The sequence below is a fragment of the Gracilinanus agilis genome, chromosome 5 (genome assembly GCF_016433145.1).
Source record: "Gracilinanus agilis isolate LMUSP501 chromosome 5, AgileGrace, whole genome shotgun sequence".
NCBI lineage: Eukaryota > Metazoa > Chordata > Mammalia > Didelphimorphia > Didelphidae > Gracilinanus > Gracilinanus agilis.
This window is the reverse complement of record NC_058134.1, coordinates 196,824,423-196,895,685: the sequence shown is the minus strand read 5'-3', so window position 1 is coordinate 196,895,685 and position 71,263 is coordinate 196,824,423. Positions and strand designations below refer to the sequence as shown.

The following is a 71,263-nucleotide window of genomic DNA, read 5'->3' as shown; positions in this document are numbered from 1 at the left end:
GTGTAAGGTGAACGGAGGTAGCCAGCTTTGCCCTCTCGCAGAGGCGTCTGGGACAACGCCCTCACTTTCCCGGAATTCTCCTAGACAGTCCCTTGTTACCCGGACTCCCTAATGGCGTGGTTCCTGATCCGGTGGGCAGGTGGGGGACTGTGGGGCTGTGCAGCCCGAGCCAGCAGGAGCATCTCCTTGGGTAAACACCTGGGGAAAGGGGAGCATTGCATTGACAGAAGTCGACTTCACTGTGGGGTGCCTGCTAAAAATTACTCCTAACTTTTCCACCCTTAGGTGTCCCCGAGGCGGCCCCTGTGAGGACAACTCTCCCTCCCCTTAAAGAGGTGGATCGATGGAACGAGAAGAGGAGCATGTTTGGGGTGTATGACAACATCGGGATCCTGGGTGAGAATCAAGGCCAGGGCTTGGGGGGGGGGGGGTGGGGGGTGAGGAAGAAACTTCGTTTATTCTTTACTTCCGTGTTTCTCAAAATTCCCGAGGGGGGGGGGTGAGGAGAGGTTAGGAACATGCATTAAGGGGTCATTTGCCTTTAAGTAGAATAATCTGACTCTTGAGTGTGGAGTCGGTCTTAAATCTCAAGGAAACAGTACTGAGCAAAATATGAATTGAAACAGAATGAAGGGATTTTTAAAATGCAAGGGTATCTTTGACAGCTTGCTTCCAGGCTTGCTTTGGCCTTCTCTGCCTGGAATTAATAATGTATTCTTACTTTACCCCACAGGAAACTTTGAAAGGCATCCCAAGGATCTTATCGTGGGGCCCAAATGGCTCAGGGGCTGGAAAGGAAATGAATTGCAGCGTTGTATCCGCAAGAAGAAAATGGTGGGAGATAGAATGTTTCTTGAAGACTTACATAACCTGAACAAACGGATCAGATATCTCTACAAACAGTTCAATAGAAAGGGGAAGCACCGTTAGAGGAAAAGGCTAGACAGGCTAGAAAGCCCCATCCCCTACGTATGGCCTTTCAGGAGACCTGCTGGTAGGGAAACTTCTCATTGTGGAGAAAGGCCTTTGTAATGTGTTTATAATAAAATTGGTTGACAAAGCATTTGGTTTTTCTTTACTATTCCCTTCTGATGTATCTATTTCACCTCTAAACTCTCCTGTTATCTTGTCAGTTTTGTCCTTGCCTCATCATTTGTTCTGTTGCTGATGTAAGGATTACATAAATTAGATTCTTAGAGTTGAAAAGGAGGTTTACCTAGTTCTCACTCACCTTGTGCAAACAACTAATTCTGCATCTCTTGCATGTCTAGCCTTTTCCTCTGTCACCTTTGTAGGAGTTAAACCACTTCAGGAAGACCTTTTTTAGTCTTTGTAACCATAGTGCTTGCACCTAATAGGCATTTAATAAATATTTGTTGAATAGACTTGAAAATTTTCCGTCACTGTAGCTTTTTTCTTCAATAAGACAGTCCCTTTTGCTTATGAATCATTCTTAATTGTTAGAAAATGCATCTGAAGAGTTGGTTGCTTCTACCATTTATGTGATCTTTTATGTTGTCAATGTACTGTTTTGTAGCTCCTTATTCATTTGGAATTTATTCCTAGAAATCCTTCCATACTACAGTGAGAATTAAGCTGGTGCCACTGAGGCAGTCTGGTCATTCTTGGCTTCTTCCCTGGAGAAGGGAAGCACCAGAGGAATTGTACCAATCTGTGGGCATCCTTATCTTCAAACTTGCTTCTGATTGGTGTATTCAAAGGTGTATTTGGAAAGGACATGCACTCCCTTTGTTTATTCTGTAGTTGGCATAAAAGAGACCCAGTTGGTCATGTCACAGGCTAGCATAGGTCAAATTATATTAAAGAAGTTCCTGTGAATGTGAGCAACATTTCTCTTCAATTACTAATTAAATTTTAGAACGGAAGAGCCCCTGTCACTAATGAGAATTTATTGAATATTTCCCATGTGGGCTATAGAAAAATTGAGGACCTTGTTCTCTCACCTTACTTTGAGAGATTAGCTATGGGGGTGGCTAGGTAGCATAGAAGATAGAGTGCTAGGCCTGGAGTTGGGAGGATTGGGTTAAATGTGGCTCAGACACTTTGAAGCTGTCTGACCCTGAGCAAGTCACTTAGCCTCAATTAACTAGCTCTTGCCATTTTTTTTTTAAACCCTTACTTTTCATCTTGGAATCAATACTATGTATTGGTTCCAAGGCAGAAGAGTGGTAAGGATTAGGCAATGAGGATTAAGTGACTTACTCAGGGTCACACAGCTGGGAAGTGTATGAGGTCAGATCTGAACCCATGACCTCCCATCTTTGGGCCTGACTCTCAATCCAGTGAGTCACCCAGCTGCCCCTTGCCATTCTTCTGTATTAGAATTGATGCTAATACAGAGGGTAAGGATTTTTAAAAAAAGAGGTTAGTCAAGTACTGGAGAAAGAAAGAATATTTCAATACAAGGCACTGCATAGTAATTGCCAAATGAGGATTGCAAACGAAAGAGGAAGATTGAGAGATGACTGTAGGGAAAGATTTTGTGGAGGAGGCAGAATTTTAGCTGCGTCTTTAAGAAGGTGAGCTGGAGATGATTACAAGTGAGTGTAGGGAGTAGGAATGGCAGTATAATACATAGTAATTTTCTATTATAACCCAAGAGGCACCCTGAAAGACATCTTGTTCCAGTTCATTGATACATAACTGGCTATGTGAACCTGTACTAGTCATCTATGGGCTCCTGCTTCTGGTAACTCTAGCTTAAATTGCAAAACAATGACAGATTTGCATTAATAAAGAAAGGGAGTTTCCTCCTTGGGTGTTCTCTATACCAAAGAAAGCTGGATTCCCAGCCAAAAAACAAACAAACCACAGAATCCTCCCAGTTGGAAAGATCTGAGGCTAGAATATAATCTGTCCCCCAACAAGAATGGCCTTTACAAAATTAGAGATTTTAAATAAATTATCTTATTTGATCATCATGATAACTGTATAAGCAGGCAAAGTAGCTGTTTTTGTCCTTTAACACATGAAGAATTGAATCTGTGGCTCTAATAATCTAATAATCCACAGTACTGGATTTGAAACTAGAACTCCAGGTCTTTGGATTCCTAGTGCATTATGCTTTCCATTTTGTCACAGTCCTTTTCCCAGTTATTAGACCTAGAATAAATAATAGCTGGCATTCATATAATGCCTTAAATTTTGCAAATTACTTTTTACATATGATCTCATTTGAACCATACTCTACCCCTATGAAATAAGTATTATAATTATATCCCTAGTTTATAGATGAAGAAACTGAAGCACTAACAGATATTTTTGAGATTAGGGTCTGAGGGATTTCAATTCAAGTTTTCCTAACCTTTCTTGCTTTATATTCCCTTGTTAATTACTCTATTAACTTGATCTTAACTTTTATAATTTTCATGTGTAGTTTCCAGTATTCAGAGTTTGGGGTTCATTTGATATGTATAAAAAGGAGTATATAGGTTAAATTCTAGAATAGTGCTTCAGTTGCGATTAAATTTTATGTATTTTGTTCAGAAATCTTTAGGTTTAAATATGTGTATTCTTTAGGAGCTACGTTTAAGTGGGCTAATATGTTGTTGGCAGGTGATACCCAATGCTACTTTTATGACTCAAGTATTTATTAAGAGCCTACAATGTGCCAAGTACTGAGATCTTAGATGTCTGCAGTTACCTCTATTATAGTTAATTAAGAGTGAATTAATTACTTGGACTAATTATAAAATCTTGGTAAGTAGGAATAGAGAAAGAGGAGTGAAGGGTTACCTTAAGAAGCCAGATAGAATCTTCATGGAAGTTCCTTAAAGGAATTCCCAGGAGCCCTAGGCAATTGGAAAATAACTGACACACTCTTGGAGGATGGCTACTCTGAGGGCGAATTGGTTGTATCTTTACTCTGGAAAACCCTGGAAGAGCTGGTGACAGTTGGTTTTGGAAGACACTTGGATATTCGGGAAAAGTTTGTGGAGGAGACCAACTGTGAGGAGAGACTGGCTGAGTTTTCTCTGTGTCTCTACAGAGGGAAATAGGCCCAAAGCAGGGCCTGGAAAGTGCTAGCTGCTGGGAGCCTGACAGTGGCTGGATTGATCTCTAGCTGGAGAAAGTAAAAGGAGACAGTGGATTTCTAATATTTATAAGAAGATAATTAGTATAGTTTAGTAAGATGAGATATTAAATATTTAGACAGTTAAGGAATTTAAGTCAGGCTTGAGAAATCAAGCACAAAGGAAGTCTCTTGCAAGACAGACTGGATATAATTTAGTTTTCTTAGATTTGGGAATATATCCTCAGTCTCATACTTATCCTTTCCATCCTTTCCCTGCTCCTTCCAATAACATATTAAAATAGTTTTTTTTTGTTATAGGCTCGCTCTCGAGATCTATTTATCATCTCTGATAATCTGATAAAGACAGCTTAGTTGATAAGGAAATAATGGGACATCAAGACTATCTTTTAGCTCATGCTTCTAGCTTTGACTCCAGGAGCATGGAGTTTATTATATATAATTCAAGACTCATTTCACACAAAAGAACCCCCCTGAAACTTCACAGATATGCAGAAGTTACAAATTATGTTGTATCAAAACACAAAAAAATCTCATTTGACTTCAGAATAGAACAAGGCCAAGGCTGAATTTTGACTGGGTTCTTATCAGAAAGCCAAGTCTGGGAATATTTTCTCAGGGTTGAAATGCCCCTGCTAAGGTTTTGGCCTTGGCTATATACCAGGCAGCTGCATTCCTTGCCAAAGGGGAAGAGTATTAACCTCTTTTTTTTTTAAACCCTTGACTTCTGTGTATTGGCTCCTTGGTGGAAGAGTGGTAAGGGTGGGCAATGGGGGTCAAGTGACTTGCCCAGGGTCACCCAGCTGGGAAGTGTCTGAGGCCGGATTTGAACCTAGGACCTCCTGTCTCTAGGCTTGACTCTCAATCCACTGAGCTACCCAGCTGCCCCTGTGTTAACCTCTTAAATGCAGGTTTGATAGGAACTTAAAGCTTTTCAATAAGGCCACAATACTTTTCAACAAGAAATCACAAGTATCACAAAAGGGGTCAAAAGAGGAGTCTCAGATTTTTATCTCTTATTGGCTTCCCACAATAAGCTATCTCCAGTCAGTTTCCATTTATCAAATCTTTAACTAGGCCTTAACTGCTGTAACTGAATCTCAACCAATACCAGCTGATAGGTAACTGTCTATTCAAAATCAATAATAACTGGCCCCACAGATACAGTATCAATTTACATCCTATCTCAAGGGGTGTTATGGATTCTGAATGAAATAAAATTTAATTAAAATTCATCTAATTGTTGTTTAATCGAGTCATATTCTTTGTGACTGTGGTTTTTACTGCCCATGGAGTTTTCATGGCAATGATAGTAGTTTGCCATTTTGGCAAACTGAGGTTAAGTGACTTGCCTAGAGTCACATAGCTAGTGAGTATCTGAGTCTGGATTTGAACTCGAATCTTCCTAATTAGTGCTCAATCTATTGAGCCACCTACCTGCCTCCTCAAAATTCATTTATATATTTTAAAAAGTAACATGAGACAAAAAACAACTTGTTTAAAATGAAAATTTCTAAAAGGAAGACATGTTTAAATCCTGCCTCAGGTTTTTCTTCTCTAAAATAGAGGTAGTAACTCCTAGGGTTGTTAAAAGGTTAAAAAAAATTGTAAAGGATTTTACAAGCCTTAAAGTGTTATATAAATGCTATTATTGTTCAAAAGGAGAAACTCATAGCTATAAGTTAGACATTGGAATGTTTGCTATGACTTAAATCTTTGTGTGTTGGGTTATTAAATCCCTTATGGTGAAAAATGAGAATGTAGTGCGGTATAGTAGAGTAAATACTAAAAAATCAGGAGTCAGACAAACCTGGGTTCTAGTCCTAGTTATTTCTCTAAATAGTAGAAGGACCTTAGATAAATCACCTCTTTGTGCCTCAGTTTCCTCATTTTTTAAATGGAGGAGTGGTATTACCAGCCTGAGTTGGATCTCTGTGTTTCCTGGGTGAGAATAAGTAAAAATTAATTTCCCCTGCTACCCACCCTTCATTTCTGTTCATCCCTCCACAGCTCCTAAATTGCTCTGGGCTCCCTTTTCTGTGTAACCTCTGGACTCATCATTTTAACATTAACAAAATTCCCCTCTTATTAGACTGCTTTCTCACATTCTTTCCTTCTTGAACTCACTGAAACCTTGCTTTCTCCAAAAAGCCATCCTTTGCAGGCTTGAAAGTAGTTTCTTTCACCCATTCCTCCTTCCTCCTTCCCTCCACACATTAGACCAGTGATGACAAACCTTTTAGAAACTGCTTGGCATGCCCTGCCCCCACCCCCTAGAGACCACATGCTAGCAGTACCTCCGCCCCAGACTGAGTGCCACACACAGCACCCCCACACCCCCCTTATCCACACAGGGGAGGGAGAAAGCACTCCCACTTGGCTTTTGGGCAGAGGGGCAGGTGATGTGAAAAAATGTCAGGCTTGTTGGAGAAGAGGAGAGCAGCTTCGCCTGAATCCCTCTGCCTCTCTAGTAACAGAACTTTGGGTGGGGGTAGGGGTGGTGGTGGTGGTGGTGGTGGTGGCTGCGTGCCCATAGAGCTCTGTGTACATCTCTGGCATGAGTGCCATAGGTTCATCATCATGACACTAGACTAAAGAAGTAGGCATACTCCTTGCTCATCTCTCACTTTGTATAGATCCTTGCTGCAGTTATTTTTACCAGACCATCTTTTCTCAAGGAGTTAAGTCCTTCACTTGGGGAGAATAGGGAGAGAGGCTTGAGTAAAGAAGGATACAGCAGAAAGGCTTTGGTAGAGATGGCCAGAAAGTCGGGAGCAGAGGGCTCTAGCAGGTGTCTGGTTAACTGAATTCCTTCACTTTTTTAATGCCAGGTCTGTGATCTGTTTCTTTTGTCCAGGTGACTTGAAGTATACTCCCACAATGACATTTCTTTTTTTCTCTATTCTCTTCATACATCATCCCTCATTCTCTTGTCCTTTGATGAGCCTTTTCATGTCAAGACAAGAACTTCCATCCTTCATTTCCCTTCCTTCCCATCTCCAGGTTTTTGCCCCTTTCATGATTCTCCCCAACTTTCTCCTATTATTCCACACATTATTGAACTCCACACATGCCTACTGTAATGTAATTAGAATTTTGTACCCTAGGACTCCATTTCCCAGAATTCCACTTTTGTCCTTAAGTTTTAGAGATAAAGTTTCTGTAACCCTACCTCTCTATCTTTTACCACTAATCGAGGTCAGGAAAACTTCTCTTTACTCAGGTTCCTTCTATTTCCTCCAAATGATTATTAATAAATCTTATAAGATATATAATACTTGGAGTTATTGGATATTAATTTTAATCTTACACTACTCTATCTTTTAGAAACCATCATTTGACTGTGCTTTCTCCTCAAACTGCCATCTTATGAATCTTCTCCCTTTCACAGCCAAGTTTTTGGAAAAAATCATTTATACTCATTACTAATATTCCTTAGATCTTCACCTCTCATTCATTTCTCAACCCTTGTAATTTGTCTTCTGGCTCTTCTATTGGAGTTAAATAATTTTCTCCATTGATCTCTTAATTGCTAAATCTAATAACATTTTCCCAATCTTCTTCCTTATCTCTCTGCTGCTTTTGACATTATTTTCTATTCTACCCCTAGATGCTCTCTTTCCTTAGCTTTTGTGACATTTTTCTCTCCTGGTCTTTCTATTCGTCTAACCACTGCTTATTCTTTTTCAGATTATAAGCTATGTCCTTTCTCCTGACTGTGGGTCTTCCATATTTTCTTCATCTTTGTTAAGTGATTTCATTAGCTTCTATTCGCTTAATTATTATCTCTCTTCAGGTGACTCTCAAATCTATATATCCAGGCCTCATCTTCTTGAGGCTCTGGTCTTTTATCATCCATTTCCTTCTTTACGTATCTACTTGGATAAGCATCTCAAACTCAATGTATCTATAACAATTCTTTATCTTCCTAAACTCACTCCTGATAACTAACTTCTGTAAGGTAGAACTGGGACCCATGAACTTATTTTAAAAAAATATTTTGATAACTACGTCAACATAATTGGTTTCCTTTGTAATCATATATATTTTATTCTGTGTATTTAAAAACATTGTTCTAGTTCTGTGAAAGTCCATAGGCAAACTGTCTGAGGTGTCTGTGATATAAAAGAAGGCCAAGAAGCCCTGATCCTTCATAACCTTGAAGACATCCCTTTCTTTTACCCTCTATTGCCAAGTCTTATTGATTCTCCTTCTACAACATTGCTTTTAACATCTATCCCCTTTTCATTCACATAGCTACCACCTTAGTTAAATCCTTATTTAATTCTCTACTGGACTATGGACTATTATAGTTGTCCCTTAATTGGTCTTCTTGCTTCCAGTCTTTCTCCAGTCTATCCTCTACACAGCTGCCAAAATTTTTTTTTAATTTTCTTTTTTCATCCAATTTCATGTAAAAACAGTTTCCAACCTTTTTTAAAGAATAATAGTTTTGAATTCTTTCCCTTCTTCCCTTCTCCTAACACCAAAACTCCATGTAATGGTAAGCAATCTCATAGATTTTACATGTGCAATCATGGAAAACATTTTTCCATATTAATCTTTGTAGAAAGAAATTCAAATAGAAAAAAAATTAAGAAAGTGAAAAAAGTTTGCTTTGATTTGGATTCAGACTCAGTTCTTTTTCTCTGGAGATAGATGACATTTTTTTTTTTATCATGAGTCCTTTAAAATAGTTTTGGATCATTGTATTGCTAAGAATAGCTGTTATTCATAATTGTTCATTATAAAGTATTCCTGTCACCATACAGTATTCTCCTTGTTCTGTTTATTTACTCTGCTTCACTTTGTGTGAGTCTTTCCAGGTTTTACTGAGCTCCTCCTGCTTGTCACTTCTTATAGCACTATAGTATTCCATTATAACCACATACTATAACTTACTCAGCTATTCTCCAATTGATGGGTATTCCCTTACTTTCCATATCTTTGACCTCATAAAAAGAGCTGCTTTAAATATATGTGTACATATAGATCCTTCCCCCCCCACTTTTTTTTTTTATCTCTTTGGGATAATGATATTGTTGGAGCAAAGGGTATGTACTACTTTATAGCTTTTTGGGCAGTGGTCCAAATTGCTCTCCTGAATGATTGAATTAGTTCACAACTCCCACCAACAATGCATTCATATCCTAGCTTTCCTACACCCCCTCCAAGTTTTGTCATTTTCCTTTTCTGTCATAATAGCTAATCTGATAGATGTAGGGGTGGCATCTTTGAGTTGTTTTAATTGCATTTCTCTCATAGTGATTTAGAGCATTTTTTGCATGAGTATTATTGTGAGGAGAATTTAATTAGTTCCATTAAGAGAAAGTTTTTTTGATCAGAGAAAAAGTTTTTGTCCACTTTTACGTTGTTCCCTTTAAGAAAATTAAGCAGAGAGGTTTTTATGCTGGCCCTTTAAGGAAACTGTATAAAAAGAGACAGAGAGAATTCTAGGCTCCATTTTCTCTGGCAGTCTGGGAGAATAGGAGTGGCTGTTGTGAGTTCTTGATCTGAAAGACAGTTGGTGGCAGCTGAAAGAAAGAAAAAGAGATTTAAGAAAGCTGAAGAAAAAAACTTATGATTTGTAATTAAAAGTGAAGTGACTGAGGATTTTTCCATTCTCAGCACTGAGAGAAGAGTTCAAACTTTGAGGCCTATTTTGGAGAGGAACTCCAGTGGGCACAAGAGAACTGGTCTCTGGAAACTGTCACAGGCAGCAGTATTCAATTTGAACTTGAATGAGAGAGAGGTGCTACTTTTAGTTTTCTTTATAAATTACTTTAGGAATTCATTATAAATTAAGGTTTATTATCTAGTACAAGGTAGTAAGATAGAATTTCATTTTAGTGAGAGTATAGTTAAGTTAGGTCTATTTTTCAGACAAGAAGCAACTCTGTGAGGAGTAGTTGGTTTTGATGAGGTTATTTAGAAATATTAGCATAGGTTTAAACTTAAGACATAATATAATATAATATATACTCTCCTAGTTTCAACTGTTATTCCTACCTTTTGGTTTCTGGTTTTATATCTCTCCTCCATAATAAATTTAGGTTGGAGGTCCGTCAATACAGTAATTAGTTTACCCATAATAGTTGTCTCCAACCCTCTATCAACAACTATTAATTAGTTTAATAATATACAAGATTTAATATATCCATTACAATTTCTTAATATACAAGATTTATTTATCTCATTACAGTATGGAGAGCTTTAATTATTTTGTTTGAGAACTGCCTGTTTGACCTTTGACCACTTATCAATTGGGGAATGACATGTATTCTTATATATTCAACTCATTTATGTATTTGAGAAGTGATGCCTTTATTAGACTTGTAAAATTTTTTTATACCATTATGATTACATCATTATTTTCCATCCTATTTTCTCTGTTTAGTTTCTGACCTCTACTTCCCCCAATTTGCCCTTTGCTATCAACACCAACCCTTTTCTCTTATCTCCTTTCCTTCCTGTAGGATAAGGTAGCTTTCTATATTCAATTGATTGTGTACATTCTTCTCTCACTGAGCCAATTCTAATGAGAGTAGGGTTCACATGCTCTCCTCCCCACCTTCCTCATATTTCCCTCCATTATGAATGTTCTTTCATGCCTCTTATGTGCAATAATTTGCCCCATTCTATTTTCCCTTCCCCTTCCTCCTAATACACTTTCATGTCTTAATTTAATTTTTTATATCATACCATATTATTCAACTCATACTTTCCACCCTCTGTCTTTTATATATTCCTTCTGACAGCCCCAATAATAACATTCTTTGGCTTTACAAGAATCATCTCCCATTGAATGTCTTGATTCTCCTTCTGTTTAACTTTTAGATCTCTCTTGAATCTTGTATTTGAGGGTCAAATTTTCCATTCAGCTCTGATCTTTTCTCAGTTTTCCTGAGTAAGCAATTCTTGGTTGAAGTCCTAGCTCCTTTGCCCTCTGGAATATTATATTCCAAATTCTCCTATCCTTTAATGTAGAAGCTGCTAAGTCTTGTGTTTCCTGACTGTGACTCCACAATATTTGAATTGTTTCTTTTTGGCTGCTTCCATTACTTTCTTCTTGACCTGGGAGTTTTGGAATTTGGCTATAATATCCCAGAAGTTATCCTTTTGGGATCTCTGTCAGGAAGTGATTGATATATTCTTTCAATTTCTATTTTGTCCTCTGGTTCTAGACTATCAGGGCAGTTTTCTTTAATGATTTCTTGAAAGTTAATGTCTACAGTTTGTTTTTTTTTCATCATGGCTTTCAGGTAGTCTAAGAATTCTTAAATTATTTCTTCTAGATTTATTGTCCAGGTTGGTTGCTTTTCCCATTAGTTATTTCACATTTTCTTCTATTTAAAAAAAATTTTTTTTACTTTGTTTCTTGATATCTCATGGAGTCATTAACTTCCACTTGCTCAATTCTAGTTTTTAAGATATGTTTTTCTTGAGTAAGCTTTTGTCCCTCCTTCAACATTTGGATAATTCTACTTTGTAAAGAATTCTTTTCCTCATTAAATTTTTGTACCTCTTTCTCCAAAGGGCTAATTCTATCTTTCCAAAAGTTTTTCTCTTCAGTGCATTTTTGTATATCTTTTTTCATTTAGCCAATTCTGATTTTTAAGAAATTATTCTCTTTCATTTTTTGTGCCTCTTTGACAAATTGACCTATTCTGTTTTTTAATATATTAATTTCTTCACAATTATTTTGTGCCTTCTTTACCAGGCTGTTGACTCTTTTTTCATGATTTCCTTTATCATTCTCATTTCTTTTCCCAATTTTTCTTCTATCTCTCTTACTTGATTTTTAAAATCCTTTTTGAGGTCCTCCATTACTTTTTGGGGGGGCTTGAGAGCAATTCATATTTTTCTTGGAGGCTTTGGATGCAGTAGATTTGAGTTTGTTGTCTTCTTCTAAGTTTGATTTTACCTTGTCACCAAAATAACTTTTTATGTTGAGTTTCTTTTTTCGTTGTTTGCTTATTTTCTTGTCTTTTTCTTTTCTTTTAGTTTAAAAAATGTTAAAGTTGGTTCTGTAACTGTGGTGAAGGGAGTACTGTTCCCAGCTTCAGATTCTTTGTATAGCTGCCTTCAGAGGTGACATTGGAGGTCTATCTGTTTTCAGTTCTTCCAATGTGGTATGATGTAAGAAGAGGTATGTTTAATACTCTCCTGGATTGTTCTCTGGTCTCTGAGTAATTCCAAGTATTCTTTTACCCCTTAGAACTATGATAATTAGATTAAATCTACACTGCCCATCTTTAGATTTAATTACCAAAGGTGAGAAAACCTCCAATTTTGGGAGGTCTGTAACCCATGTGTGCTAGAGTGGGTGATGAATCAGAATCAACTGACTGCCCCCTAGGCAGTCCTAACAGAAGCGTCTGTTGTGATTGGACACGCAAAACTAGGAGGAAGGTACAGGAAGTGACACATAAGTGACCCCTTTAAAAAGAGAAAGTTGAGTGAGTGAGGGGCTCTTCTGGTTTGTGAAGAGGTCCTGAAGAAGCTCTTCTGGTTTGTGGAGGAGTGCTGGCTGGGACCCTAAGACCTTGGTGAGACTGCTCTTAATATCTTCCTTTGGAATTCCACATGGTGAGTTTAAAGACTGAATCTTCCTGAACTTCTCTTAAGGAACTTCCCTTTTAATACTTTGTGACTGAAGCTTTTGCTTCATTTGCCTCTGGTCCTCCCTCCCTCCTTCCCCCCCGCCCCCCCCAGCCCTCTGGNGTGATAATTAGATTAAATCTACACTGCCCATCTTTAGATTTAATCACCAAAGGGTAGAACATCTCCAATTTTGGGAGGTTCTAACCCACGTGTGCTAGAGTGGGTGACAAATCAGAATTGACTGACTGCCCCCTAGGTAGTCCTCAGAGAAACGTCTGTTGTGATTGGACATGCAAACTAGGAGGAAGGCACAGGAAGTGATGCATAAGTGACCCCTTTAAAAAGAGAGAGTTGAATGAGTCAGGGAGGTCTTCTGGTGAAGGAGCTCTTCTGGTTCGTGAAGGAGTGCTGGCTGGGATGCTGAGACCTTGGTGAGATTGCTCTCAATATCTTCCTTTAAAGACTGAATCTTCCTGAACTTCTCTTAAGGAACTTCCCTTTTTTAAATAGAGACTTTGTGACTGAAGCTTTTGCTTCATTTGCCTCTGGGCCTCTGGCCCTCTGAGTCTATGGCTTTGGGATCAAGCCCAGATTTTCCCTCAGCTGAGGGTTAATTAGGTCTACCTGGATTAACTAGGGAATTGGAGAAAATTACCTACTGTGTTAGATTCTTATTTCCTTATTTCTTCTTCCTCTTCTCAATTGTAAATAAATTTCCATAAAAGTCAATTTTGACTTGAGAATATTCCTTAATTGGGGAAATTTCCCTTGGTGACCAATCTTTAATATATTCAACCCCAAACCCCCTTTCTCCCCTTACAGAACTATGACCCTGCTCCCCTAATGGCTACAAGTGCTCATGTCTTCTAGTATTCCTCTTCATCTTGCAACTGTGTCCCAGGACTGAGACTTTGTTCTGCATATGAGAAATGCAACAAGAGACTTGCACCCAGAGAGAGCCAAGGGACCCCTATTATATCCTTCTGAGTTGTCTGATCCCCCTTACCATCTGTGGCTAAGAGTTCTGGAAGCCTTGGTTGCTACTTCAGTTATACTCAAGGCCTGTTGCCTCAATGGGGCCTGCCCTGGAGCACTGTATTCCACCTTTACTTCAGTGCACTAGATCCCTTGTGCCGGCTTTTTAAGTTGTTTTGGGTGAAAAAATTACTTCACAATGTCTTTTTGTGGGTTTTGCTTCTCCAGAAATTGTTTTGAGGCAATATATCTTTGCTTTTTGAAGGGTAATTTGGTAGAAATCTAATGGGCCCTTGTACCTTCTCTGCCATCTTGGCTCTGCTTTCTCTACCTACCAAATCTTAAAGCACAGATCTGACCCTGTGAGTCTCTTGCTCAAGAATCTTCAATGAGGGGCAGCAAGTGGCTTAGTGGATTGAGAGCCAGGCCTAGAAATGGGAGGTCCAAGGTTCTTATCTGGCCTCAGATACTTCCTAGCTGCGTGATTCTGGGCAAGTCACTTAACCCCATTGCCTAGGCTTTACTGCTCTTCTGCCTCAGAACCAATACACAGTATTGATTCTAAGACAGAAGGTAAGGGTTTGTTTTTTTAAAGAAAAGAAACAGACTTCTGGGTTAAGATGGTGGCTGAGTAGAAGCTGGGCCACTTTCTCTCCTTACCAACCAATATAGCATACATCCAAAGGACAAGAAAACAAAATCCAGACGAAAGAAGGGACCCCACAATAGGGCGCAGTATTGAAGGTACGTGGGATTTGGGCACTTCCATGCTATAAGGGGGGGAAATATCTCCCATCAAAACATGAGCGGATCACCCCTCCCCCATCCCACCCACAGTACCAGAGTCAGAGACTGTGCTCCAGAGTTAGAGTGAGCAGGGGCACAAAATCTAGCCCCTTGGCAGCTGGCTGGCCCTACCAGGAGCTTACCCCTGAGAGCAGCGAGACCTGAGATCCCAGGTGGCTGGAAAACTCAGACCTTGGACATGGGAGTGGGGCTGAGAGAGGCAGCAGCAGTGCCTGTGTGCTCAGACTCAGGAGAAAACCTCAGGTGGAAGAGCAAGTGTGGGCCAAATTCCGGGCTCTGGGTAGCTGGCTAGGACCACAGGGGCTTGACCTTGAAAACAGCTAGACCAGAGACCCCAGGAGGCTGGAAAACTAAGACCTTGGACACGGGAATGGGGCTGAGAGAGGCAGCAGTAGTGCCCAGCTCGCTCTGACTCAGGGGAAAATCTCGGGTGGAAGAGCAAGCATGGGCCAAGTCCAAAGCTCTGGGCAGCTGGCTAGAAACATGGGGGCTTGACCCTGAAAACAGCTAGACCAGAGACCCCAGGAAGGTCCCCAGAGAAGCCAAGAGACTCACAAAATAGCCTCAGGCAAAAAACTGCTCCCTAACTCCATACAAAGAGAATAAGATTGCCTTACTCAGACTTCTGGAAGATAAAACATAATGATGCCAATCAAGACCCAAGAAATAAACAAGAAGACCAAGAAAAAAAGCTCAAACACTTGATAACTTCTGCACAGAAAAAAACAGAAAACAGAGGAGGACAAACAAAGACATCCAAACCTTCCCCCCAAAATGAAAATGGGTCACAAGATCTTGAAGAGTTCAAATCTGAGATTATGAGAAAGATGGAAGAGATCTGGCAATAAAATAACAGTTTAAAAGGCAGAATTTCTCGATTGGAAAGTGAGACTCAGAAATCAAATGAATTGATAAGCAAACTGAAGATCAGAAATGACCAGCTAGAAGCCTTGAAAAACCAGATAGACTAGATTGAAAAGGAAAACCAGTCTCTAAAGCAGGGGTTGGCAATCTTTTTGGCTGTGAGAGCCATAAATGCCACATTTTTTAAAATGTAATTTCATGAGAGCCGTACAGTTTCCTGTAACAGTGTGAGCTCCTATAACAGCGCCTGAAAAAAAATTGACTCTATGGCTGCTGCAGAAAGAGTCATATCTGGCCCTCAAAAGAGCCAGATATGGCTCGAGAGCCATACGTTGCCGACCCCTGCTCTAAAGGCTAGAATTGGGCAATTAGAAGCCAATGATCTCTCAAGACAGCAAGAACAAATAAAGCAAAGTCAAAAGACTGATAAAAATAGAAGGAAACATGAAATACTTCACTGAGAAATTGACAGATCAAGAAAACAGGTCTAGAAGAGACAATTTGAGAATCATTGGTCTTAATGAAAAACCAGAAATTAATAGAAATTTGGACTCCATGCTAAAAGAAATTATTCAGCAAAACTACCCTGAAGTTCTACAACAAGAAGGCAATATAGACATTGAAAGGATCCATAGATCACCCTCTACACTAGACCCTGAAAAGACAACCTCCAGAAATAAAATAGCCAGATTCAAGAGCTTCCAAGTAAAAGAAAAAATATTACAAGAAGCCAGAAAGAGACAATTCAGATATCAAGGGGCACCAATCAGGATCACACAGGACCTGGCAGCCTCCACACTAAAAGACAGCAAGGCTTGGAATATGATATTCAGAAAGGCAAGAGAACTGGGTCTACAACCAAGGATCATCTACCCATCAAAACTGACTATATACTTCCAGGGGAAAGTATAGGCATTCAACAAGATAGAAGATTTCCAAGTATTTGCGCAGAAAAGACCAGGACTAAATGCTGACTTGGGTCTGATTTAATTATGGAATCAACCTAAATTGTTGATTCCTGGTGGCCACATATTTTTAATATATATCTATAAATACCTAAATTTTCCCTCTTACACAAAGTACTGGTCAATCTAATTAAAAAAAGGAAAGAAGAAAACCAAATCATCAGTATCAAAGATGAAAAGGGAGACCTCACCTCTAATCAAGAGGAAATCAAGGCAATCATTAAAAACTATTTTGTGCAATTATATGGCAATAAGTATAGCAATCTAGGTGAGATGGTTGAATATTTACAAAAATATAAATTACCTAGATTAACAGTAGAAGAAATAGAATACTTAAATAATCCCATATCAGAAAAAGAAATTGAACAAGCCATCAAAGAACTCCCTAAGAAAAAATCCCCAGGGCCTGATGGATTTAAAGTGAATTCAATCAAACCTTCAAAGAACAACTAATTCCAATACTATACAAACTATTTGACATAATAAGCAAAGAAGGAGTTCTACCAAACTCCTTTTATGATACAAATATGGTACTGATCCCAAAGCCAGGTAGATCAAAAATAGAGAAAGAAAACTACAGACCAATTTCCTTAATGAACATAGATGCAAAAATCTTAAACAGAATATTAGCAAAGAGACTCCAGCAAGTGATCACGAGGGTTATTCATTATGATCAGGTGAGATTTATACCAGGAATGCAAGGATGGTTCAACATCAGGAAAACCATTCACATAATTGACCATATCAACAAGCAAACCAACAAAAATCACATGATTATCTCAATAGATACTGAAAAAGCTTTTGACAAAATACAACATCCATTCCTATTGAAAACACTAGAAAGTATAGGAATAGAAGGACCTCTCTTAAAAATAATAAACAGTATATATCTAAAACCATCAACAAGCATCATATGCAATGGGGATAAATTAGAAGCCTTCCCAATAAGATCAGGCGTGAAACAAGGATGCCCACTATCACCTCTATTATTTAACATTGTATCAGAAACACTAGTAGTAGCAATTAGAGAAGAAAAAGAAATTGAAGGTATTAAAACAGGCAATAAGGAGACTAAGCTATCACTGTTTGCAGATGATATGATGGTCTACTTAAAAAATCCTAGAGAATCAACTAAAAAGCTAATAGAAATAATCAACAACTTTAGCAAAGTTGCAGGATACAAAATAAATGTACATAAATCATCAGAATTTCTATATATTTCCAATACATCACAGCAGCAAGAGGTAGAAAGAGAAACACCATTTAAAATCACCCTGGACAATATAAAATACTTAGAAATCCATCTACCAAAACAAACACAAGAATTATATGAACACAACTACAAAACACTTTCCAAACAATTAAAGCTAGATCTAAATTGGAAAAACATTGATTGCTCATAGGTAGGATGAGCTAACATAATAAAAATGACCATGCTGCCCAAGTTAATTTATTTAGTACCATACCTATCAAACTACCAAAAAACTTCTTTACTGAATTAGAAAAAACTATAGCAAAGTTCATTTGGAAGAACAAAAGATCAAGAATATCAAGGGAAATTAAAAAAATGTGAAGGAAGGGGGCCTAGCAGTACCAGATATTAAACTATATTATAAAGCAGAGGTCATCAAAATGATATGGTACTGGATAAGAGACAAAGGGAGGATCAGTGGAATAGACTTGGGGTAAGTGACATCAGCAAGACAGTGTATAATAAGCCCAAAGAGCCCAACTTTTGGGACAAAAATCCACTATTTGACAGAAAATTGCTGGGAAAATTGGAAAACAATATGGGAGAGATTAGGTTTAGATCAACATCTCACACCCTACACCAAGATAAATTCTGAATGGATGAATGACCTGAATATAAAGAGGGAAACTATAAATAAATTAAGTGAACACAGAATAGTATACTTGTCATATCTCTGGGAAAGGAAAGATTTTAAAACCAAGCAAGAGTTAGAGAAAATTACAAAATGTAAAATAAATGATTTTGATTATACTAAATTAAAAAGCTTTTGTACAAACAAAAACAATGCAACCAAAATCAGAAGGGAAACAACAAATTGGGAAAAAATCTTTATAACAAAATACTCTGACAGGGGTCTAATTACTCAAATATACAAGGAGTTAAATCAATTGAATAAACAACCAAGCCATTCCCCAATTGATAAATGGGCAAGACATGAATAGGCAATTTTCAAATAAATAAATAAAAACTATCAATAAACACATGAGAAAGTGTTCTAAATCTCTAATAATTAGAGAAATGCAAATCAAAACAACTCTGAGGTACCACCTCACACCTAGCAGATTGGCTATAATGATAGCAGGGGAGAGTAATGAATGCTGGAGGGGATGTGGCCAAATTGGGACATTAATGCATTGCTGGTGGAGTTGTGAACTGATCCAACCATTCTGGATGGCAATTTGGAACTATGCTCAAAGAGCTCTAAGAGACTGCCTGCCCTTTGAACCAGCCATAGCATTGCTGGGTTTGTACCCCAAAGAGATCATAGATAAAAAGACTATACAAAAAAATATTTATAGCTGCGCTTTTTGTGGTGGCAAAAAACTGGAAAATGAGGGTATGCCCTTCAATTGGGGAATGGCTGAACAAATTGTGGTATATGCTGGTGATGGAATACTATTGTGCTCAAAGGAATAATAAACTGGAAGAATTCCAGGTGAACTGGAATGACTTCCAGGAATTGATGCAGAGTGAAGGGAGCAGAGCCAGAAGAACATTGTATACAGAGACTGATACACTGTGGTTAAATCGAATATAATGGACTTCTCCACTAGCAGCAATGCAATGACCCAGGACAATTCTGAGGGACTTATGGAAAAGAACGCTACCCACATTCAGAGGAAGAACTACAGGAGTGGAAACACAGAAGTAAAATAACCATTTGAACACATGGGTTGATGCAGACATGGTTGGGGATGTAGACACTAAATGACCACACCAATGTAATTATCAATAATAAGTAAATAAGTCTTGACTGATCACACGTGTTAAAACCAGTGGAAATGCGCGTTGGATATGAGGGGGTTTAAAGGGGGGGTGAAGGGGAAAGTAAAAACATGAATCATATAAAAAAATAAAAAGAAAGAAAAGAAACAAAGAATCTTCAATGGCTAATAGGATAAAATCCAATTCCTTGAAATTCTTTAAAATTCTTTATAGTGTCATGCCAGCCTGCTTCTCCAGATCTTTAAATTTTTTTTAAAAAGCTGGAACTTAATAATTTTCTTTCTTTATTTCACATTAATAACAAATTTCCACATTGTTTTTTCAAAGTTATATGATTCATGTTGTCTCCTTCCTTTCTTCCCTCCCCCCTCCTAGAGTTGACAAGCAATTCAGTCTGGGATATACACGCATTATCAAGCAAAACACATTTCCATGTTACTCATTTTTGTAAGTGAATAATCATATAAAACCAAAACTCCAAGTCATATACCCAAATAGGCATGTGATAAATCATGTTATTATCTGCATTTATTCTCCAATAGTTCTTTCTCTGGAGGTGGATAGCATTCTTTTTCATAAATCCCTCAAAATAGTCCTAGATCATTGTGTTGCTGTTCATAGCAAAGCCTATTCATGGTTCTTAAAAGCTGGAACTTAAATACCAAAAGGAGCATTTCCAAGTAGTAGAACACAAAAGTAGGAATGCATGTGAAACAATCTTCTTTTCAATATTGCTTTTTAAAAAGTATATAATGACTCTTATATTTTTGAAACTGTTGCTTGTTTGTGTTTCCTTCTTAACTTTTCTGTCCTCTTGTGTGCATTTAAAAAAAATGTTTCAGTGAACTTTATTTCCCCTTAACAGTATTGCTAATTCTCCTTTCTGAACTACTCCCATTAAAAGCCAAGAGAGAGGAATAAACCTCTTATAATAAGTAAGCACAGTGAAACAAAATAATCCATAGTGTCTAGGTCCAAAGACCTATGTCTTTTTGAACTTTGAATGCATCCTTCCTTTTTTAGGAGCAGAATAATGTGCTATATCATAGGTCCTCCTAGACATTGTTGGTCATTGAACTGATCAAGAGTTTTTAAGTCTTGCAAAGTTGTTTTTACAATATTGTCCTTATATAAATTATTCTCCTGATTCTGCTCATTTCACATGATCCAGGATTCTCTGCAATCATCTTTTGTAATTTTTTACTTTAGTATGTGACAGTTTATTCAGCTCTTCTTCAATTAACTACTGCTTCTTCAATTTGAGTTCTTTTTTTCTCCTTTTAATACCTTTCAGGATCAGAAAGTTTGTTTTATTTGTGAAGACTCTCCTCTCCCCATTTTTATTCTCCCTCATACTAATCTATACCCTTATCCCTACTTGGTTCACTGATTAGTTTGATGTATTCTTACCCCAAACTGTGTACAACACTCCTTTATCCATTTCAAATAAGAATGAGCTTCATCTGATGTCCTTACCTCTTTCTTCATGTTTATTTACCCAATTATGAATAGCAAGCTCTACCCTCTTTTTCCTCCCTTCTACATTTTTATAGTCCCTTCTTAAAACTCTCTGTTCTTGATTGAGAGCCAGGCTTAGAGACGGGAGGCCTAGGTTCATATCTGGCCTTAGACATTTTCTAGCTGTGTGACCCTGGGCAAGTCACTTAACCCCTATCATTCAGCCCAGTGATAGTGAACCTATGGCATTGGTGCCAAAGATGGCACACAGAGAGCTCTCTATGGGCATGGGGACCACTTTATCCCCTAACCACCACCCCTTCAGTTTGTTACTAGAAAGGCAGAGGGACTCTGGCAGAGCTCTTCCTTTCCACTGTGCCTGACAACATTTTTTCCGCATTACCCGCCCCTCTGCCCAGTAGTCCAATAGGAGCACTTCCTTCCTCCTCTGTCTAGGGGAAGGGGTGGGTGTGGGGTCAGCTTGGCACTTGGTCTAGGGCTGTGATGGGGAATCTTTTAGAGATGGAGTGCCAGCCCCCCCCCATGGCACTTGGTTGGGGGGTGCCATTCTGTGCCCTGAGTGCCAGGTACACCTTGCTATCCCCCCCTTACTCCACCCAGGTGAGGGAGGAAGCACTCTTATCTTATTGGACTTCTGGGGAGGGGGGTGGGTGATGTAGTCAGGTTTGGGGAGTGGGAGAGGTGAAGGGTTGCAAGCCCTCTGCTCCTGTCTAGTTGGGTAAGCTATGATTCCCCTCAAACCTAGGGGGAAAAAAAGCAAAAAAGCTCCAGCTTATAGGAAAACCCCTTATTTATAGGAAAATACAACCCTCAGGCTAAATGTCATCATCCTGACACATTCACCCCTCACATTTCAGCCTTCCAGAAGGGGGTTATCCTCCAAGTGAACCTTTTTAGCAAAAGGTCAAGGGTTGAAGTCAGGTTTTAATTTGGATGCAGGACTAATTATGAGACTGACCAGCCACTATTGTGTTTTCCAAAGCTTCTAGCCCACTTGTTCTCCCTCAGGCAGACACCCATTTGAATGCAAATTGAACAGGCTAGTAAGAAGTGAGGGGAAGAAGAATGCAAAACTGGGGAAAGGAGCTATAGAACCGGAGAAGGGGCTATTAACCTAGCCTCAGGTTCATAAAATTATTCCTAAATCACTAGATTACAGTTTTGGATATTTTTAAAGTACAAACTCAAAAGACACATTCCCCAAATCCCAAAAACACTTTGTAAAGACACTGGTTGCTTCTGATAGTAAAGACATAAATTGTTTCTGTCTCACTCAGGCCAAAGGTAATGAAGAGGCCACTATATTCTGATTGGGGTGGGGTGGGGTAATCTTGTCCTGCAAGGGGTACTGTCTGGAAGAGAGACCTGCTTACTAATAACTCTTACTGGGAAGAGGGAGAGAGGAGCAGCCCAGCTGCACCTCCCTCTGACTTTCTAGTTGGGAACTCTGGCAAACTCTGTGCTGCAGGGATGGGTGCACTGGATCCTAAGCATGTGTGCTCACAGGTCTATGCATGCTATCTGTGGCATGCATTCCACAGGTTTGCCATCATGGGTCTAGGGGGAGATAGGAAGGGAAGGGACAGGGCTTGGCATTCCAACTCTAAAAGGTTTGCCATCACTGGCCTAGCCCTTCCTGCTCTTCTGCCTTGATTATAAGACAGAAGGTAAGCGTTTTAAAAAAAGCAAAAAACCAAAAAACTCTGTTCTTTTCTGTTTTTATTTTTTAAATAATTTTATTTTTCTTTATTTTTTAACTTATTTTAAAAATTTCTTATTTTCTTATTTAATCCCCTAATACTCTTTGAAGATATTATGGTTCTGAAGGGACACTTGTTTCTTCTTCCTTTTTTTTATGATGTTAGCACTACATCATCATATACATCATCACCCTTCCAATTATTTAATTAAATTTATCTTTCTAGATTTCTCTTAACTTTAGTATTTGCATTTTAAGGTTCCTGCTTATTTTAGGTATTTTCATGAGAAATGCTTAAGTCTAATATTCCATTGGAAATCCATTTCCTCTCCTGTAGCATTAGTCTCAGCTTTCCTGAGTAAGTTGTTCTTTGTTGGACCTGCAGTCTTTTGTATTTTGGAATATTGTATTCCAAAATCTCTTTTTGTTTATAGTAGAATCTACCAGGACTTATATGATCTTGACTAGGATTCTATAATACTTGAACTGCTTCTTTCTGGATGTTGATGACATTTTTTTCTATAATGTCCAGCTTAAAAAAAAATCATAGTTTCTAGAGAGATAGTGATTTTTAAATCTCTCCACCATGTTTTCTAGGTTAGTTTTTGTAACAAATATCCTGCATTTCTTGATTCTGTTCTAATATTCCTTGTTTCTTGGAGAAATTGATTTTTTTTTGGTCTAGTCCAGTTTTTAGGTAGTCTTTGTCTTCTGAATGGTTTACAACTTTTCTAAATTCTTTATTTTTCTTCTAATTTTTTTTCCTCCAGAGTTGTTTTTTTTTTCTCTTGCTTTAAGTCTCTGCTTGCAGTTATTTTAGAGTTAATATTCTTTTTGGAAGAGTTTTCCAGATTTGAAATAATTTTTTGCATTATTCAGTGCTTTTTTTTTTTTTTTTAAATTTACTTATCTCTTCAGCTTTAGGTCTTGACCTGAGGCTTTGTGTTAAAGTCAGGCTCTATTCTCTGCCGTACTTTGGAGTAGGGTGATTGGCCTTGCTTGCTTTCACCCTAGGTCTTCTTGGTTCCCATGCTGATATTCTCCAGAAGTTAATCCCTTCACCTCTCCTTTCCATCTTTGGGGTTTAGAATGCTGGATCTTCAGGACACTCTAGTGTCTCAGTACAGAGTACTAGGGACATCAGACCTCTAGAGTGTCCCAGTCTGAGCTGTTTTCTCTGCTTACTACTGCATTCTCAATAACGTTTGCTGTCCCTTTGCAGGCTGCACTCATCTGGCCCTTCTGTAGTCCCTTTGGGGAGACCATGGGCTTTCTTGCCCACTTTTTGTAAGCTTAGAGACCCCTTTTCTTGTCTTTTAGTTGTTCCTTATCTTTTTGTGCATTTCTAGGGTGGAAGAAATTATTTACTGGAGAAAAAAAAGTGTTTCCAAGTTCTCTTTAATCTTAGTTCCTCTGAAATTATCTTCATCTTACCTTGTCTATGTCTTATTTATACGTAAGTTGTTTGCATTCTGTCTCCACTATTAGGCTTGAGTGCAGGGACTATTTTTTGCCTTTTCTTTGTATTTCTAGAATTTAGCACAGTGCCTGAAACATAGGCAATTAGTAAGAACTGACTTGTATTTTCTTATTAGATTTCTTGAGCATTATTAGATCTAGTACATATTTAAATTTTTGTAGAGGAGATGTTGGGGAGCTGTGCATCCTGCCCCCATTCAGGCAGCCATCTTAACCAGAAACTCTTCCTGACTCATGAATTCTACATTCCAGACAAACTAACATACTTGCTGGACCTTAGACACAAAATTCCATCTCCCTCTTATATGGATTACTCAGAATATCTCTTAGTGTTTCACTTTTTCCACTCTTTATTCCTATTTTTTGGAATCCCTATATAATAATAATTAGAGCCAGCTGACCAAATGTTATGATAGAGGGGGAGAGAGAATCTATGAGGGGTGAGACTCTCTTCTAGCTCTCCCCTCCTGCCGATTATACACTGCTGAGACTTCGAGGGGGTGTCACCTCAAAACTGGGTGACCTGGATGGTCATGCCACCCCACAGGAGTTGGGGTTGAGGCTTCCCTATAAGATGAGGTATGTGGTACCCCAATCCAATTCTGAATGAGGGCAGGGTTCATGCAAGCCTCCCCTGAGGGCAGTCAACTTCACAGCACGTGGTCTGGCTCCAAGATGGAGGCAGCCAGACCAAGCTGTGATTCCCTCCTCCTTGTCTCTCAGCCACTCTGGAACACTATCTTACTAATGAATGGCTTTTATTAATATCAATATAAGGATTGGGGAAAGGGGTGAAGGGCAGAGGGATTTTGGGGTGCCCTCTTCTCTATTTCTGAGGGGTCTGTCACTTGGGTGGGAACCTTTGGGGTTCCTACTCCTAAGCATCTCCCCCCCTTGTCCCTTCTCCTTCTGTTTCTATTTCTATCCTTCTCTATAATTGCAAGTTAGACAGGAAAAGGTCTCTCAGCAAGATTGGGTAATGGGGGAAGGAGCCTAAGAGATCGCTCCCAAAATGGAGTCCAAACACTAGGCTGATTCGACGATTGAAGTCTTTCTAGGTAAGAAGCGATGGGATACCTTTGACCAGGGAATCCGGGTTTCAGTGTCCAAAGAAAGATCCTCAGGAAGCCCTCAGGACTGATTTGGAGCTGAGATGTTCTCCTCCTCCCTCTCTCAGTCCTCCGCCCCAAGTTCCTCCTTCCCTTTCCTCCTCTGGAGAATTTCCCCAAAATCCCCCTCTAGTCTCAACTGTCAGTAACTGTCACCAATGGCCTTCTTCTGGCTCTTTTTGTCCCATCCCCCATCCTTACACCTAGCTTCCTTCAAGTCAATCCAGGTAACATCACCTGAATGAGAATTGTCTTTATCCTTCTAGTTGTTAATGTTCCCCACATCCCTAATATTTGTATTATACTGGTGTTTATCTGTATGACCACACACCTGGTATGTTCAATAGGTGCGTGTCCAAGTGACTCTGGAGGTGCTGCAGCAGCATTAAAAACCTACAAGAGCTTGTGTCCTTGTTTCTGCAAGCCTTCAGAAAAGCTGGCTGACAATTGATTATTCAGTTTGCCAGCAAATAAATGTAATGGAAAGAACTTGAGAATTAGGGTTCCTGGGTTCAGATATTATTTCTGGCACTAACCAGGTTAGTTCAGAAATATCATCCTCTAGGCTTCAGTTCCCTGAGTGAAGTGATTGGACTAGACAGTCTTTGAGGTTCCTTCCAGTTCAAAATCTGTGATCCTAAATTTTGCCCACCAGGTGGTGCTGCTACACGCAAGCTACCAACCAAGTATAGTAATTTGTGCTCCTCCCCAAAGACTGCCATATTCCTACTGCCCACCGGATATTGCCCCTCCTACAAACTCAATCTATCTCCCTCTCCCAAATGCAGGAACTCTCATGGGTCCCTATCTTCAGTGGTCACTGGCTCTTTGATTTAACAATCATCCAGAACTGGAATCTAGTGGTCTCCTAAGTGGGGTATTTGCAAAATAATCCATGGAGTTGTGGGAATAAAATATAAGATAAGATATATAGTCTTAAAAAAGAAATTAGGCCAATTTTTCATATTTACTATGTGGATTAACACCGGTGCTGACTTGGTCCACATGTCAGATGGTTGTGTTACACATGGCAGTTGAGGTATCCTGCGAGCATAGTTCCACAGCAAAGGGATCTTTGTACACCTCTAAGTAAAGAAGTTAGTAGTGGTTCCCTTCATTCGATCTCTTGGCTTACTATATATTGTAGTTTGTGTACCTGGCTAAGGAGATTTATAGATTCCAACACTTATAACCTGGAGAATTAAATCTTAAAATATTCCTATAAAGCAACTTCAGATCGATGCTAATTTGAGTGCAAGTGAACAAGAAAATGGCAGAGCTGACAGTTTCACCCTCTTTTTTTTTTTTAATTAGCTAACATGTTTTGGTATCTTCTAGATGAGTTTCCATGGGTTTTTAAAAAATGATATTTTATTTTTCCCCTATTACATGTAAAACCAAATTTTTTAACATTTAAAAAGTTTTCGAGTACCAAATTCTCTTCTTCTGACCCTCACTCCCTTCCTGCCCTCCCCACCCCAGACAACAATTCGATTTTACATGTGTAATCATGTAAAACATTTTTCCATATTAGTCATTTTGTGGAAGAATTCTCAAAAAGAAAATAAAAAGAAAAAAGTTTCAATGCATTTTGAGTTCATTTGTTAAATTATAAAAATGGAACATATTTTGATTAGTTTGCAGGAGCAACTGATTTGACAGGAAAAATTTAATCACATTTCAACAAAAATCTTTGCCTAATTAGTGGGCAGTATTGAAAAATTGAATCATCGTTTAGTGAGTGAGTACAGCCAATGATGCATTTTTCCCATTTGGATCTACGAATTTTGGCAAGGTTTCTTTTTTCAGCTATGACAGTCATTAAACCAACTATGGAAATAAATAAGTACTGAAACATGTTGAACTTTGAATCAGATTCTGAATGACTACTGTACCACAAAATGTTAAACCAAAAAAAATGTTAAAACGAACATATTCAGTTCTATTGCTCTCAATAAAAATACTCCTAATTTATAATGAACAAAAGTCTTTTTGCATAATTTATAAATGAAATAAATTGCTTCCAATTATTGTTTATTTTATGATTACCTCATCTTCCATCCCTGTTTTTTTGGTGTATGGTTCATAATGTACTTAATACACAAATACCATCGCTTAAAACTGCACTAACACTTCTTGGACACGTCATGTATTTATACAATACAATCGTTGCTAGACCCTATCAGGATAGCACGCCTGCCCTTCTTCCTCTCCACTCAGGGGTCCTTCTCAGAACCTCTATGCGCGGACTGGGTTGAATCCAGCAGAAAGCTCAGACGCAGAGAAAGGGAAAACCTCCGGTCAGTTAACTCGCCAAACGTAACTCGCACTCCAGGGGTAACGAAGACGCGTAGGCGGGGCGGTAGAGAATCCCACCCCCAGAGAGACTTGGGCCTTTTCATTGGCCAGCAGGCTTGAGGTGGGGTCTGAGTGAGCAAGGTAACTGGACTTCTTTTCAGTGATTGGCTGACCGACTACCTAGGCGGCTCTCTCATTGGTAGTAGAAACATTCCGGCATTTGGTAGCCCTTTAGACCTGTAACTCCTCGGTGATTGGTTCTTAGAGAACCAGGAAACACGAGGGTATGGTTACGTAGTTCGGGAGATAATTGGCCGGGGACTTTGCAAGTACCAAGTGGCTGAAGAAGAGCGTCTCTTCCTTCTCCGATTTAGGGAGAGGGAGCAAAAAGAGCGGACATCTGGGAAAAATGTTTCGATTGGCAAAAGTAGAGGGGCGGGCCTTCGGAGCGTTTGGCGGGTCTCTGGCGCTGTGCGACAGTTTTGTCTTCGCCGGATTCTGATTGGACCTCTTGGTTGCTTACATCACCTCAGAAGGCGGGGCTTCTCCAATAAATTCTGAAAGCCGGGGCTGAGGCTGCAGTAACTTTAGCTGCAGTTTACGTTTCTGTCTCTGTGAAGAGGTGGGGGACGCGAGTCGAGTCCTGCGGAGGACGTCGTCGCAGTCCGCAGTCGCAGCGTCTAGCGCCTGCTGCCTCCGCTGCCGCCCGGAGAAGGAGACGGACCCTTCCCCGTCCTCTCTACTAGAGAGATGTAAGTGGAGCCTGTTGATGGGTGAGGAGCCCTTGGGGGCCGTCCCACCCCCGCCCCGGACTCTGCAGGGGGTAAAATGGCGCATTGCAGCAGCAGCCGCCTGTGCCATGGAGCGCCCATCCCCGAGCTGGACTGACCTGGCGCGGAGCGGCGCTTCCCCTCGCCTCGTTAGAGCTCCCAGTGCGCCCCCGCTGGGGTGGCGGGTCACTGGGGTCCCGGACGCTTGGCACCCTCCCCCAGAGGTTCTGGCTCATGGGGATGTCTCCGTTCGAGAGAGGGGGTGCATGGTGTTCCTCAAAGTGAAGAGGGGGCTCCTAAGTGGGGCTCTCAAGTGGAGCAAAGGGTCTCACAGGAGCTGGACCCTAGGTTTCTGGCCAGACTTCTATATCGTGTCTCTGCTGCCTCTTGAGAGCTACGTACGGGGGCGTGTGTCTAGGGTTGACTCCATGAGGGGCACCTCCGCTGGGGATGGGGCAGGCTTCCCCAGAGGCACCTGGTCTTGGGGGTGGGGTGGGGGAGCAGGCAGCATTTCAGACTGGCAGGGGTCACTAAAAAAATATGCTTTGTAAGCTTTTTTTCTCCCTTCACTCTCTGCCCTGCTCTGTCTGGAGCCAAACAAACCCAAAGAATTTTTCCGCCCATTTTACCCAAGTGGCTCCTATTTTTCTTACTGTAGCAAAACGTTCCTGAGAGAGTGAGCTGTGGTCTACAATCTTCCGAGTTTTTTCCCTGCTTGTCAGTGATGAAAACGTGCTTTCATGCAAGCATGACCACTGTTGAGAGCCATGGCCACTTTGGTGGTAGAGGTCCAGGTTTGGAAATTAAAAAAAATATATATCTCTGTGGCATAAGTTTACAAATCATTGTGGTTGAAGGCCTTGAAATTTAATACCTTTTTCCATCACTCATCTGCAGGGACGTAACAAAATTCCCCCCTTTGGTAAGGGGGAAGTAGTATCTCTCAGACTCCAGGCTAATTCAGACTATTATTGTGCTTTTTTATTACATCTGATTTAATTTGGATAGCTACAAAGTCCTTTAAATCATTTGACTATTTTAAACATTGTAAGAGTTCTGAGATTAATTGTTTTTAGGATATACCTGAGGGAAAGGGGGAGACTGGCTTTTCTGATTAAAGTTCCATTTGGCAAAACCATGTGGGATGTACTTAGCAAGATGGGTCCTTGCTGGTGCAAAGCATCCAGCAATCTCTGACCTTAATGCTGTCATTGGTGCTTCTATTCTGGCTGTCTTCCAGAACTAAAACAGCCAGTCTAGGAGTCATTGAATTTTTTAGGCTTATTTCATGCATCAGATTACTCATTCCAGGTAGCTTTCAAAAATAGAGTTGCTTTTTTACCCTTTCATTCTTTGATCTCCCTTCTGCTTTAAGGAGAAGGTGGGGAGCAGGACACACTAAATTTCCCTTATAATTTCATTCTGTTAAGAAGATTCCTTAAGTAATGGGGGTAATTGGGAAGGGATTTTTGTTTTGGTATGACTAGATAGTAAAGTCTAGGAGGACTAGAAAAATGAGAATTGTGACTTGGCTGGGCTCATTTCTGAAAGTAGACCAAGCAGTCTGATTTGGGGTGAACCTGTGTGTGGAGGGTTTGGACAGTGAATCTGGTTTGTAATAGTTTTTTAGTTTGCTTTGCCCTATAAGATATTTCCATTTGAGGGATGGCAAGAATCTTATCCTTAAACTTTCAGGTAACAAAAACCTTATCAGAAAGGGGTGTCTGTCCCCCTCCCCCAATTTGTGAAGGGAACTCCATATAAGAGTTCTGGAAAATTATAAGGCAAAGGCTTTCATTTTGGTTGGATGTAACCATAAGCCTGTTTAGAAGATTCCTATGCCAGAGATTAGGTGATATTTAAAGAAATATGAATGAATGGTTGGAATTCATAGCATGAACCTGCTTTGAAGTTGGGGAGAGTGTTAAAGAGAGCTTCCAAAAACCCTGTTCTATATCTAGAAAAGGGGCAATTATAATCCATGATGCATGTGCTAGGATTGGGGATATAAGACAGTCTGCAGTCTTATGACCCAGTGAAAAACACCTTCTTTTCACCTCTTCTAGCAAAGGAAGTATTTTTTCTGAGTGAGCTTCCACCATTTTACCAATAGGCCCGTCCTTTGGTAATTCTCCAAGTTTTCTCATATTGAGCAGTTACAATGTTAGTAGCTGTTGTATAGAACATAACCATTACAAGGATCCTTTTAAACAGGGTCTGCTTGCTCTTTCCCTTCCCTTTGTACTCAGAGAATACTGCTGCCCACCAAAAGCTCCTGTTTTCTATCAATAAGACACATACCAAAAGACTAGTCTTTTCAGTCTCTAGTATAGAGTTGATTCTCCCATTCCAGTTTGTTTTTATAAATTAGCTTCTAATAGTGTCAGAAAACACTAACATCCTGGAACCATTTGATTTTGATTCAACAAGAGAAAAAAATCCAAAACATCTTCCTCGATTCTACTCTTAATATTGCATTGCTTTTGTCTGCCTGGAGCAGGGTCTTAAAAGTTCTGATGTTGGGTCCAGCCTTTCTCCTTTTACTTCTTGTGATGGTCTTCCTTATTTTGAAGATGGTCTACAAGAATAACTTTCCCTTTAAAAAAAATAACCTTCTTTCTTAGAATCAATTGGTTCTAATGCAGAAGAGTGGCAAGAGGTAGACAGTGGGGATTAAGTGACTTGTTCAGGGTCACACAACTAGAAAGAGCCTGAGGTCATATTTGAACCAAGGACCTTCCACCTCTAGACCTGGACTACAGACACTGAGCCACCTATCTGCTCCCAAGATTAACTTTTGGAGAGACCACTTCTGCTTTGGGGTTGCTAGGAGGATAAGAAAATTCTTTTTTTGTTTCTCTTCATGTGTACTTGGTTTATTTCCTTCCTATTTCAATAGGTCTGCTCCAGCACAGCCACCTACACCAGGGGCCCCAGAAGGGGGTGCGCCAGGTGGGGGCCCATCTCCCAACACAACTAGTAACAGACGGCTGCAGCAAACACAAGCACAAGTGGAGGAGGTAGGTGAAGGCTTTTTGGTTCCCCTATAAGTGATGCAAGTGACAGACATTAATAAATTAAGGTATAGATTATGGAAACACTAAATGGAATGAGAGGCTTTGATGATATAGTGCAGTCTTCTCATTTTACAGATGAGCAAACTGAGGCCCAAAGTGGTGGTTTATCTATGCCACTAGTTAGTAGCAGAGCCAAAACTAACATTCAAGTACTTTGACATTTTTTGGACCAATGCGTTTGGCATTACACATACTTTTCTCCCTCAGGTGGTAGATATCATGCGTGTGAATGTGGACAAAGTCCTGGAAAGGGATCAGAAGCTGTCTGAATTGGATGACCGTGCAGACGCCTTGCAGGCAGGAGCATCACAATTTGAGAGCAGTGCTGCCAAGCTAAAGAGGAAGTACTGGTGGAAAAATTGTAAGGTAAACTTCCTTGCCTATTCTCTCTTTCCTTGGGCCTAATATCAGTACACTACTACCACCTAGGCCCCACTTTTCACCTGTCTGGGTGAAGGTTAGTTGTTCTTGAAAAACTGTTCTAAAGAATTTTAGAAGTCTTAAGACCCTCCCATTTTCTCTAATTGGCCCTAGAGAATATTTTACCGACTGGCTCTTAATACCCTCATGTTGTCTGGTAGGCTATTCTGGAGCTCCAAAAATTGAATTGGTGGCTTGGGAAGGAATATTCTCAGGTAGCTTTTGATTGGTTGGAGAAGATATAGGGGAAGAGATCTTTCTCCCGAGGAGACTAACTTTAGGACTCGTAGCTCCCACATTTGTGTTGGCTCATTCCATAAATGAGGTATGTCAAGTTGGAATATAAGCCCTAGATTTTGAAGACAGAAAGACCAACATAATTTTCCTTTCTTTTACTTACTGATTGTGTGACTGACAAAGTTTCACAAACCTTTGTCTGATCCCTTCTTTGTAAATGGGAGATAATTTAAGAGCTCAATTGTATAATGCTTCAGAGTGCTTTGCTCTTCTTAATCTCAGAACACTACAGAAATGTGAGTTCTTCTTAGAACATGTTTTAGGGCATTTTCAGATGAGTGTTGCACTGTGGCTTCCAAAAATTGTGTCAGAGATATTTTCACCAAATTATTCCAAATCATTCAGCTTCAGCTTACATCAGAGATGTAAGACAACTCTATCTTACATCCTAACCAAAATTCCTGGGAGTTTTGCTCACTGTGGGTCTGTTTCTCCAAAAGGCCTACTTATTTTTTTGGTACCAGAAAAGTCCTTTTTTACATCATTGTTTTTAAAATGCACATAGAAATCTAGTCTAGCCTATACCTAAAAAAAGTAATTCCCATTAGGATAGGAGACAGCTATTCTGATTATTCTTACATGCTTTCTTCTTGGGCTGGGAGTAAAAGAAGTTAAGGTTGCATTTCCTTCCATAGGGACCCAAGAAAGGAGAGATACTAGTAACTGTGGAAGCTTACAAGTAGCTTGAAGTTAGGAGAAATGCTCTTTTGGTTCAGCAGGTCTGAAGAAGTTTGGTTGGTTGAAGGTAGAGGGAAGAGGTAGGTGGGAGTAAGTGCTGATTCTAGTACCTTGTTGCTGTATCAGGGGAAGATATGCTCCCAGACATAAATTTCTGTGAAATATTCAGGCACCTCTGAATAAGTCTGAATAAGTTGAGATCCGGATGTTTCCCCAAAGAAACATTGTTATTCTTGGTGGGTAGGGGAACAGTTTCACCACAGAAACAAATTCCAAGTAAGTAGAGACTTAAATGTTTGGAATCCACCCTATTAGGGACTTCCTAATTAACTGCTTCAGAATGAACACAAAAATCTACAAAGAAAAATGAACCAGCATCACTGTTTGCAAGTGTAACTTAACAATTTTGTAGAACTCAGAGGCTATTTTCTCAGACCACAGTAAACACAGAAAGGGCATCCAAGGTTCTAGCCTGGTTGAATAGTTTACCAAGCAGATATCAAAAGAGCAAATTTCTGCATGACACAATGAGTGTCCTGATATTTCCACAGTTGCCTTGAAGAATGGGGAATTTCTTCTCCTTGGTAGTTTAAGAAAAGGCAATCCTGGATCTTCTGATTCCTCTGATTGGAGGGGCTCATTTTCTATTCCCTTTGTTTTCTCAGATGATGATCATGATGGGAGCCATTTGTGCCATCATCGTGGTAATTATTGTAAGTAAGTATCATTGAAATCATTGATGGGGGTGAACAGGTGGGAAAGTCCCAGAATCTTCTCCCCTGCCTGCCTAGGGAACTGGAGGTGATCTGGGTGAGGTATGGACTAACCATCTCCTTTTGTGGGACAGAGAAGCTGGTGTGGTGGGGTTGAAGTGGAGGGGCCATAGGCCATGAACAGGACATAGGCACACTTTGGTGCTGGGCAAGCCCTTCCTCAGTGAGATTTTGAAGGGGCCCAGTTCTCTTGTGTTTTATGGAAGAGGCATCTTGGTGCTACTGTCAGAGGGAAACACTGGGGACAGGTCTGTGCCTAACAGACTTGAATGTCTAGTAACTTGGTTAATTTGCCCTCTTGTTTTCTCCTGTCTTTTTCTATCCGTGCCTTCCTGATTCCTGTCTGCAGTCTATTTTTTTACTTAATGTACCACCCCTCCTTCATCCCCCACTCCCTTCAGAACTCATTCCCTTTCCCCCTGTTCACTCCTCAGCAGACCCAGTCCATCTACCTTGTCCTTACCCAGGCACCTTCATTTCCTCCTCTTTAGTTGCTTTGGTTTGTACTTAACCTCTCAACACTGGAAATGCTGCTCTTGGGGTGGCTGCATTCTTGCCCCATGAAGCACAAGCAGCCAGTGTCTGGCCCCATCCCTATAGAAAACACTTGTGCCCAAACCACAGGAAGCAGAGTGGATGTCAAGGGAAAAGCAAGTCAGCCTAGATAAAGTCCACAGGAAGCTATCTGCCTGGGTGGGAGCAGGGACTACAGGGGCCCAGGCAGTTGGGTGTGAGGATTGGTGAGAAGGGAGGGCAATGGCTATCTACTCAGAAGCTACCCTCACCTCCCCCACCTCCTACTGCAGCCTGAGTCTCAGCTCAACAGTGTTATAAGGTGGGGAAAACTTCCCCTGGATAACTGACTGCCTTGAGCCATCAGAAATCACATTACTGATTTTGTTTTTGCAGTATATCTTTACTGCTGAGTTTTGGAGTTGGGGACAGTGATGTGCAGGGTGTGATCATTATTTTTATATTAAGTACAATACTCACAGGCCTATAAGGCTTTGAGTTGTGTCCACTCCTGGTGTGTTCCTGGTGCGAAGTGTTTTTTAGAAAATTTCCCCTTTTCCTTGCTGCTGCTGCTACTTTCAATCTGGCCTGGGGTCTTCCAGTGCTGTCATTCTATTTACCACAGAATTGGTGGGTTTGAACACTTTTCCCTTTAATTCAGAAAACATTGGGGCACTATTTTGCTCACTGTCTGCTCTCCATTTAGAAGTGGTACCTAGAGGCTGGTAAGATGTGAGGTCAACTCTTAGTAGACAAATCTAATAGTGTATCAGTCTGAGGGGACCCAGAAATACCCTTTGTGGTCAGAATTTGGGATTCTTAGTCATTGTAAAGATGATAACCAAAAAAAAAAAATGCCCAGAGAACTTAAGGTAAAGGACCTCATTCAATTGTAACATGTCAATCAACAGGCATTGATGAAGCACCTACTATGAACCGGGCACTGGGCTAAGCACTGGGGATACAAAGACAAAGAACTAAACAGTCCCTGTCTGTCTTCAAGGCATTCATTTTCTACTCTGGGAAGATGCTAGATGAATGACTTAGTATAGACGAAAGATAGGCTCAGAAAGAAGGCCCTTGGGTGGGAGTGAATGAGGCAGAAAGCTTCCTGAGAAAGAAGGTCCCCAAGGTTTGGCTGAAAAGTTGCAGCCTTACTATATTAGATGGTTTTTTTCTCCTTTCCCTTTGGTAGCAGGAAAGTGGAAGTTTGGGAACTGGAGATCCCTGATATCTCAGGAAAGTCCTTCCTCAGCTCTGCCCCATTGTAATACCAAAGACAGGGATGTGGTAAAAGACCCAGCCTGGAACCTAGAGCTGTAACACTTTTCAGGGAAGTCCATTGTAGATGCTAGACCAGTATATTCCTGTTGTGGGTGACTGCTGTAGCTATTAGCTGTGTGGCTGTTTTAACATTTAGATTTTCTTCTGCCAAGGCCATTACTTTGCTACCCTACCTACCCTTCAGTACCTCTTATCTCCAAATCCACCCTTTACTTGCCCCATCATGCTGATTTTAACTCTCTTCTTTCCTTCCATAGTGCTTGGGTTTATTGGCCTAGGCAGAATGATCATAATTGTATCCGTTTTCTGACTGTATCCAAGGGATTTCCTTCTAGCTATAAGACAGGATGCCAAATGACACTCCTTCTGGGCAGGTACAACAGTGACCTCTTCTCCCACCTTTTGATATAGTCAAGGGTCTCTCTAAGCAAAGGAGGGAGTATAGGGCTTGGGGCTGCATGTTCACCTTCCATGCACCACCATTTATTTGCAAAAAACCCACCCTTCCCCAACCCCTACCTACTTCCATATTCCCTTTGTCCTGCCCCATGGCGGGACTGAAGAGCTAGAAGGAAGCAATGAGTGTACACTCCCAACGTCCCCCAAGAAGGTCTCCACTATCTTCTTGGGCGCCTTCCTGTCTTGGGGGGACACCGCTGGAGAAGAATCACCACTGTCCTCGCTGCCTCTAGAGCCAGGAACAAACCAGCCCTCTGGGCCCACTAAGACCCAGCATCTTCATCACTTTAAGCGCTTTCTCAAAGGATTTTGCACTCTGGGTTTCTGTTATGGCTAAGAGCTCCCTTCCAGTGACCAGAATAGATTCTCCAAAGTTGGTTCTATTTTGGGGGTGGGTGGGGGCAGTGTCTTTCTTCCAACTTTCTCACCCCATGACCTGATTCTGTCTCTTTGCTATCATCCCCATGCATGGGCAAAAATGCAGTTGTACACCCAGGATTTTCCAGCCAAATGAAGCAGATTTCCCCACGTTCTCCCATCCCTTCCGGTTTGTCATGAGCCGTTGTGGGATTTTTCACTGTGTCTGTTGTCCTCTCTCTGTCTTTCCTTCCCTCTTCCAATCTCATACTTGTAAAAAGTAATAACAATTGTATTCCAAGTAAGGCATGTAGCACATTTACCAATTTCGTGTATTCTGGAAAAAAAAAATACAAATTCCTACCACCAACCTGACTTGGCTTCTGGGTGACTTGACCTAAATTGGGGGTGGGAGACAACTGTGGGGCAGATTTCTCCATAGGATAAAGCCCTGGTGCTTCTGTGCTGTATAATCTTACGATTGAGATTAAAGATATCCTTGTATGTTGGCAATGGAAGTGGTCTCTACTCTTGTGTACCATGTTTGATTTTCCATTTTGAGAAAGTGGCTGTCCAGCCTGAAGCAAGTGCTAGCTGGTGGAAGTGATGACAGCTGACTTGAGCGTTATGGCTGCAGATATTTTCTATCCTACACATAATTGGCATTACCAGAAATAACCTACCATCCTCAAGGGTTTATATTGTTTTCATTCCTGGACAGAAGCTTTTCTCGAGGAAATACCCATTTATACTCTGAAGAATACCCATTTTGCTCCACTGTGCAGCTAAACTTTGGAAACAAATGGAGAAACAGCTACAAATAGGGGAGGGGGGGATAGAGAGTGGGACAGCAGAATTTCTATAAATGACCAGCTGAAAAAATACTTTGCTAAGCATTTTCTTCCTTAGAAGAGTTACTTGTTAACACTTAATGAGCTAAGAATCCTGAGTTGAACCAAGAACCAGCTTAAAGGATTGTGATCGACTGTTGGGATCTACAAATGATTGGTAGGCAGCTCTCTAAAAGACTATAATAAAGTGCACACTAGATGACCTATCTCTAAAACTGAGCTTAAACCATATTCTATAGTTTCTAGAAGGAAGTTCTACAAGGTAGAGTCACATCTCTTGGGAACCTGAAGATAGTAGATGTGATATGTATTTTGCTGGTATACTTTCCACTTTATTTCCTTCAACTGGCATTGTCCCCTCAGGACCCTGGTGATAAATGTTGGCTCCATCAGGGGCATTCTGGAGGCATCGTCATAGAGACACATACTGAGTTCTCTCACAGATGTCAGAATGTTGCTGATGACCCAGGTTATACCCTCAACAGTAGTCTCTAGTCTGAAAGTAGAGAGAGAGAGGTCTCTCAGGTAACCTACTTTCTATAGTTGGCAAGATGGGCCCTGGACTCATTTAGTTGTAAAGTCCTAGGCAATTTACAAACTTTTTGGGCCTCCCATGAAGTAAAAGGATTAGACTTAGTTGCCTCCAAGGTATTTTTCAGCTCTATACCTGTGATTCCAAAGTAATCACTATACAAAGGAGCATTAGAAACTTGGGGGGACTTTGATGAGTTTTTAGCAGAGTATGGCTAAGGACGTCATGGAGAAGCATATGGGGAACTGAGGGGCAGGGATAAGCTTCGGAGGTTCTTCAGAGTGATGTATAGCAAGAGAATGAGGGATGGGATCACGATCTAAGGGAGACCAGTGGTCTTAAAAGTTTCTCCCTTGTTTGGAGACAGGAGGGAGAGCAGAGGCCCTTGGAAATCAGTAGAGCCATCCAGTGTACCTGGGTAGGAGAAAGCCAACTTTGCTGGTGTCTCTTCCCATGCCTGAGTTTTAGATTAACACTGCCGCCAAAAGAAATTGTTTTCTTTGTTTTCTATTCTCAATTCATTAATGACTAAGGGCATCACCTTAAAATCTTCTTTCATCCAGAAGGAATATGTGGTAGGGACTACTTAAAGCCAAAGGACAGAGTCCTGAACTGAGTGACTGAAGGGGTCTAGGATCTTTTGAGTTTTTCCCATCACCTTTGGGAAGCTTCTGTTAGATTTTGGTTGGTCTATTCCCCAACCAGATGTTGAATAAACACCTTCTAAGAGGAAGCTCTAAATATGTGGAGAGAGAAGGTAGCTTTGAGGAATAGTAGGGAGCAGGCTGGGAAATGATTTATCAAATCCTTCAGAGTCTAAGCATTTCATATTAAAAGAATGAAGAAGGTACATATTTATGTGGTGTTACCTCTCCTTAATTTGATGACTTTCCAGTTCAGACATATAGCAGTTGGGGTTTGCTTCCTCAGCCAGAGAAGTGTATTAAATATATAGATAGATATATATATATATATATATATATATATAATCTCTCCACCCTACTAGAGAGGAACCCATAAGAGCACCGTAGGTTACACCAGATGCTCTGTTTCTCATAATCTTCCTTGGTCCTCAGCCTTACCATGTACAAGCATATCTTCTTTTTCTTCTGTCACTCTTGCTTCTCCATTGCTCATAAAGTCAAAGAAGTTTCTGGGCAAGGAAGGAGAAGCCACCTGGGCAGGAGGCAGTGGCAAGGGCTCCTGGGAGGTGTTGGTGTTGAGTGGGATTTACTCCTAGTAGTCTTTCCAGGGGTTAGGCCAAAGTGAAGGACACCATCCTGTCACTAACTCCTTAGGTAAGTCCAGCTTATGGGTAAGAGGCAGGGTCAGGCTTTCGGTAATCTTCTTGGATAGGCAGGGTGCTCACCTCCTGCTTTGGACAGCAGGAGCCTAGAGCTACCCCAGATTCTGCTGGGCACAGCTTGACTGGCTCGCTCTTGTCTGTAGGTGGAGACAGGACAGAAGCTGGGAATAAAAAAGAAAAAAGTAGCTGAATTAGGAGAGAGGAATGGGGAAGTAGACAGAAGAGAGAAAGAAGAGAATGATGGTTAGAAGGAGTGAGGGAACAAGGCTTAGAAAATGAGAGAAGCTATGAAGAGGAATGGTGGGGCCCAGGCACAATAGGAGGGCAAAGATTTGGGTGAAAGACAAAGGATGTGGTGGGTGAAGCATTGAGGTAGAAATGAGGCAGGTGTCCAAGTGCTAAGGGAAAGGAGCAGATAGAGATCTATCCCTGGCAGTACCTTGCTCCTTTTTGAGCTGGCAGGCTCTTTGTTTCAGGATTTGCCAAGTCCCCGCCACGAGCAAGGCCAGAACCAATCCATAGAGGATCAGGAGGGTGTAAATGCTGACAGGGTTGGATGGTCCTGCTCCTGCTGTAGTGGACAAAGGACTGATGGGGGCTGTCGTAGCACTTCCCCCTCTAGTACTACCAACCCCTCTGGCCCCGGTTTTCCTGTAATCCTCTTCCTCTTCCTCCCCAACACTCTCTGCCCCAGCTCGTGATGGAGGAGCACTTCGCTGGGATGAGGAGTGGGGAATCGTGAAGGCCAATGAAACTTACGTGGGCTTTGGGTAGGTCCTGTGGGGGCACCAGTGGTAGCCCTCTCTAGAGAGAAGAGACAAAAGTGAGGAAGAGCACTTGAACCTCAGTCCTAGATCATCGTCTTTTATTGTTGGTTATATTTTAAGGGGAAAGAGGACAGCATGGAAAGATGAAAGGGGTTCTCTTTCCTTCACTTTCCTCTTCTCCACGTTGTCTTTGAGTGCAAGACATAGGACACTTTTAAAATTTATTTTGAAACCTATTTCATAATTTTACTGCCCCACTTCCCACAAAGCCCATCTAAGAGGAAATCTTCCTCCTGAGACCTTCATTGGGTTGTCTGCACACATGATCAGTCATTTTGTCTTTCCAACCCCAACTCCATTTAACCCAAATTTAAGTAAATGTATTTATAATATTCATTAATAAATAAAGCTTTCTTATTAATATGCAAGAATGAAAAAGATTAGTGTATAAATAAAAAGGGTCAAAAACAAAAATCAAAAAGATGTCACACCCTTATTGAAAAACAACAGAATAACGCGCTTTTTACCATCCTTCCTCATTGAGTCCTCCCTTCTAACAAGGAGAACCAGTAAATCAGAACAGACTGACAAAGTAATTTCACATGACAATGCACGCAGCATTCCACATCAGTACTTTCCCCTGTTCTCAAACACTGCTCTCCCAGGCTATTCTCTTTCGGGGCCATTAGGATTTAAAGATAGGAATTTGACAAATATAATTCATAGAGGATCCCAGGAATAAGATGGCCCCACAGCACGGTCTTTTGGGGCATGTGAGCCCTCCCCATGCCTGCGTTATCTGGGAGGTAATTGAGGAGCTTTGGTGTTACGCTACAGCTTACCAGAGTTGTAAGTTGAATTCGTGTTCATGGGATATTGGTATACGGTTACAGGATGTTGATGTATGCTTCTGACAGGATATTGGGGTGTGCTCAGCAGGTATGTAGATTGGGGATCACAGCTCGTACATTCCTTATCTTGACACTGTTGCCCCTTGGGGCAGGCACACTCTGTATTGCTAGTGATATTGCAGTACTGAATGGTAAGGCCTGGAGAAGATGGAGGGTAGGAGAATGGAGGGAGATATCCATCTGGAGATTCCCCAGATGGGGTAAATTCCCTCTCAACATCCACTAGAATGTCCCAATAGTGAAATTTTCTAGGGCCCTTTGGGACAGCTGAGATGAGTTTCTTCAAGCTCCGCATCCCTACTATCATCCTGACAGGCCTATATAGCTCTCTTCACACCAACTCTTGAATTCTCTAAATTCATCTATTCTCAGCAGTACAGACAAAGTACTTTAGGATTTCTAGTGCCCTGCTACTCTCTACAGGACCCCAACCCCCACCTCCATCTACGCATATATTTTTCAGCAGCCTTGTCCCCATGTCCTCATCTACTTTGTTCTTCCATGTCCTCAGTCCCATTCCCCTTTGAACCTCACCATTACAGATTCGACAGCTCTCACACTGGCGCTGGGCGTGGTGGTCTGGGGTGAAGGATTGTCCAGGAGTACAGGATTTACAATGAGGATCCTTCCCATCACCATCACAGTCCCTCACTAGGTATGTGCCTGTGGAACGGCCCAGTGAGGGATTAGGGGCCTCTGGCACTCTAGCCCCATTCTCTACCCAATTTGGGCTAGAACATCTCACTGGCTTCAGGATCCCTCCCTAACTGTTCAATTTTTTTTTCTTCTCTCTGAAATGTCTATATATGTTTCTCTGTGCCCTCCCCCATTATCCCTGACATTTCTGTATTTGCCTCTCACTTCCCTCCATCCCCTTTCTGGTTCTTTCTCACCTGGATTACATAGTCGGCAGCACCATGATCTTTGTTCCACCTGGTATTCTCCTTGTGGGCAGTGATGCTTGGCTATCATCCCTGGCAAAAGCCCCACCAGGGTTCCCAGCATCCACAACCACCAAGAGCTTCCAGAAGCCTTGATTCCCATTCTCAAGTCCTCTGTCTTCCCTGGCTCTGCTCTCTCCAGGATTATTATGGTGGGTTAGCTCCTTTTCTGCCTCCTGCCTGTCTCTTCAGATATAGCTAAGGAGGACCTTAGCTATTGCGCTAGCCTGAGCTCTCTTTAACTCTGAGCTGTGCTCAATGAGGACTTCTGATGTGACTCACTTCTTTCTCATGGCTCCCTAAGCTCCCTTCACCCCTGGGCCCAGAATAGTCTTCTCATACCCTTCCTGCCCCCTTTCCATGTGCTAACCGAAGTACTAAAGGGCAGACTGACATAAACACCTTGTGGGCTGCCACTCTCTGAGACACTCCCTTCCTTTGCCACAAACACACACCCCTCACATATATACCCTTCTATCCCCTTCTCACTGAGCCTTACCACATGCATGGTTCCAGAATCACAGAATTACAGCAGTGAAAGAGACCTTCCAACTAGAGGCCATCTATGTGACCCCTACAGAAATCTCCTTTATTTCTTCTCTAAGGGGTCATTCAACTTTCACTTGAAGGAGTGAATTTTTAGAGGTCACTAAGTCTTGAATCAGCCTGGAGAACTTTGGATAGTTCCAAATATCAGGAAATTTTTCTTTTAACAACAATAACGGGATCATGGATTTAGAACAGGGAAGGACATCGGCGGTCATTCAGTACAACCCCCTCATTTAACAGATGGCAGATTGCCGTTACAGAGGAAACAGACCCAAAGAAATTGTGACTTCCTAATGTTCTTATGGCACTCTAAGGATTGCAGAATACTATTTCATGAATCAGTTGGGGCTTCTAAATCCCTTAGACAGATAGAGCTCAGTCTTGAGGGTACCCTTCGAATAACAGTTTATTTAACAGTTAAACTTTAACTCATGCTTGTCCTTTGCCTAGAAATACATGGATGTGGCTTGTTTCAACTCTCTGAGCCCTATTCAGTGTCCCACAGTAGGCACCAAGCTTTCAATTAGCATAAAAACATAGAGTAGGGGGCAGCTGGGTAGCTCAGTGGATTGAGAGCCAGGCCTAGAGATGGGAGGTCCTAGGTTCAAATCTGACCTCAGACACTTCCCAGCTGTGTGACCCTGGGCAAGTCACTTGACCCCCATTGCCTAGCCTTTACAAGCACTCTTCTGCCTTGGAACCAATACACAGTATTGACTCCAAGATGGAAGGTAAAGGTTTTTTAAAAAAACAAAAAAACATAGAGCAAATCCAAGTTTATGATCCTCTGATCCTATTACAAGGCATATGAAAAACCACAACAAAAAGTGGACTCATTAAAGTTTGGTTATCAAGGGATGAATGCAGTTTCTGGCCTCCCTCAGCCTGAAGACCAGTCCCTGCCTCTGCAGAAACAAACTTATGGCATGTATATGGGAGGTGCTAGTGTCTTCAGTGGTGGTAGATTCCACATGAAGCCCTTGCCTGCTTCTTCTGCCCATTCTTGACCCCCACTTCAAGTCTGTTCATCTACTAGCTTTTCCTTCTGTATCTTCCTCCTCCTAGTTCTGGGACCATCAGCTCTGAACTCTGCATGGTACTGCCACATCATCCTAACAGCCCCATTCATCCTCTGGCGGTTCCTCTCCTTTGTTCCTGGGCATAGCTTATATTCATGGAATCATGAGAAAAGGCCTCCAAGCTCCTTTTGGAGACAATCTGGCTCCCTTTATGGCTGCCTAAGTCAGACCCTGTACTATACTTTGGGCAAACAGAAACTTGCCTGTGCGACACCCACTCATTGTGCCTAGTTATACCTTCTGGAGCCAGGCAGAACAAGTCCTATCCATCTTCTACATGTACTTGGAATCACCCATTATATTCTGCCCCATTTTTCCCCTCAAATCTCTAGGATGTTTATCCTTCCAGGGACCTTTGTATGGTATGGTCTTAAGGCACTTGGCCATCACTGTAACTTCCTTGGGACACACTAACATTTCTCCATGGGCTTCTTAAAAATATGGCTCTCAGAACTTGAATCCAGTGCATCAGATCTGGTCTTATAAGACAGAGTATACGGTAGGGTTATCATCTCTCTCATTCTTGTCATTTTGCTTCTCTTAATGAAGCCTAATGTTGTGCTCACATACATATATTCCTCATTCCTCATAGGTATATATCTTAGTATATACATACACACACACACACATATATGTCATTGAATAACATAGTGCCTTGGACACAGGAGATATCTAATGCCATTTAGATGTGAGGGAAATGGTCTTTACGGAGACCTACCATCTGGTACTTTTGTACCTATTCATATGCTGCTGAATGAAGTTGGAGAAAATCATGAAACTCTGCTGGATGGATCGATTACAAATTTATGTTCCATAATGTCCACCGGGGCAAGGCAATACTTTCATACCACACCTTCCTAATCAACTCAATATCCAACCTATCACAAGGGTTTATTCCACATCTTTTGACCCCTCCTCTCACCTCTTCTGACTTTCTCCCTCATCAGCTCAGCTGAGAATTTTGCCTCATATTTGAAATAAAATTGAGGCTATGCCTGAGGAGCTCCTTCTTTTTCCCTCCTCCTCCTTTCATGTTACTCAAATGCCTTCCAGGGCTATCTCCTCCTTCACCCCTATCTCACAGGAAGAGGTAGCTCTTCCCCTTGCCAAGGAGAGTTCTCTGTACACAAGTGATCTCATTCCATTTGGTCTTCTCCAGCACATTTCCCCCTTTATTATCTCCATTCTCTCTCTAATCTTCAATAGCTACTTGTCCATTTTGCTCCCATCCCCAGGAAGCCCTCACTTGGTCTGTCCATCCCTCCACAGTTGGAGATGTCTTTCCTCCCTTTCCCGGCTGAACTTTGGAAGAAGGTTATCTTTGTGCTAATTGTTCCTCTGCTTCCTTCCATCTGTTTTCTTTTTAACTCTCTGCAGTATTGCCTACTTATTGCCTACTATGTGCCAGGCACAATACTAAGCCCTTTAAAATTATTGCATTTGATTGTCACAACCACCCCGTATGCTATTTTTATCCCCCATTTTACAGTTGAGGAAACTGAAGCAGACAAAGGTTAAATAACTTGCCTAAGGTCACACAGCAAGTAAGTGACAGAGACTTAGGACTTTCTGACTCTGGGCCAATATGTTATATACACTTTAGCCTTATTCAATGGAAACTGCTGTCTCCAAAGTTGACAATGATCTTTTAATACCCAAATCTAATAGCTTTTTCTCAATCTTCATCCTTCTTGAGCTTTCTGCAGCCTTTAACACTCAATCACCCCTTTCTTCTTGATATTGCCTTTTTTCTAGATTATGACAATATTCCCTCCTGGTTCAACTACCTGCCTGCTCCTTCTCATTCTCCTTTGCTGGATTTTTGTCCAGGTTGTACTCAATTAATTATGAGTGTCTCTCCCCCCCCCCCCCAAAGTTCTGTTCTGGACTCTCTTCTCACTCTATACTCTTTTTGTTTGGTAATCTCATCAGTTGCCATGGAATCAATGATCATTTCTTTACAGATAATTCTCACATTCATTTATCTAGCCCTGATCTCTCTCGTAACTTCCAGTTATATCTTCAAATGATTATTGGACAGCTTGAGCTGGATGACTCATAGACATCACAAACTCAACATTATCTTTCTCCTCAACCTTCACCTCTCTCTCATTTCCCTGTTCTGTCTAGGGTACTACCATCATCCCAAGAACCCAACCTTACAAAGTAGTTGCCATCCTTCATGCCTTACTCTCACCCCAACTCCCTATCTGGTATTTGCCAAATTTTGTTGATTATGCTTATGAAGATATATGCCACTTTCTCTCTCAAGGATACTACCACCATCCTGGCATTTTGCAGCTGGGCCATTCCAATAGCCTGCTGTGTTTAGTCTCTGCCCACTGTCCATTTTTCATTCAACAGTCAAATCTAACTTCCTAAAATGAGGTTTAACAATTTACCCCTCTTCCCCCTCCATTCAATAAGTTACAGTAGCTCTCTTTTGCCACCAGGATCAAATATAAAATCTTCTGCTTGGCTTTTAAAGCCATTTATAATATGATCTTTAGTCTTATACCTTATTGACTCTTTCCATATATTCCACAATTCAGTGACATGGCCTCTGCTGTTCCTGGAACAAGATACTTCATCTCCTAAATCAGAGCATTTTTATTGGCTACTCTCCTTGCCTGGAATGCCTTCTTCCACTGGATACTTGGAGATCATTCCCCATCATGAGTCATTATATTCTTTTTTTACCTTTTCCTAATTCCCAAGGATAAATTTATTGTGATGGAAGTTGGAGGGGAGAGCATGGGTCAATGGAGGTGCTGAGAGCATTCCCCTCTCAATTGAAAATCTCAGCTAGCTCTCCAGCCAGATCTTTCCCTCTTTCTCTTGGTCTCCATTGGGGTCTTTGGTAACCTGTACTCCCCACCCCTCACCAAAGAGTCTGAGGTATGAGGAACCCTTCCTACCCCCCCCCCCCCAGGTTCTTTGTAATATAGGGACCTTGAAGCTGTTTTCCTATGTCTTTTAAAATGACTGTTTTTCCATTCCCCCTCTTCAACCCACCAAGTCACATCCCTTGTGGTCTTATCATATCTGCTTCATGTTTTTCTCTCTACCCATGAGGCCCCTCATTAGATCTGGCTTCCTCGAGTAGGTGGAATTGGTGGTCGACACTGTGAAATGATTTCAGAAGGTACTCAACCCAGTGTTTCACTCAAAAGATATTCTCTGCAGCCCAAAATGGTGCCTGAAATTCCATCATTAGTAATTCATGCCTTTGGTTCTTCAAATTGATTCAACACAACATTTTTTTTTTGAGTTCTTGCTTTGTACCTGGTGCTGAGGGAAAAAGAAAGATGAATAATATTTCACGTTTATAGAACACTTTTGCACAATAAGGACTTCTTAACATGGGGGTCTTCAAACTTGGATGGGGAAAAATGCATTGTTATTTCCATATATTTGATTTCCTTTGTAATCCCATATATTTTATTGTAGTCTTTTAAAAATATTTCTGAGGGGACAGCTAAGTGTCTTCATGGATTGAAAAGAAGGTAAGGGTTTAAAAATATATATGTAATATATAAAATAATAAATTAAAATATATTATATATACATATTTCAGAGAAGTGATCCATAGACTTCAGAAGATTACCAAAGGAATCCATGATACTAAAAGGTTGGGAACCTATGCTCAGAGAGGAGTATACTCTAGATCAGTGATTCCCAAAGTGGGTGCTGCAGTGATCCAGGGGGCGCAGTGATGGCCACAGGTACATTTATCTTTCCTATTAATTGCTATTAAAATTAAAAAAATTAATTTCCAGGGGGCTAAGTAATATTTTTTCTGGAAAGGGGGCAGTAGGCCAAAAAAGTTTGGGAACCACTGGTCTAGATGATAGAGAGCTGACTTTATGGCTAGAAAGACCCGAGTTCAAGTTCTTACTCTTCACTTGTCTTGGCTCTGGGACCTAGAACTAGAACTCAACATACCAATAGTAATAACAAAAATCATATGATCACAGGAAATCATTTAACTGCTCAGTGCTCTCAGCAATTAAGAAAAAAATCCTTACCTTCTGTTTTAGTATGGACACTAAGGATTGATTCTAAAGCGGAAAAGCAGTAAAGGATAGGTACTTGGGGTTAAGTGTCTTGCCCAGGGCTACACAGCTAGGAAGTGTCTGAAGTCAAATTTGAACCTAGGTCCTCCCAACTCCAGGCCTGATGCTCTGTCCACCAAACCATCTTGCCCTCCCCCCCCCCCCATTCCCAGTATTTCAAATGAAAGTGCCAGCCTGCATTAGAGGAGGGAAATCTCCTCATCTGTTAATTTCCTATTCCAAAGAAATCACAGTTAGCCTCTATCCCTGGAGGCGGAGAAGGAGGAGGAAGGCCAAGCCAGGATTCAGCCTGGGAAAAGCATATAGCTGAAAGAGCTGAGAGAAGCTTCTGAGAGGAGGGTGCAATAGAGGGATGACATGATGGGATTGAGTGAACAGTATTTTGATTCCCTCATCTTCCAGCAGTGGTGGCAACAGCAGCAACAGCAGGGGCTAGACCTAGAGGCTCACCACAAGCGTGGATGAGTGTTCCCTGGCTATGAGATCTAGAAGGTGAATGAACTGTTCACTTTCTCTGCTATCTCTGATCCCCTGCCCAGTCTCTCACACAATTTTCATGGAATGTTGCAAATGGTATTTTTTTTTAAGTCCCTTAAAGAGTTGTCCCTTTCACTATTGTGAAAATGTTGCTTTTGATTGTTATTAAAATGTGCAGAGAGGCACGCTTTGAAAGGGTCTTATATTTCACATGATATAGAAACTAAGACCCCATATTCTGGCTTGGTGGTCAGGGAGATAATCTTGGGGTAGCATGAACCCTTTGAATATTTTGAACCCTTTGAATCCTGCAGAAGCAGGGAATAGATTCTGCGTGTATCTGGGTCATTTACTTCCCAAAGACCAAAGGCTCCTAAATCCCCATTATTAAGACCAAACAAAGGTTCCTGGGCAGCTCCATAGCACAGTAGATAGAACACCAGGCCTGGAGTTAGGAGGACATTAGTCAGGGACTTCCTAGCTGTTTAACCCTGGGTAAGTCTCTTAGCCTCTATTGCCTAGCTTTACCACTTTCTTCTGTCTTAAAATTGATACTAAAACAGAAGATAAGGGTTTAAAAAGGTTTTTAAAAGATGGAAGGTTCCTAACTATTCATTATTATAGAAACCATGGGGTTCATGTAGAAAGGGTGATAGCTGTGGACTTCTCAGGCTTTGCCTTTTTTTACCCCTCACTAATCCTGGAAGAAAGAAGGAAGGGAGAAGTAAATAGTGATCAGAAGACAAAGCTCTACCTCCAGACTGACTTGGTTGATGGAGATCTAAGTGGTTTGTGAAGATTTTGATCTCTACTGCCTTTCCCGTTGAGAAAGGGAAGAAAAGTCAAGTTTTCTCATGCAAAATTTGTTCTCTCCTGCCTTATTTGTTTTGACTCTGTGGATTATACTATCCATGAGGTTTTCTTGGCAAAGATATTCAAGTGGTTTGTCATTTCCTTCTCCAGTGGAATAAGAGAGATAGAGGCTAAGTGCCCTGCCCATCATCTTGCAGTTGAATACATGTCTTGAGGCTGTATTTGAACCCAGCTCTTCCTGACTATAGTCCCACAGCTTTCTCCACTAAGCCACCTAAATACTTCTTAAATCTTTTCATACTTCATCTAGACACCTAATGTTACATATGACAAAGATACAAAGTGCTACAAAAAATTCATAGAAAAGAGGAATAATTGCTAACTGGGGTCTTATTCCTCCCTCATCCTTCAGTATATAGGTTGGAGGGTCTACGTTCTACTCCTCTACCACAGTTTTCTAGCCCCACATTTTTTTTTTGTCTCTTTGTGGTTAGTCTTTATGTACTTTTAGGGTGGCCCTGAATCCTGTTATCTGAGTGGTGGAAATATCTATGTGTATTTACTCATTTTTTCCTTGGTATAGAGAGGGAAGTTAGATATTCAGTGATTAAGAAGAAATGTGGGTAGGACATTTAAAAGCTTGTTGTTATTAGGAAAACTTATGCCTCACAGGCATAGCCTTTGAAAACCTTTGAAAACCTTTGAAATAGGATGTGGTATCTTTGATGAAAGGAACTCATCATACCAATAGTAAAACTGATAAAAATCATATGATCACATCAATAGATTTGGAAAGGGGGTCAGGATTTAGACCTATGAATATAATGTAGACTCTGTTCACACATGTGGAGGGAGACTAAAAGGGACCCAGGCTCCAAGCCTAAGAAGTCCCACTCATGGGAGGAGAATTGGAGCAGTTGAGAGTTTAAAGCAACATCTGGTGGTTTATATAGTGCCCAAGTAACTCTCCAGCCCTGCATCTACTCTTTTAACGTAGATGTTTCTAGTGGAAAGGCATGTCTATCTTTACTTTACTTTTAATCTCATTCCACTTCTTGACAATCCTATTAGTCAAGCTGATGTTTGTATCAGTGAAATTTATATTTCTTTGAATCAGTTTTCAGAACTAACACTGGCATTTGTACAGACCAATTTAGTTACAATCCCTTCTGCCTAGCCTACTTAATTGGTCACTAATAATCCATTTATTATCGATGCAAAGCAGTGTTTTGCAAGAACTGGGCATTAGGTCCACGAGGTAGAGGACTGAGTGTTTGCCACATCTGATAGATGATTGATTGTCCATCTCTAGGCAAAATGGTGAAATTTCCTACCAATAAATCAAGGGTCAAGAATGGTGTTGGTGCTTCTTGTGCATATGTAGGTGGGAAAAGGGATACTGATGAAGAGAAATGGGGTAAGACCTTTGAAAAAGACTTACCTTTGTCTTTTTTTAAGCATAGTCCAGGTTTAGTTAAGTCTAGTCTAGGGTACAAACATTCTCCCAAATCATTCATAATATATTTTGGCTTGTTTTGGTGCCATTAGTGCAGGAATTTAATCTTCCCAATTTTTTTTTTTATCAAAAGGATCATTCACATAGAGAGCACACTTTGTTAAATGAAATAAAAAGTGTAAGGTATAGTACTAAAATTCCCAAGCGCCCCCCACATCTTTGAAAACAAAATCAACAATATTAGCTTTACTGTCATGCTTGAGATGTACCTACCCTATCTTCTGTATTTTGTCAAGAAAAGCTATGCTCAGAAGTCATTTATATATAAGAACACTGTCAGTAATTCTTGGGCTCAAAAGCCAAAGGAGTCAGTAGAACTTTTGATCTGCTATAATCACCTTGCACTCTTACTGTATAGCAGGTGACCATCATCTCCTGTAGAGATGGCATTGCTTTCTGGCCGTTCTCCAGGTGAAAGTCTGATGAGTCAGAAGGATAACCAGTGGGTGTTCCAAGGCCAAGAGCAAGCCAGTGACAGTAGCCACATACCCTTCTTGACTCCCCCCATCCCCTAACCACTCTGGTCCACCAAATACAAGAGGAAAGATTGAAAGGGGAAAGGAGCAGGGTCAGAAAGACCTGTGAGGAGGCCGTTGTTATTATATAAGTAATTCTGCCTGTCTAGATTGAGATGATCATAAAAGTAATAGAGCAAAAGGGGAAGATATGAGAAATATGCAAAGGTGGAATCAAGGGGACTTGGTGACTGATTGAAAATTAGGTCTGAAGGAGAGAAAAATGTCCACGATGATCCCAAGGTAATGAGCAGAGGAGATAGAGACAAAAATAATAATCTAGATGGTTTAGAGGGAAAGACACAGAGTTTTGGACATGTTGAGTTTGAGTTGTTAATGGGACATCTAGGGAGAGACAGTCTATATAGATGTGACCTAGAGTTCAGAGGAGACACTAGAGATATAGGTTTGATAGTTATCTGAATAGAACTAGTAGTGGGGACCACAAAAATAAGTAATATTGCAAATGGAGAAAGTCTAATGAGATAAAAAGGTTCAAGGATAGGCCATTGGGGAATATGCACTTTAAGGGAATTGGTAAAGGATGGGGAGCCAATGAAATAGAGAAGAAGCAATTAGAAAGGTTAAAGAAGAATTTGGAGAAATAGAGACATGTACAGAGAGCCAACTACACTATTCTGGCTAGTGGTCTATGCTAGTTTACCTGGTCTCTTTGCCAAAAAAAAAAAAAAAAGTTTGTTGCTCATACTCTCCATTTGACTTTGAAGAGAGAAGAGGGAGATTAGCCATCTCCCAGCAGCTGTCACTCATCCAGTATTAATGCCTTCTATCCTTAGCAGTAGATTCCACTCCCATCCCCATCCCCAATAGAATGTGTTGGATGGATCCACAAGGTGAAAGGTTGCTCAGCAGGAACAGGTAGGCTTTGAAATTCAGGGAGACAGTGAAGTTTTATGTTTTGACAAAAGCCAGTTTTTTTTTTGTTGTTGTTTTTGTTTTTTGCTGAGCAGAATGTGTATTATGTATTACATAGAACATAAAGGCAGGGATGTGGGCCAGGAGACTGTGAGGTTGGTATAGACCATAATAGAGCACAAAAGCCAATTGTTTTTATTATTGACAGATATACTTACTGAAGGTAGGAACGCGGTCCTGAGAAACAGAGGACAATAACTAACCTTACCTTTTTCACTTAGCTTTGTTATTGTTTGGGTTCATTTGGGTGCTGGTACTGAGAGCATCTTAGAAATAAAAATGACTCTGTAGCTCCAGTCTGCACATCGCTCCTGTTGGGTTTTGTTGTCAGTGCTCCCTGGTTTGGGTGACACAGAATCTCCTTGGTCAATGGTTATTGCAGGGAATTTCTATTCTCCTAAAGCAGATAGTTATTTGAGATAACAAACTTCAGTTCAGCACCAAACACTGATACTATGTCTTAATCTCTAAATGCCAGAGAGCACCCTGCTTTTGTTTGACTGCCTTTTTTGCTGGTTGTGGTGGTTCATAATTTTAGCCATGATTAGAGAGTGTCAAACTAGCTTTTATCAAGATGAAGCTTTCCAGTCACTGCACCAGAGCAGTCCAGAGCTGAAATGGTCTTAGAGAGAAATATTTTTAAAAATAAAGTATAAAAGTTGGTAGAAAAGAGAAACTCATTGGCTGCAAGACCAAGGGACCCTCAGCAGAAACAACACCACTTCCAGAGGAGAGTAGAGAAGCCATGCCCAAAAGAATACCATGATAATATCATCAGAGGATATTAAAGATGTGAAGGTATGAGTTTCCTGGACTATATGTGTTTCCTGTGTGGGTATACAGGTTCTCAGAGTATGCTTCTTTATGCATATTGTCTGAGAACATGTGTTTTCTGTCCTTTTATAGCTGCTACTTATCTACACATTCATTAATAAATCAATCAATGTGGATTCTGAGGAATCTTATATTGGGACAGAGAAAGGTAACAGTATTCAAACTACAAACCAAGTCTGTACCTCACTCAAAAACCTATTGTAAAGTAGGAAAATAAATAATAAAAGTGGTCAATAAAAGGAGTCACCAAAAAAATCAACAAAAATTTATTAAGCACTTACTAGGAATCCAGCCCTGTGCTAGGCTCTGAATATGCAAAAAGGAAAACTAAATGGTTCTTTTTCTCAAGGAACTTGTATTCTACATGTGTAATACACACATACATACACACAAGAGGAATAAAAAAATAAACATATACAGAATGAATACCAAAGAAATTTTGTTGTTCATCCTTTATTTTCAGAGGACCAGTGATATAATGTTTTGACTTGTACGTGAACTGGTTTCAAGTGAAGGAGAGTTGTACCTTATTCACTCTCCTAGAGTCATCAAGGTCTATTGGCAAGATAAAAGTCAGGACAACTGGCAATGACTTGGAATGCAGTGGATGACCTTGGAGTATTCTATGTCTGACTAAGCTCCAAGGGCCCCACAGTACTTGCTTCAGATCCTTTTGCTGGGGGGAAGTTTTCACATGCTTGGGATGGATATCCCCCTTGAAGCCTGTTGGTTACCCTCAACCTGGTTTAGCCCATTTGCCAAGATGGTTTTCCCAGAGTGTGACTGTTGTTCATGCTACAGCTTCTTAGATCCACAGGTGAGAGTTGAGTCCAAGATGGACACCAAAAGTGGATGACTAAAGAGATATAAGACAGTTAAGACCATTGTAAAGAGGAAGAAAAAGCACTAGCAGTAGGGGAGATCAGAAAAGATGGTGCCTGAGTTATATTTTGAAGTAAGGGAGGGATTCTATGAATTGGACAGAGGTGAGAAGGGAATGTATTCCAGGATGACAGATAAACCATACAAATGCATGGAGACAGGAGGTCATGTTCTATTTGAGAAGAAGAGAGAAGGCCTGATTAGTCAGACCTTAGATCATGTATGTGGAATAATATAGAATGAGGACAGTATAGTTCTACTATTTCTTCCTTAAGCTCCTTTAGTTTTTTTTAAAATCTAGATGCTCTACCATTTGGTGCAGGTATGTTAAATACTGATATTATTTCATTGTGTGTGCTACCTTTTACCAAGATGTAATTACCTTCCTTATCTCTTTTAATCAGATCTATTTTGGCTTTAGCTTTGTTTGTGATCATGATTGCTACTCTTGCTTTTTTTGTCTCGGTTGAAGCCAATAGATCCTGCTCCATCCCCTTACCTTTAATCTATGTGTTTACCTGCCTCAAATGTGTTTCTTGTAAATAACATATGGTAGGATTCTGTTTTTTAATCCACCCTGCTATCCACTTCTGTTTTATGGGTGAGTTCATCTCATTTACATTCACTATTTATGATTATCATCTATGTATTCCCCTCCATTTTTTTTTATTAAAGTTTTTTCCCCATGATTCAATAATTCATGTTGTCACCCGCCCCCACTCCTGGAGTTGACAAGCAATTCCATTGTATTCCCCTCTATCTTGATGTCCTCTTTTAATCCTGTCCTTTTTCCTTTCTAATATATCTTTTTTGAATCCATGAAATTGAAAAACTAGATGGGGGCCAGATTGTGAAGGACTTTAAAAACTAAACAGAAGAATTTAGGGGCAGCTGGGGTGGCTCAGTGGATAGAGAGCAGGGCCTAGAGACTGGAGGTTCTGAGTTCGCATCTGGTCATTTCTTAGCTGTCTGACCTTGGACAAGTCATTTAATCCCCATTTCCTAGCCCTTTAATGTTCTTCTGCCTTGGAACTGATACTTACTATCAATTCTAAGGCAGAAGGTAAGGGTTTAAAAAAACAAGAAGAGGAGGAGGAAGAGAGGGGGATGGAGGAGAAAAATTATTTATATTTGTTCTTAGAGGCAAAAGGGAGCCAGTGGAATGTATTGATTAGAGTAGAGGAGTAACAGATTGGATCCCTTTGGTGGCAGTGTGGATTAGGGTCTGGAGAAGAAATGGGGCCTGTTTCAACAATGGCAGCAGGAAGTCATGAAGACCTGAAGTTAAAGTGGGAGTAGTTGTATGAATGGAGGAGAGGGGAAAGATGCCAGAGATGGAGTGGAGGAAGAAATTGTCAGGTCCTACAGCTGCGTGAATGTGTGGGATGAGGGAAAGAGCTCCTCATGAGTGCTCTCCATGCATGTACCTGTTTCTTGGTGTACACCCTTCCCCAGCGATAGATTTATACTTTTGGGGCACCGTACCATGGAAGCTGGCAGGATGGGCTATCCATTCGTATCCCGTTATTTGCCATGTGGTGCTGCTTGATTGAATGTTATCTATTGATACTAAGGCATCTTCTGTTTGTTGGTAAAAGGCTGGTAGAGCCATAGTTTTGAGTGGGTGAATGTTCATGGAATGTTTCAAATGGAGAGTCACTTTTTCTGGGGGACTTCATGATAGAGAGGTCGCCCCCTGGGCAACAAAATAATTTCCATTGAGTGTATGACATGTCTAGACCTCCTGAAAGAACAGGATGTTGATGACTAGGAACCAGATTCAGCTAAATGCCAAAGCTCTCATAAGTGTGACACAGAGGAAGACATAGCAAGCTTTAATGTTCAAAACAGCCCTTCTCCCTGGGGCCCCCCACATGATTTATGGTTTTCAGATGTTCAGATCTCTCCTTTGCCCTTACCCATTCTTCCTTTGCTCTAGATCTATCTCTCTACATGTCACATCCGTCCAAAGAGATGAAAAACGCCTTTAGAGCAGTTACTAGGCAGTTTTTCATCTTTGTTTCCCCAGTAGTGAACACAATGCTTTGTATGCAGTATGCAGCTTGATGAATAATTTTTTTCCAACCTTCAGTATGTTACTGTCTTGCTCATGATGAGTTTTTCTTCATAGCAAAAGTTAATAGTTAAAAAACAAAACAAAACACCTTACCTCCTGTCTTATAATCAATACTGTGTAAGACTAGGCAATGGGGGTTTAAGTGACTGCTCAGAGTCACTCAGCTAGGAAGTGTCTGAGGCGAGATTCGAATCCAGGATCTTCTATTTCTAGGCCTGGGTCTTGATCCACTGAGCTACCTAGCTGTTCCTGGTTCGTAGCTTTATAAAACTTATTGTCCTTCCAATTTCAAACTAATGTTACACTCTCTAGGAATCAATTATAACTCTTCCAGCTGTCATATTCCTCTCAAGGTCTTTGTTTGTTTTTAAGGACTAAATAAATTGTTTCCTCGAAATGGTTTTTTAGTTCTTGACATTATTTTTTTGTTTGTAACAGTATCTGCCTTTTTTTGTAACAGTATATGCTTTGGCATAACTGAGTCTGTTTCTTTAAAGGGACGTGACTTCGCCACACCAACAATCACAGCAATATTAGTAATAGTCACTGACGTGTGCTCCTTCAAAATTACAACATTTGCAAGTTTCTTTGAAGTAATATAATTCTTTAAAACCACAGAATTAAAAACATACCAAAAGAACAATGAAATACATGTGTACCTGCTCATCCAATTTCATTTGGTCATAGCCAGCAGATATACATATATTTCATTGTTCTCTTTTGCTGCATTTTCAATTCTGTGGTTTTAAAGAATTATATTACTCCAAGGAAATTTGCAAATGTTGTAATAGGCCTGATGTCAGTAAAAGCACACTTGCTTGGCCACTGTTGGCACAAACTGAAACCATATCAAAATTATTGCTCATTCCAAATAATTTGCACACTACTATATAATCCTGGGTTGATTCTGATTTATTCTGTACATAACTTGTTGCAAATAACTATTTGCATGTTGCCTTCTCCCTTAGATTGAAAACTCCTTGAGGACAACAACTGTCTTTTGCCTTTCTCTGTATCCCCAGTACTTACTACAATGCCTGGCACATTGGAGGTGCTTATTAAATGTTTATTGACTCACTGACTGATCTATGATTCCCAAGACACCGTTGACCATAACATCTCTCCTCCCTTGGCTACAGAGACACCATTTCAATTCAGAAGTTTACTAAATATTCATCAGGCTAAATGATATTTACTGTGCTCACTGCTGGGGAAACAAAGATGAAAAACTGCCTCACAACTACTTTTAAAGAGTTTTTAGTCTACTTGGGTAGATGTGACATGTAGAGAAAGAAGTCTAGTGCAAAGAGGAGCAGGCAAGGACAAAGGAAAGATCTGAATATCTGAAAGCTATTCTACGGATAAAACTTACTTTTTAAAATTAAAATAATCATTAGAATAATATATGAGATTATATAGTATCTCATGGGGAGGTGGTGGAGGTTTATAGGGAGGGAGGGAGAGAATTTAAGACTCATATTCTTTGAAAAATATTGAAAACTTTTTACATGTAATTGGGGAAAAAATAAAACTTAATACTTAAAAAAAATTATAGCTAACATTTATGTAGCACATATTATGGGCAAGACACTGTTGTACTAAATGCTGAGGAGACAGAGAAAGGCAAAAGATAGTTCTTATCCTCAAGGAGCTACTAATCTAATGAGGGAGACAACACACACACACACACACACACACACACACACACACACACACACACACACTTTTTTTTACAACCAAGCTGTATACAGAATAAATTGGAATCATCACAGGATCATGCAGGAACCAGGCCCTGTGATTTTATTATTTTATCTGCTCCTCACAACAACCCTAGGAAGTATGTGTTATTATTACCCCCATTTTACAGATGAAAAAACTGAAGCAAAAAGAGGTGAAATGATACTTTTAGGGTTACACAGTTTGTGAGTGTCTGAGGACAGATTAGAACTCGGCTCTTCCTGACTCCAGGATTGGAAATGTTTTCCACTGTACCACCTAGCCGCCTAAAAGAATTCAGACAGGCACATACAGTAATTTTAGAACTCTACAGGATCTTAGAAGTCATGCAGTCCAACTCCTTCATTTTCCAGATATCTAAACTTAAATCTACATAATATAAAAATGACCTATTCAAGATCATGCAGGTACTAAGTGGCAGAAATGGGATCCTAATTCACGTCTTAGGACTGAGTGTAGCCTTCTTTCCTCCATTCCAGGCTGACTCCCAGATGGATAATACTATAATTCTAACAAAAGAACCTTTAAATACGTCTTTAAATTGGTGATTAATTAGCAAGGCATAGTTGGGACCTAAATGCATGTTCATCAGAAGCTGGGAAACTACCACGTGCAAAATAGATTGAGGATGCATGAGAGAGGGGATGATTTTTGGAGTAAGGTCATGAAAGTGGGGGTGGGGATGGGGATTGGGGAAGAAACTAAGCACTATTGAAGCAAGGTGATAATTATAGCCCTGAGCAGCAAATCCAAGGTAAGAACTTCAGAGCAGGAAGACATATTTGGGAAGTGGTTGACAGTAAAGCTGGGGGACAGTTAGGTGGCTCAGAGGATTGCGAGATGGGAAGGTCCTGGGTTCAAATGTGATCTCAAATATTCCTAGTTGTGTGACACTTGACCTCAGTTGCCTAACCCTTGCCTTGGCACCAATACTTAGTATCAATTCTAAGACAGAAGGTGAGGGTTTAAAAGAAAAAAAAAAGAAGAAAGCAATAAGTATTAAGTTCCTACTATGCCCTAGGCACTGGGAATGCAAGTACAAAGAATGAAACATTCTCTACTTACAAGGAGGAGGAGCATCAATATAAAAATGCATATATCCATACAGCATAAATATACAAAGTAGTTAAATACAAGAGAGTTTGGAAGAGATGCTGCTATCAGTTGTGGGGATCAGGAAAGGTTTCATGAAGAATATGGTACCTGAGCTGCTTCTTAAAGGAAGAGAGAGACTCTATGAGGTGGAGGTAAGAGGGAATGCATTCTGGGCATGGAAGATGATGGATGGGAAGTGGAGGAACAGAGAAGCCATTTCTGTTGGATTGCAGAGCATGGGGAGGACCATGATGGAAAGCATGCTGGATTTCAAATCAAAGGACCTGGGCTCAAAATCCCAGGGTTGCTCTATGCAATCTGGTTGTCATTAATAACCTCCTTGAGTCTCAGTTCTTCCTCTGTAGAATGAAAGGTTGGGACCATCTAATATCTAATTTCCTTTCATCTCTAAATCCATCTAAAATCTAAAATCTAAATCTTAATCTTATGATCTTAGAACAGTCACAGTCTTTCATCTCCCACTAGCCAGTGGAAACCCAGAAATTCTTGAATTTATGAAGCAATCACCAGGGATGGCAATATCAATTTCTTAGGATATTTCTCAGGATTGCTGGTTGCTGATTACCGATTTGTGATCTAGGAAGAAACAGAAAGGCAGAAGAAGGCAAGACTCAGGCTCATCTAGCAAGCACATGTTCCCATGGCCACATGTTCAAGATGTGGGTCCCCATCACCACTGAGTACTGGGGTGAGACAGGAGACAGGGAAGGCAGAGAAATACCATCCTTTCTTTCTTGAAGTTTCTAGAAGGAAAGAGGCAGATATTAATTTTCTGTTCTTTTCAGAGCCTGTTGAGTGTGTGGTTCTTCCTTACTCAATCCCCAATGATCTTTAATACAACCCTAGTCCCAAGGTCCCAGGGACCCATCAAGGGTTGTTGAGTCACACACAATCGTCTTTATTCAGGGGCCAGAGCACATCTCCCACTGAAGAGGAACAGAGTGCATGCCCAGCTCCTACTCTATTCTTTAGGCACTCTTCCCCTTGGTTGCATGTTGACTAAAATGATTTCAAGAGACTGATTTTGAGGTAAGAATATAAGCTCGTTGATTATACTAGGTTTATTGGTTAGGCCAGCATCATAACTGATAAAGTGATGTAGGTCTCTGTGGCTCTCTCTCAGGGACAATCTGAGCTGGGTTAGGCAGCTTAATAAATAGATTTTTAGGAGCTCAGCTCCTCCTTTGAACATCCCAAGACATCTTTAATTGGTGACAGCTGATTAAGAGGTAGTCCATCAACCTCCCCATCCCCATAGGTGGACCTTCTCCCCTTCATTTATTAACCAAATTCTGTTAGAAAGGGAGATATTCCTTAGGATTCCCAAGGACAAAGAAAATGCAAAAACCAGCAGACTGGATGATATCTCTGCCTTAGATCCCAGACAACGGAATATATAGTAGTTCTCCCTATTATATAGGACTTAATACAATATGTGAAAAATAAATTCTCACGGTTAAATAGCTGCTATCCCAAACATCAGTGGGGTGGGGGGTCCATGGAGCACATTCATTGCCATCTCCAATTCTTTAGTTTTGTGGGGCCTAGGAGAGACTCAATGTCTTTTCAATTGCTTTCCCCCATGCCTTATATTTTTCAGCCAAGTTTAAATGGCACTGTTCTTAAAAGGCTTCTGAATGCCATGCAAATTTTTCCAGCAGTACATTCAGTACAATTCTTTGACAATCTCAGAATGAATACTATTTTGTTGAGGGCCTAGGCCCAGCAGAAGTGGTGAGCCTGGAGATTACATGCATATCCAGATACAAAGATATACAAATTCAGCAAGTAAACAACATTTTATAAAGTTCTTGTAGGTCTCCACCTGCCTGGTACTTCAAAGGATCCATCTTAACCCAAAACAAGAAAGAATGAAACTTAAATGAAAGAAATAAGAATATATTTTATATATAGATATATATGTTTGTATGTGTATATATGCACACACACATATATAAATATATGTACACACACATATGAAAAAGGAAAACCACCTTTTCCCTTTTGAATGAAAATTCTTCCCTTGGGACACATAGGGTAACCCATAAATTTCTCCAGTGATCCCTGCAAAACCAGTGGATGTTCCAAATGGATTTCTGAACTCAATGATACAATAAGCAGTTTAGCTAAAAAGAAAATCAGATGAACCTGAAATATGTGGGACTTCTGAAGAGATACTAGATACTTGGACTTGATTAGAATCAACCCCCAAATTCCAGGATGAATCCCTAAGATAATATCTATTGCCCAATGAGCCTGCCTCCCACAAACGGTTCTGTGGACTCAAAATGGAGCCTGGAATCATTCCAGAGACAACCTGTTCTGGATGGAGCCTGACTCAGGCTAGCTGCCTTATGGCTTAGGTTCAATAATGCAACAAACTAAGACACTTGGAGATCATTCAACAATAAACAAAAGAATAATATACTTAGCCACAGCAGAAGGATATCCAATAAAGAGACACTGAGGACATCTTGAGTTGATGCAGCTGAGCAAAGATCTTTTGTCTGCCTTGCCCATTGGGTTCTGTCAACCAAGCATCAGAGGATGTTTGAACATCACTTTGTACTGATGACCAGGAAATGATGTCAATGACCTGAACCTTTAATCCCCTAAGATAATCAAGACTGGAGGATAGTTTTTATACTTAAAAAAAAAATTAGCCTAACTTGGGACAGAGGGGTTAGGCTATTGTTCTTGCCACATAATCAAACTTCAAAGAGAGAGGAATCAAAGTTCTCTTGAATTCTGGATAATTATGTTTCCTATGGTGGGAGAGAATTCTGGAGGGAATCTTTAAAATAAAATTTGCTTCATGTCTTTAGTCTTCCTCAAAAGGGAATTAAAAGGAATTTTTCTAGAAAGGGTTCTCAATGTACTAAATCAGGTATGAAACATTTATTTACTCCAAAAGAAATATCTAAAACCTAATCATGCATTAACAAATATAAAATAGATAAAATAATTCATAACCATAATTATACTGCCTATCAAAAAGTATAGACATGATGAAGCAGCTCACAAGGTCTAGATTTCTTGGCTAGCCAAATCTGACTCTTTAGTCCTTCCAGGTTCAGGATGATTCTATTGAAGGCCCTCCCCAGAAGTCATGTGGCTGTAGGAAGCACCTCCCACTGGACCTCTGGCCCTGACACAGGAACCGAAGAATCCTTATAACCATCAAAGTGGGAAACATCCATTTTTCAGGATTGCTGGTTGCTGGTATCCAACCTGTGCTCAGAAAAGAACTAGGCAGAAAAAAGGCATCCAGGGAGTCAGGCTTAAACCATGTGCTCAAGTTGTGAGCCTTCGGGGAAGGGAGGGAAGGGTAAGAAATGACCTCTTCTACCCAAGGAAGTCCAAGGGAGACCTAAAAGAGTCCCTAAACATTCCACTCAAGCTGTTTTTCCTCAGGACCTCTTATAGCCTGATGAATGGGCAGTTCTTGCTGACTCAGTCACCAATAATATTTAATGCAACCCCAGTCACTGGGGCCAGTGGACCAATCAGGAGTGGCTGTGACATATGTCCTTTTTCTAGGGGCCAAAATATGTCCCATTAGGAGGGGCCAGAGTACATGCCAAGCTTTGTGGGAAACACTCCTAATCATCCCTGATACACTAGAGCAGGGGTTAGCAATGTATGACTCTTTCTGCAGGAGCCATAAAGTCAATTTTTTTTCAGGCGCTATTACAGGAGCAGCACTGTGAGCACTGTACGGCTCTCAATCCACTGAGCTAACCAGCTGCCCCCAATGGATTATTTGTGGCATTTATGGCTCTCATGGCCAAAAAGGTTGCAGACCCCTGCACTAGAGTTTCTTATCATATTTCCTTGCCTGTGAAAGAGACTTCTTGTCAACTATAGATAGGGGCCACTGCAGTGAGACTGAAGCTACCTCTCTGTCATGTGGGCAGATGATGGTATTCTCTGTCTGTCTTTGTCTTTCCTGATGTCTCTCCTTCCTCTCCATCCCTCCTTTTGTGCTCTCTCCCCCCCCCCCCCCCCGTCTATTTTTCTGTCTCTCACTTTCTCATTTAAACTCCATGCTCCCATCTGAGACTCTAGACACACAGGTCTCCCTTCTTATTTACTCCTCATGAACTATAGCCATGAACACCTTTGGCTCGTCATTAGCCTGGCTCCTTAAGCATGTTTACTTCGTCTAGTAAAGCATGTGGCCACAGTGACTGTTTCCTAGTGAGTATTCATTGATTGAGAAGAGACTATCCAGATGTAAGGTAGGGGCTGAAATCTCTATTTTGTCTAATTTTATTATTTAAAAAATTGATATTTCACTATTTCCCAGTCTAAATTAAGAAACCAGTTAGTCCTACTAGAGGCACTGAGGTGACATGCTAGATAGAACACTGGGTCTGGAGTAAGGAAGATCCAAGTTCAAATTCGACCTCACACACTAGATGGATCATCCTAGGCAAATCATTTAACTTTTCTCTCGGTTTCCTCAACTGTAAAATGGAAATGATACCACGTAGCTCCTAGGACTCCTGTGAGTTAAAGTGCCTCTTGTAGTTTAATAAATGCTTGTCTCTCTCCCTTCTTCCTTTCCTGATTCGTCTCCCTTCCTTTCCTCTGTGAGAAGCCACATGTCTGTATGTGCTGAAAGGGGTGGACTAAAACTTGTAGAATCAGCCTCCTCTAGTGGCCAGTGGGCATAGTACAGCTTTTTTTTTTTTTAAACCCTTACCTTTTGTATTAGAATCAATATTATGTATTTATTCCAAGGCAGAAGAGTGATAAGGGCTAGGCAATGGGGAGTAAGTGACTTGCTCAGAGTCACACAGCTAGGAAGTGACTGAAGCCAGATTTGAGACCAGAATCTCCTATCTTTAAGCCTGATTTTCAATCTACTGAGCCTAACAGAGTTGGCCTTTCCCCCTTCTCCCTTCCCTCCTCCATCCTACCCCTGACCTCCCAGCTTTTTAGGAAGGTTGGGAAGGAACCAAAACAATTCTGATGGGACCATTTGGTTGATACATTGCCTACTGAAGTACCTGGTGGGTAGCTCTGGGTGCTTTCCTTTTTGGTTATTAATATTGACATCTTTGCTGTGGTTAAGACAGGCAGTAGACTGATTATACTAGTGCAGGAGTCACATGTAATATACACCAAGTATCATATACAATCTATACTTGTGTCACAATAGTACACATCAGGATATAAAAAACAATTACTTTCTATCCTTAAATATTCCTTTTCTTATTCTCCTTTATAGATTTTAAAAATACTTTAAAATCCATATTTACTTTTTTTTTTAAAACTCTTAACTTCTGTGTATTGGCTTATAGGTGGAAGAGTGGCAAGGGTGGGCAATGAGGGTCAAGTGACTTGCCCAGGGTCACACAGCTAGGAAGTGTCCGAGGCCAGACCTGAACCTAGGACCTCACGTCTCCAGGCCTGACTCTCAATCTACTGAGCTACCCAGCTTCCCCCCATATTTACTTTCAATCACCTAACCCACAGACTTCCTGGACCTGACATAATTGTGTTTTGGAAAGGTGAACATTAGAATGAAGTGAGCAAAACAAGAGGACCATTCATGCAGTAACAACTACATTATAGAGAAAAAACAACTTTGAAAGCCTTGAGAACTCTGAACCATACAATGATCAGCTGCAATTCTAGAAGACTGATGACCAAACATGTCAATCTACCTTTTGACAAAGAGGTGGCAGTTTCAAGATGTTGAGTAAGACATACTCTTTGAGAGAGTCAGTGTGGGAATGTCTTTTGTTTAACAATTCCTATTTGTTACAAGAGCTTTTTTTTTTCTTTTTCTCAATGCAGTGTACCTGGAAGAGGGTGAGATGAAGGCAGAGTAGCTCACGGGAAAAAAAGAGAAAGGAAGGAAGGAAGGAAGAAAAGAAAAAAATAAGGAAGGAAGAAAAAAGAAAGAAGGAAGTAAGGAAGGGAGGAAGGAAGGAAGAAAGAAGAAAGGAAGGAAAAGAGAATCATTGAGACATTTTTTAAATGGAGAAAAGGAAACAGAAGGAAGATCAAAAAGAAGCACAGACAAATAGGACAGTTTTGAAAGCTACAAGTTGAATTTATATACTTTTTTTAAAAGTGCAAGATGTCCACAATAGAGATCTGTAGTTTCATATACAGTCCTCTTTTTTCCCCTGTTCAACCAATATAAGGGAATGCTTCATTTTTATATGTTTTAAAGTTCAGAATAAATATAAGTTAAAGGAAAAAACCCCGAAAGATTAAGGAAAAAAATGGACTCATTTTGTTGTAAAGAATAATGGCCTCAAACATAGAAGTGTTGTCACAGAACACTAGCCAATAAATGCTTTACCATATAGATCCAGACCTGGTTCTGGTTCTCATGGAATTCCTCTGTCAGACCCACAGAAAGCCAGATTCATCAAAGGTGGGAAATATTGCCCTTTTGCATCTGTTCACTGCCTAAGTCCTCAGGGATCATTATATTCCTCTCTGAGCTCTGCCATGATTGTTATTGCCAAAGGAGGGAAACCTTATGAACTTTCTTGATCACATAAACAACATATTTCACTCAACATAGCACAAGAAGTAACAGAATTTGAACCCTAAGCATCTTATTCCTAGTCCCATTCCCCATTTTTTTTTCAAACCTGTGTTTTTAGCTTTGTCTCTAGTCTTCATTTTGCAGATTTTTGTCAAGAGGAGAAGAACATGGCAATAAAAGTGACTTTTTCCCCCTCTCTCAATTCTCAAGGGATCATGTTGCCTTTTGGGAAACAGGTGAGTACCTCAGGATATAGGTGTGACTGGGTGGATGGTTTCATGTCCCAAATTTAGGCACAAGTAAAAAAACAGAGGTGTAAGATATTGCCTCTTTCATATATGGGCATTTTAGATGCTGAAAGGGTAAGAAAAATAACATTTGTCTAAGGAAAACTGATAGGAATCATCTTGAGAAGAAACACTCCCTTTTAGATAAAATGTTGAAGAGACACAGACTGTTCTGAGGACCTGAGGGGGAGCATCTGATAAAGAAAATGAACTGAGAGGACCTGTTTGAAATCAGAGCACTGCCTGAGGTAATGATGGCTACAGGACATTGTGGTCCATCAGTTCATTTGCATGTGACTTTTCAGAATGTTGAAGGTTGTAACTGATAAATTATAAATAAAACAACCTTTCATTTAGAGACTAAGGGAATATTATATAAAAACTTTTGGGAACAGTAAGAGAAGGGAATAAAAATTTATTAAGCGCTTATTATTTCTAGACACTATGCTAAGTGCCTATTACGAATATTATCTCTTTTGATCTGCATAGGCACCCTGTGAGACAAGTGCTATTTTCTTCACTTTACAGTTGAGGAAACCGAGGTAGGCAAAGGTTAAGTGACAATCACATAACTAGTGTCTTAGACTAGAATTGAACTTTTAGGTCTTCCTGACTCCATACCTAGTACTGTGTCCACTCTACCATCTAGTACATCTTAAGGGAATTGCTTGACACTAAAAAGATGTACTACTTTCTCAGCACCCTGCCAAAGTTACCTATATACTAAAAACAGCTTGCCACTGTTTCAGCAGTGTGAGAATAGCAGATAAGCATAGACTGCAAACTCCTTGAAGGTAGGGAACATGTCTTTTTTTCCCTTGAAACCCTTACCTTCCATCTTGGAATCAATACTAAGTATTAGTTCCATAGCAGAAGAGTGATAAGAGCTAGGAACTGGAGTTAAGTGACTTGCCCAGGGTCACATAGCTAGGCAAGATTTGAATCCAAGACCTCCCATTTCTAGACCTGGTTCTCAATCCCAAGACACCCGAATGCCTGTCAGACCAATCTTTAAAGGAGCACAGAGTCTTTTTTTTCTTTCTTTCTTTTCTTTTTTTTTTTACAGAGTCTTAATAAGTCACAGAAAATGACTGCTCTTCAGTATTTTATATTTGTTATGTAGAGATAGTGGTTAGGGTGTAGAGTGTCAGGATATTTTGTCCTGACAATAATAATAATGTGTAGCCTAGTGCCCTTTCTTCTTCTATTATCTCTGAATTGTTTTCCTCTGGTCTCAAGGTGATAATTCATGAAAGGAAAACTGGCAGAATAACTTATGATCCTTCTGGGAGAGAGTATTAGCCCCTACCCCTCATATAGTCTTATTTGCAACAGAGATTGAAGTCACGCAATAGGAGCTCTATTTGTACTTTGTAGATCCCTATTTTTGCTTTAAAGGATCATAGAATGGAGTTGGAAAGATCCTTAGAGATCATCTAGTCCAAACCTGCCAATTTACAAGTGAGGAAAGTAAGGCCCAGAAGATTAAACCACTTGCCCCAAAAAAGTGGCAGAGGCAAGATTCAAACCAGAGTAGCCAACCCCAAATTCAGCAGTTTTCCCACTTCATCACACTATTTCCTCTATGCTTCTCTTCTACCTTCCCTTGATCCTTACATTCATAATTCTGATGGAGAGATTAGAAAGACCTGGATGACTGAGAATCTTATGGAGAAATGCAGACACCATGGACAGAGGACAGGGAGAAACCATAAAGATTCAGCGGCCACCATTGTTCTAGTGTGCCTCTAAGCATCATGAGAAATGAGACAACTGGAGAAAGCCAGTGCAGCTTATCCTTGATCTGGGATGGCAGTCAAAAGCCATGAGGAAGAAAAATCCATAGCTGCTGAGACTGACAATTATTATGAATCTGAATGGACTGGTGAGCTTAGGAAAGCTGATTTTTCATTTTCAGTTGATGATCCTGAAATGTGGAGTTCATACTCCTTTCTATGAGGATTTCTACTTCTTTAAAGATCTAAGAAGGAAACTGGAGGAGGGCTAGGATAGAAATATGGTTGTATGCAACTATCTTCATACAAAAGTGTCTAGCTTCTTTTTTATTTATTCTAGATAGAATCAGGGTGTATGGGGTGTATAAGGAGCACTAGGATTTTGAGACTGAGAGCTTTCCAAATTTTTTTCAAGGCTGCTCATCCATTTTTGGTGTCCACCCTTCACTCGGCTCTCACATGTGACTCCAAGAAGCTGTAGCATACACAGCAGCCACATTCAGTTGTTATTATTATATAGTAAATAATAATATTATTATTAAGGTAAAACCATCTTAGCAGATTGTCTAAACCAGTTGAGGGTAACCAACAGTGAGTTAGGGGGATGTCTACCCAAAGCATGTGAAGATGTACCTTGGCCAAATGAGTGGATGACAACAATTTATTCTAACAGCCATGAAGGTGGCTAAAGCAGGCACTGTGGAGTGCTTAGAACTTTGTCAGACATCAAAGATGCTAAGGTCATCCACTGTATCCTGGGCCATTGCCAGTCATCCTGACAGGTTTTGCCACTGGATTTCAATGACTCTGGGAGAGAATGAGGCTGAGGACTTTGTGCAACTCTGCCTCACTTAAATCCAATTCATTCACAAATCAAGGCATTAATTACCCTCATGCTGTCATTGGTCATCTTTGAAAATGAAGGATGAAGAGGGCAGCTAGGTAGCTCAGTGGATCGAGGGTCAGGCCTAGAGATGGGAAGTCCTAGGTTCATATGTGGCTTTAGACATTTCTTAACTGTGTGACCTTGGGCAAGTCACTTAATCTAGCTCTCATTGCTCTTCTGCTTTGGAACCAATACACAGTATTAATTTTAATATGGAAGGTAAGAGTAAAAAAAAAAAGAAAATAAAGGACAAACAATAATAACAACATACAATCAACTATATAATCATAGCATACTAAAGTCCCTGAATTTATAAATATCTTGGGAAATGACCTGAGAGAGAGTGGAATGTACCACTAGGCTAGTGGTATTCAGCAGATTTTGTATTTTACTATTTTGAGTAATATTCCATTTCTTTCTCAGATTAAATTGGAACCTGGCCAGTGAGAGATCAGGCAAAGCTATTTTAGGACAGTTGCTGCCATGTGGGCTTAGCAGTGGGTGGGAAGAGAGCAGCCTAGGCATTTGCAGGCTGGACACTCTTGAGGTGACAGCAGTCTTTTGGAAATGGATTACCCTTGAATATACAGTACAGCAGACCAGAAATCTGAACTACCTACTAACTGAAATGGCCTTTAGCATTGGAACCAAATTACAATGTAAATGGGAACTATTTAACAAAATAAGTAAAAATACAGTAAAATGCGGACATTTTTGGTATGTCAATTTCTATTTCGACAAATGCTGGCAGGGTTCCTTATGTATAGTTTGGAGGCTCTAGTTTCTGGATTGGTGACTACTGCACTAGAAAATAATTGGCATAAAAGCCCCATTAGTGGTTTGAGGATGGTGCCACCTGGTGGGAAATCCAGGTCTTGTCCTATTATAGGTAATTTATAGGGTAAAGATAGATTTAAGTTAGGATAGAAAGCAGGCAGCTAAAAGCAAACCTTAGCTGGCTTTATGAACATTCCAAGATGGAATGAAGAGAGGTTTTAAAAAGGAGAGTGATCCTGGCTGTGCTGGAAGAAGGAGGGTGGATCTGTTGTCCAATTAGCTAAGCCTCAAATACCTATGGATTTTGGGATTTTAAAAGAAGCTAGAAAAGACCATCTATCAAGACAGTCTAGGATGAGTTAAGGCTTCAAATCTGCAGCTGGTGGATAGCTGACAGATAGCCTTTTCTCCCTATTGCCTCACTGGACTTACTTGCTGATCAAGGAGAATCCCAATCTCCCAGCCCTCTCCAGTCTATGCCAGGGTTAACTGCTTGTCAGCACTTAGTTTAGCAGAGAAGCCAACTTGTACTTGACATTCCATGGTCAGTTGGTAAGTTTCCTATTAGTCATTCCTCTCCCACTTTCCCACCTTAACAACATTAAATCTGGGTTTATATACTTCCTGTTGTCTCCTCTAAACCAACAAGAATCCACAATTAAGTTACCTTATCATCTCTAGTATCCCTAGTTCTCTGTCACCATCCATTCCCTAAATCCCTTGTGAGGTTTTATCTAGTGTATACATTCATCCCTTTACCCTGTGGGGTGTGCATGTGTCCCCATTTGTGTTATTCCCTGACTGGCATTAGTCTGTCTAATCCCCCATTTTTATTTCAGTACTCAACTAGTTAAACTCCCTTATTGGATAATTAACATTGTGACACATTTTGATTTTTCTAGCAGCAATGCAATGATCAAGGACAATTCTGAGGGACTTATGGAAAAGATCGCTACCCACATTCAGAGGAAGAACTGCAGGAGAGGAAACACAGAAGAAAAACAACTGCTTGAACACTTGGGTTGATGAGGACATGATTGGGGATGTAGACCTGAAAGGACCACACCAATGTAACTATCAATATCATTGCATTGCTGCTAGTACAGAAGTCCATTACATTCTATTTTACCACAGTGTATCGGTCTCTGTGTACAGTGTTCTTCTGGCTCTGCTCCTTTCGCTCTGCATCAATTCTTGGAGGTCCTTCCAGTTCACATGGAATTCCTCCAGTTTATTATTCCTTTGAGCACAATAGTATTCCATCACCAGCATATACCACAATTTGTTCAGTCATTCCCCAATTGAAGGACATACCCTCCTTTTCCAGTTTTTTGCCACCACAAAAAGCACAGCTATAAATATTTTTTTTTGTACTAGTCTTTTTATCTATGATCTCTTTTGGTATGGCTGGATCAAAGGGCAGGCAGTCTTTTAGAGCTCTTTGGGCATAGTTCCAAATTGCCATCCAGAATGGCTGGATCAGTTCACAACTCCACCAGCAATGCATCAATGTCCCAATTTTGCCACATCCCCTCCAGCATTCATTACTCTCCCCTTCTTTCATTTTAGCCAATCTGCTAGGTGTGAGGTGGTACCTCAGAGTTGTTTTGATTTGCATTTCTCTGATTATTAGAGATTTAGAACACTTTCTCATGTGATTATTGATAGTTTTGATTTCTTTATCTGAAAATTGCCTATTGTAAGGATGAAGGATGGGAAAAAAAGAGCCAGAAGAAGGCCATTGGTGACAGTTGGTGACAGTTGAGACCAGAGGGAATTCTGGGAAGAGGAAGAAGGAGGGGGGGGACTTCCGGTGGAGGACAGAGAGAGAGAGAGAGAGAGAGAGAGAGAGAGAGAGAGAGGGAGGAAGAGAACATCTCAGCTCGAATCCAGTCCTGAGGGCTTCCTGAGGATCTTTCCTGGGACATTGATACCCCGATTCCCTGGTCAAAGGCATCCCATCGCTTCTCATCCAGCAAGACTTCACCATCTGGTCAGCTAAGTGTTTTGGGACTCCATTTTGGGAGCGATCTCTTGGGCTCCTTCCCCCATTACCCAACCTTGCTGAGAGGATCTGGTCTAACTTACAATTATAGAAAAGGATAGAAATAGAAATAGAATCTGAAGGAGAAGAGGCAAGGGGAGATGCTTGGGAGCAGGAACCCCAAAGGTTCCCACCCAAGTGACGGACCCCATAGAAATAGAGAAGAGGGCACCCCAAAATCCCTCTGCCCTTCACCCCTTTCTCCAATCCCTGAATTGTGATTAATAAAAGCCATTCATTAGTCAGATAGTGTTCCAGAGTGCCTGAGAGATGAGGGGGGAGGGGAATCACAGCTTGGTCTGGCTGCCTCCATTTTGGAGCCAAACCACCTGCTGTGAAGTTGACTGACTTGGGGGGGGGGAAGCTTGCGTGAACCCTGCCCTCATTTGGAATCAGATTGGGGCACCACATACCTCTTCTTATAGAGAAGTCTCGCCCCTAACTCCTGTGGGGTGGCACAACCATCCAGGTCACCCAGTTTAGGGGTGACACCCCCTTGAAGTCTCAGCAGTGTATATTTGGTGGGAGGGAGAGCTAGAAGAGAGTCTCCCCTCATAGACTCTCTCTCCCTTCTATCATAACATTTGGATACTGGCTCTGTTTATTCTTACACTATTCATATCCCTTGCCCATTTATCAATTGGGGAATGGCTTGATTTTTTTATACAATTGATTTAGCTCCTTGTATATTTGAGTAATTAGACCCCTGTCAGAGTTTTTTGTTATAAAGATTTTTTCCCAGTTTGTTGTTTTCCTTCTGATTTTGGTTGCATTGTTTTTGTTTGTACAAAACTTTTAAAATTTAATATAATCAAAATTATTTATTTTACATTTTGTAATTTTTTCTAACTCTTGCTTGGTTTTAAAATCTTTCCTTTCCCAGAGATCTGACAAGTATACTATTCTGTGTTCACTTAATTTACTTACAATTTCCTTCTTTATATTCAAGTCATTCACCCATTCAGAATTTATCTTGGTGTAGGGTGTGAGAGGTTGATCTAGACCTAATCTCTCCCATATTGTTTTCCAATTTTCCCAGCAATTTTTGTCAAATAGTGGATTTTTGTCCCAAAAGTTGGGCTCTTTGGGTTTATCATACACTGTCTTGCTGATGTCACTTACCCCAAGTCTATTCCACTGATCCTCCCTTCTGTATCTTTGCCAGT

General features: G+C 40.5%; 3 protein-coding genes across 4 annotated transcripts in view; 2 read left to right on the top strand and 1 right to left on the bottom strand.

Moving 5' to 3' along the window:
• The window catches only part of MRPL51 (mitochondrial ribosomal protein L51), a 1,216-nt gene extending 153 nt beyond the window's left edge, over positions 1-1,063 (top strand). The window contains exons 1-3 of the mRNA XM_044678033.1: positions 1-190; positions 286-396; positions 734-1,063. The exon at positions 1-190 is cut by the window's left edge and continues 153 nt beyond it. Of these exons, the coding sequence (XP_044533968.1) occupies positions 112-190; positions 286-396; positions 734-930 (387 nt within the window). The 5' untranslated portion in view covers positions 1-111 and the 3' untranslated portion in view covers positions 931-1,063. The remainder of the gene's footprint in view (positions 191-285; positions 397-733) is intronic.
• Positions 1,064-27,938: 26,875 nt separating this feature from the next.
• Positions 27,939-63,717, top strand: VAMP1 (vesicle associated membrane protein 1). Of its 2 annotated transcripts, none has more exons than XM_044677990.1 (5): positions 27,939-28,062; positions 30,980-31,100; positions 31,365-31,523; positions 33,218-33,269; positions 63,662-63,717. In XM_044677990.1, coding segments are annotated over exons 1-5 (369 nt in total). In that variant the 5' UTR covers positions 27,939-28,060; the 3' UTR covers positions 63,697-63,717. The 2 variants fall into 2 exon arrangements, with proteins under 2 accessions (XP_044533925.1, XP_044533926.1); XM_044677991.1 differs by lacking the exon at positions 63,662-63,717 and adding an exon at positions 35,380-36,446 and having other exon boundaries at positions 33,218-33,265.
• Positions 38,476-41,349, bottom strand: CD27 (CD27 molecule). Its single transcript, XM_044677988.1, has 6 exons — positions 41,199-41,349; positions 40,840-40,968; positions 40,237-40,443; positions 39,387-39,431; positions 39,067-39,198; positions 38,476-38,788 (listed from the first exon to the last, which is right to left on the bottom strand). Exons 1-6 carry the CDS (start codon positions 41,347-41,349, stop codon positions 38,631-38,633), a joined length of 822 nt encoding a protein of 273 aa, XP_044533923.1. The 3' UTR covers positions 38,476-38,630.
• Positions 63,718-71,263: the final 7,546 nt, after the last annotated feature.

What these genes read in the sequence shown, in the direction of transcription:
- VAMP1 (XM_044677990.1), top strand. An exon ending in CACAAGCACAAGTGGAGGAG is followed by an intron (nt 31,101 to 31,364) that starts GTAGGTGAAGGC and finishes TTTCTCCCTCAG; the next exon opens with GTGGTAGATATCATGCGTGT. An exon ending in ACTGGTGGAAAAATTGTAAG is followed by an intron (nt 31,524 to 33,217) that starts GTAAACTTCCTT and finishes TTGTTTTCTCAG; the next exon opens with ATGATGATCATGATGGGAGC.
- CD27 (XM_044677988.1), bottom strand. Translation starts at nt 41,349, where the DNA reads ATGGGAATCAAGGCTTCTGGAAGCTCTTGGTGGTTGTGGATGCTGGGA. An exon ending in GAATTCAACTTACAACTCTG is followed by an intron (nt 39,432 to 40,236) that starts GTAAGCTGTAGC and finishes TCTTCTCTCTAG; the next exon opens with AGAGGGCTACCACTGGTGCC. An exon ending in CCAGCTCAAAAAGGAGCAAG is followed by an intron (nt 38,789 to 39,066) that starts GTACTGCCAGGG and finishes TTTTATTCCCAG; the next exon opens with CTTCTGTCCTGTCTCCACCT.